The 57454-nt window shown below is 48.1% G+C and overlaps 1 protein-coding gene across 1 annotated transcript; it reads right to left on the reverse strand.

The window, feature by feature from the left end:
* Positions 1-8810: 8810 nt before the first annotated feature.
* SLC43A3 (solute carrier family 43, member 3) lies at positions 8811-36815 on the reverse strand. The gene is made up of 12 exons (XM_006900446.1): positions 36632-36815; positions 35794-35923; positions 26520-26566; positions 21363-21439; positions 21025-21117; positions 19192-19331; positions 16609-16703; positions 13919-14092; positions 13582-13701; positions 10347-10533; positions 9612-9735; positions 8811-8903 (listed from the first exon to the last, which is right to left on the reverse strand). Exons 1-12 carry the CDS (start codon positions 36813-36815, stop codon positions 8811-8813), a joined length of 1464 nt encoding a protein of 487 aa, XP_006900508.1.
* Positions 36816-57454: the final 20639 nt, after the last annotated feature.

The raw sequence follows: 57454 nt of genomic DNA on the forward strand, positions 1-57454 counted from the left end.
CCAGGAGAATATCATCGACACTTTCGTGGTGGAGCGTGCAAACGGTGAGGTGACGGACTTCCTGAGCTTTTACACCCTTCCCTCCACCATCATGAACCATCCAACTCACAAGAGTCTAAAAGCTGCTTATTCGTTCTACAACATTCACACCCAGACCCCTCTTCTGGACCTCATGAGCAACGCCCTTGTTCTCACCAAAATGAAAGGGTTTGATGTGTTCAATGCACTGGATCTCATGGAGAACAAAACCTTCCTGGAGAAGCTCAAGTTTGGGATTGGGGATGGCAATCTGCAGTATTATCTCTACAATTGGAAGTGCCCCAGCATGGGGGCAGAGAAGGTCGGACTGGTGTTACAGTAACTGGCCTCCAGTGACATTCTAGATGAAGCCACTGAGAATTCAAACCAGGAAATGGAACCCCACCACTTGTGGTCCGACTTTCACAAATGTGAGAATCCCTGGCAAAGGGAACGGAACTGAACCGGCTTTACCAAACCGCCACTGAATTTGACAGTTGTAATGTGAGATGGCGTGGGCTGCGTGACGTCACCTCTGGCCATGTCTCTGGTCTGTTTTTCAATGAATCATATCCTCATGCAGCCGTGATCAAGGGAATGTAACTGCTGAAAACTAGCTTGTGATTGGCATATTATGGAGTTAACGGGTGAATAATAAAAGTATATATATATTAAAAAAAAAATAACAACCACAACAGAATACGTGTCAGCTTGGCCAGGATCCTCAGTGGTTTGGCAGTCATGTAACCACGTGACCCTCCTGCATCTTGTGGTGTGAAGTGATCAGCCAACCACTGTAAGGAAATTTGGGGGACATCCTTTGCAACATCCTGACTTAAGTCACCGCCCTGGGCTGATGTAAGGGGAGTTTCCCTGGGATGTGGCCTGTAGCGCCTACTACTTTGTTGCTGTTGTTAGGTGCCTTCAAGTTGAATATGACTCATAGCGACCCTATGAACAACAGATCTGAACCCTGTTCTATCCTGTGCCATCCTCACACTTCTTGACATTCAAGAGCCCATTGCAACAGTCACTGTATCAATTCACCTAGTTGAGGGTCTTCCTCTCCTTCACTGACCCTCCATCCTTCCAAGCATGTCCTTCTCCAAGAAATAGCATCTCCTAGCAACATGCCCAGAGCATGTCAGGCAAAGCCTCATCATTCTTGCCTCCAAGGAGCACTCCAGCTGAACCCTCTCCAAGACACATCTGTTCTCTTGGCCGTCCATAGGATGTTCAGTGCTCTTCTCCAGCACCACAGCTCAAAGGCATCAATTCTTTTACTGCCATTCTTATTCATTGTCCAGCTCTCAGATGTACCTATTAGCTTACCGGAGATAAAAGGAAAGAGAAGCAAGTAGGGAAGGAGCAGAGTGTGCTCTTTGGCATTGGGACACTGCACTGAGAACCTGCTAGACTCAAAGGAAGACTGATGCCAAGATATATGGAGATCTAACTCCAAGGGATGCAGGGCTACAGATGCTGAAAGAAGACAAAAGCCTTCCCCTGGAGCCAAGGGAACAAGCTTTCTCTAGGGTTGTGGCTCAAAATCCATCATCTAAGCACTGAGAGCATAAATGTGTTTTGTTAAAGCCATACACTTGTGGTATTTCTGTTACAGCAACACTAGAAAACTTCTCATTCCCACCCTCTTCCATTGCCATTGAGTTGGTTCCGACGTATTGCTGACCCTTCGCTGGCTTCCAAGGCTGTAAACCGCACAGGGAGACTGTCCGTATTTCGTCCTTGGAGAGGTCAGTGGATCCAAACTTCTGGAGTAGCTGAGCCTTTGGGTTAACGGCATCACTTCCTACAGATTGTGGCACCAGAATTCCTGTTCCCTGCCCTAGTCCTAGACAATCACTAACCTACTTCCCATCTCTAGGGATTGGCCTGTCTGGCCACTTCACAGAAACAATCATTCAATGTGTGGGCATGTTTCTGAGGCCATCGAGGTGTAACTTGTACCAGCACTATATTTGTTTTTGTTGTTAAAGAGCATTCCTTTGTGTGGTATACACCTTTTGTCTTTCCATTCATCTGTTGATGGACAGAAGATATCTTTGAACGTTACACGTTGTCTGTAACTGTCTCTGTTGAGTAACCTACCCTGTGCCAAGCCCTTGACTTTGACCTCTAATCCTTACACAGCCAAGGACACAGGTCTATTCCTCCCATTGGGCCAGGAGAGGAACTGAGATGCTGAAATGTAGCCTACCTGAGGTCACACACTGGCAAGTGATAGAGCAGGCATGAATCAAACATGTGCCCATGATCTTCCCAAAGGAGCCCTGGGAATACAAATAGTTAAGTATTCAGCCGCTGTATTTGTGTTATTATTGACTATACAAAGGTGTTTGTGTGTATCATAACAAGTTGTGACTGACATTGAGAGGAAGAGAAATCTCAGAGCACTTAATTGTGCTATAGCAAAACATATTATCTAGACCAGGAGGCTGTTGTGTGAACAGAGAAGGGGAACCCTGCATGGTTTAAAATTGAGAAGGGAGTGCATTAGGGTTGTATTCTTTCTCCACACCTATTCAATCTGTATGTTGAGCAAATTATTTGAGAAGCTGTATTCTGTGAAGAGGAGTGTGGAATCAGAATCAGAGGGAGACTCATTAATAACCTGCATTATGCAGACAACACAAGCTTGCTTGCTGAACCTGAGGAGGACTTGAGGCAGTTGTAGAGGATCAAGGAATAGAGCCTTCAATTTGGATTGCATCTCAATGTCAAGAAAACAAAGATTCTTACCACTGGCCTATAGGCAACATCACGGTGGATGAAGAAGAGATTGAAACTGTCAACAACTTCACCCTACTTGTATCTACCATTAACATCCTTGATACCAGGAGTCAGGAAATCAGAGATGTATTGCACTAGGAAAGTCTGCAGTTAGGGACTCCTCCAAATTACTGAGGAGTAATGATGTCAGTTTGAGGACTAAGCTGTGTCTGATTCAGGCCATGTGGTCTTTCTGATCACTTGCAATGCATCTGAGAGCTGGACAATGAATAAGAATTACTTGACAGAAGGACGATGAAAGAATTCATGCCTTTGAGTTGTAGTGTTGGAGAAGAGCACTGAACATCCCACGAACTGGAAAAGAACAAACAGGTATGTCTTGGAGAGGGTGGAGCCAGAGTGCTCTTTGGAGGCAAGAATGATGAGGCTTTGCCTCACGCACTTTGGGCATGTTGCTAGGAGGGGCTATCCCTTGGAGAGGAACATGACGCTTAGAAGGGTGGAGGGTCGGCAAAGGAGAGGAAGACCCTCAACCAGGTGGACTGGCACGGTGACTGCTGCAATGGGCCCTAGTGTGTCAGGAAGTGTGAAAATGGCACAGGATAGGACGGGGCTCAGATCCACTATTCATAGGGTCTCTATGAGTCACACTCAACTCAATGGCCCATAACAACTGAACCCACCGCAGAGGAGAACAAAGACCTGGCAGTCTGCTTCCACAAAGATTGTGGTTGTTGCACGCCTTTGAGTCAGAATCAACTCATAGCTGACTCTCCGGCCTGTTTTCAGAGGATGTGAAAGGGACGGGAGGAAATGCCCCTTCCTCCTGCAGAACAGCTGCTGGGTTCTGCCTGCCTTCACATTAGCAGCGCAGCTCCTTACCTTTAAGGCCCCAGAGCTCCCGTTCATAACAATTACAGCTCAGGAAATGCAATGAGGCACTTCTACCTGCAGTCACACAGGGTCGCTGTGGGTTGAACTTGACTCAGTGCTGCCCAGCAGCAACACTGCTCTCCCCACTACACCATGAGACCTCATCTTTACGTTCGATCTCTCCTTCCAACCTGATCTGATGTCAGATGGGAAGGCATTCACTCACTCAGCACTGATTCAACTGCCCTAACAGGCACCAGGTGGGAGGTAGCACGCCTTAATCAGCAGGCCAGCTGGGACCCAGATCCCACCTTCCTGGGGCTCCCTGTGCAGAAGGGAGGGTGTCACGTGGGGAGGCAGGTGCTGGTCATCAAGAAGGGCATGGACAATCAATCACGAGGTCACAGAACTGCTGGAGAGCCCAAGAGAAGGTTTGCAGAGAAGGTGGCATTTTGAGCAAGCCCCCAATGAGCCAGGTGGACTTCCCAGGCAGGGACAGAGTGAGCCACCCACCCAAGTACTCAGGGTGCCCAGGAACCGTGGGGATGTACAGTCTGCAGCGCTGGGTCCCGTCTTCCTGGCAACGGGGACGTGGCAACAGCTAGAGAGAAGTCAAGACCACATTGCTGAGGGAAATGAATGCCATCCTGGCTGGGATCAGGCATCTCTCTTAGGGGCAGCAGGGAGCCATGAGTTTCTGAGCAGGGTAAGATCAAGCAACCCCTGGATGGTGTTAGTGGTTAATGCACTCAGCTGACAACCAAAAGATTGGAGGTTTGAGACCACCTAGAAGTGCCTTGGAAGAAAGGCCTGGTGAAAACCCTCTGGAGCATTTCTGCTCTGACACACATGGAGTCACCAAGAATCTGAGGGCTCGAGAGCAACTGGAAGTCAAAGCCCAAGCTGGAATGCTGGGGTCCTGCTTCAGACCCTGCCCTTGTGGGTCGTAGAAGTTACACCTCTGCAAGCCACAGGGAGAAGACCTGTGACCCTGTTCTCCTCGGGTCCTCAGGCCCCCTGGACAGCGCCTGGTGTGGACAGCGCCTGGTGTGGACAGCGCCTGGTGTGGGGATGGTGCTAATCACCAGTTGTTGAATTGCTGGGTGGGTGAATGAGTGACTGGCTGCCCATCCCCTCCCCCTACTGTCCGCTTCTAGCCCTGTTCCTGAGGGGATGAAACACTGCATGTGTATTCAGGGCTCTTGCATCTAGCCCACATACCTCTGCCCCTTTTTCTCCTGGTCCCCTTCTCCACACTGGTCCAGAATAAATGTAGGAAGCAGCACCCCGCAAATGCCCTCCCCCTGGTAAGCAGCTGCAGTTCCCCCAAATTCTTCCAGTCACCCTTGTAGAGAGAGAGATGTACCACGCTTTACAAGTGAGTGAACTGTGAGTTAAATGGCCTTGCCTACTCCTTAGGGGTGGAACTGAGATTCCCAAGGAGACCTGCTGATCCCAGCTAGTGCCTCAATCTGAGAATGGAGAGTGGTGCTGTTGGTGCTGTTGTTGTTGTTGTTAGATGCTGCAGCGTCAACTATGACTCAGTGACCCTTTGAGCAAAGCTGACCGTCATCACCTGCTGCACCATGGTCACAATCTCTGTCATGCTCAAGGCTGTGCGATAGTCACGGCATCAAACCAGCTTACTGAGGGGTCTTCCTCCCTTTCTCTGACCCTCCACATTTCCCCGGCAGGACGTCTCTCTCCAAGGACTGAGTCCTCCTGAAAATCTGCCCAAAGGGAGTGTCCCCATCGCCAACTTGAAGGAACACGCTGGCTACACTTCCTTCAGGATAGACTGACTTGTTCCTTCGGCGGCCCACGGTCTAGTAGATGCTCTGTGCCAACACCATGACTCGGAAGTACCGATTCCTCGTCGGTCCTCATGATTCATTCCATGTAATGTAGGGAGAGGAAAGGAGCCCACTGAGGGTCAAGGACCCAGAAAGACAAAGAAGGCGAAGGAAGGGAGTCCTGGAGGCGGGGTGTCCCTGATCCCAGATGGCAGGACCACTGAGGAGACCCTGGTCTGACTGTTCTCATTCATAATTGGATATTGTTGTTATTGTGTACAGTTGAGTCAGAACTGACTTCCAGCTGATCCTCCAGCAGGTTTTCAGAGGCAGTAAATCACACGGGAGGTGGTTGTCCACATTTCTCCTACTGAGCAGCTGATAGATTTGAACCGTGTGCCTTTGGGATTGCAGCACACACAGCTCTTTGTCACTAGGCCACCAGAGCTCCCTACAGTAGGATATAGAAAGACCAGTTCTCTCGCTTCGACTGCTGCTTTGCCACACAGAGTGAGGCTTACACACACACAGACTCAGGGCCAAGAGAAGCCTTAGTTAAAGGTAAACAACCCAATTGAAAAATGGCCACAGGATATGAACAGATACTTCACCAAAGAAGACATTCAGATGGCCAAAAAGCACATGAAGAAATGTTCGAAATCCCTAGCTCTAAGATAGATGCAAATCAAAACAACTATGAGATATCATCTCACCCCAGTCAGAATAGCAAAATTTAACAGAACAGCAAACAACAAATGCTGGTGAGGTTGTGGAAAAACTGGAACACTTATTCACTGCTGGTGGGAGTGTAAAATGGTGTAACCCCTATGGAAGGTGGTGTGGCACTTTCTCAAAAAGTTGCAAATAGAAATACCATTTGACCCAGCAATTCCACTACTTGGAATATATCCCAAAGAGACCATAACTGACACCCAAGCAGATATATGCACAAACATGTTTATCGTGACTTTGTTCACAATAGCAAAGAGTTGGAAACAACCTAAGTACCATCAACAAATGAATGGATAGAGAAGCTGTGGTATATTCATACGTTGGAAGACTATGTTACATTGAAAAACAAAGAACTCATGAAGTATTGCACACAATGGGTGACCTTGGAGGACATTATGCTGAGTGAAATCTCCATCACAAAAGGACATATACTGTGTAATGCCACTGTTGTAAAATGGGACTGACATCAGGGTTGGGGGAGACTGAGAAAGATGGGATAAATAATGTATACTGCATTGAAACAGATGAGGGAGAAAACTGTTTAAAAGAGATATATGATTAGGTATTATTGTCATGACAAGAGTCCAGAATGAAGGCTGCATAATGGAGTGGACTTGGGAAAGATTGTATAACAATGAAAGAATTTTTTTTTTTTACTCTTCAAAGAGAAAAGTGAACTGGGGGGGAGGGGTGGGCAGGGAGAAAAGTGCAACAACAATGAATGAATAGAAATCCAAAGTCTCTGTCAATTTTCATTAAAATTAACAACTAAAAAAGAGAAGCCTTAGTTACTTTAAGTCTCTCTCTCACTCTTTGCCATCAAGTAGGAACCCCCCATAGCTGTTCCTCCGCTGGGTCTCCATGGTTCTAAATGACAAGACAGGAGATGGCCCATCCCTTCTGCCTCACAGCGGCTGGTGGAGTAAAACCAGCAAAGGCACGGCCTTTGGTCTAACAGCCCAACTCCCCGTGGACCAGGCCACCAGAGCTCCCTCACACAGAAGCTGTCTTTTCCTACAAAGCCATTCCTTAGAGGGAGGGGGAAAATACTTTTCTTTTTCCATGTCCTGTGAGGAAGGGGGAAAATATTTTTGTTTTTCCATGTCCTGTGTAAATAATCATCCCCTTGAAGGCGTTGGCATCCCAAAGCAGTCTCCCCACAAATCCTTCTGTCCCAGGTCATCTGATTCCCAATGCCCTTTACAGCTTGACTCTGAAGTCACGTTCTCAGAACTGCCAAGGACAGCTAGCTGCTGCAGGAGGAACCTCCAGCTCCAGCAGTCTCATTTTACAGATGGACAAACTGCTATCTGCACAGGAGAAGAGTCCACCCAGGATCCTCTAACATCACGCCTAGGGACCTCGTCCCATCCCCTTCTCCCTTGAACACACTGCCAGGTCCCCAGCTCAGCTTGTGTCTTTGAGGGGGGGCTGGTGTCACTTCTTAAACCCCGGAAGCTAAATATGGAGGTCACTGTGCCACAGAAGAAGGAGGCAAACACTCTGCGGTTCTAACAAATGAGTTTATTAGAGGGACTTACACGTAAGGCATGTCCTGGGTGGCAGCAGGACCGAGGCACTTCTCAGAGTCCTCTAGTGAGGGACTAGGATTTTATGACAATGGTGAAAATAGTGGCTTCGTGCCAGGAGTCCAGACTTTTAAGTCCCCCAGCAAGGGTTACATAAGAGTGATAAGACGTGAGCTTGCTGAAAGCAAATGGACCTCAACCAACCTCCCAAAACCTGCTTCCCCTCCAGACATGCTTCTGTCAGTACCGCCTCTAAATGCTGAGTGATGCAGCTGGGGACCCAGCATCAGTCTGTCATACCGTGACAGCTTCCATGTTACCAGGACACAGAAAACGTCCACACCAGAACCAGCAAGCCATAGTGGTGGGTGGGTGAGTTCCAGGAGCACTTCCAGCCTATTACAGACTGAGAGGCCTGGCAATCTACTTCAGAAAGTGAACCGATGGACATGCCGCAGACGACAACAGAAGACTCTCTGATGCTCTCACCCTGGACAAGCCACTGGGACGTCGAGTGGACTGTAAAGAAGGGGATGTGAAGGCACGGGACACCCTCGGTGAGGTGGATTGGCACAAGAGTCTCAGAGACGGGCTGGAACATTCTGGAGATCATAAGGATGACACAGGACTGGGCAGCGTTTCACACTGCTGGGCGTGGGGTCGTCCCAAATGACAGTCAACTCAATGGCAGCTAACAGCAGCGACACAGCTGCGGTCATGACATCTTGTTCACCACCAGGAAATTAGCTTCTGACTATACAGGGTCTCAAGGTCAGACAGACCTAATTAGTCGATGACCCACCTCCTCCCCTCATCACATCACCACTTGCTGAGTCCAGGGTCTGCCAACATCTCGGCTCTGACCCCCGGCAGTCCCGCTTTGGAGCTGGGTGATGCCAATCCACCTGCCAGCTGAGACTCTTTTCCAGCTGACCAGGAGTCCTGGGAAGACATTAAATATCTCCTGTTTCTTTTCAGAATAAAAAAGCTGGTTATTTAATAGAAGTAGTCCTGAGAGGCAAAGTCTTTCTGGAATGATCTCCTCAAAGGTGGAGATCAATCAGCAAAAGCGTGCTCAGCGCTAAGGAGGAGGGCTTCGGAGCTAGGCAGCTGGTCAGGGGCTTCCCTTCTGACGCCGACACTCCCGGTACACCAGGAAGGGGTGGACGAAGGTCAGCAGGGTGATTAGCACCAGGGTCAAGTTCACCTGGAGGAGAGAGAGGAGGGACTGAGCCCACGTCCAGGAGTGAGGCACCTCACCACATTCACAGTTGGAGGAGGAACTGGACACTCGCTCAGGGCCCCAGGATTCCACATCACTGATGTCCTACTTCCCACTCAGACATGGTGCCCGAAGGGTCCTCTCATTGCCATTGTAGACACACTGTGTTTTCACGCATTTCACAGCTAATTGAGGGTTTCACAGACTGGAGGTTTGTGACAAGCCTGCCTCAAGCATATCTGTGGGCACATTATTCCGACACTGCATGTGGACTTGGTGTCTTTGTGTCACATTGTATCCAGTCCTGCGGCGTTTTGAGCATCTCATCATGCTGTGGCTCTTTTAGTAGACGACAGGGAGGAATTAACACAACTTCCATGTGCAATAGCAAAACCAAAAGTTTGTGTGACTCGCTTTATCGTGTATCCATAGGGCTCTCAATGCACACGGTACCGTGTTAATGCTGTGGCCTTGGGTACTGCCAGGACAAAGGGAGGCGTGCCCACTGACCCTTGTTTAAGAAGTAAAACCAAGGTGGGAGACCTTGAGGACCACACCAGGCCAGCTTGGCCAGGTCTTTGCACGCACCCTGCTGGGGACCCTTGGAACCGCCCCATCTGGCTGTCTGTCCTCACTGGTCTAACATCAGGGTGCAATATACACACATACACACACAGAGGCCACAGTACTCACATATAACGGGTTGTTCTGGAGGGGTCCTTTGATGAGGGTGAAGATGGGGAACTGGAGCAGAGACACGATGGCCGACAAGGCCATTACCAGCCCAAAGAGCTTTCCAAAGTGCTGGGGTGGGAACCTGAGGAGGACCAATAGGCTTCTAGTGAGCTGCAGGGGTCCTTCCACTTGTCCCCCTCCACCCACCAATGCCACAGCCTTGCCCCACCCCTGCTCCTCAGCCTGCACCACAAACAGAGAGAAAGCACGGTCTTGGGAAGGCAAAGAGGCCCAGGCTGTGCCCAGGAGGCTTCCAAACAAAACACAGATGCGTAGACAGATAAAGGCACTCTTGACAACTGTGTGTGTAACTGTGACAACTGTGTGCATATAGAGAAAAACAACTGGGGAGAAAGTGCCATGGGCATAAAGAAGGGAGGAAGCTTGCTTTCTAACACTTCCCTTGGAAAGTTGGCCTGGAAGTAGTAGATGAGCTTTGCAGGGTGAACAGGAGTTCACCAGCAGGCGGGCGGAGGCAAAGGAGACCACAGATGCCAAGGCTCAAGGGCATGAATGCTTTGTGCCCCCACAAGCCTCCACCCCCAGGTAACACCCCATTGTTACCTGCTGCCAAACCGTGTCCTCCTCACCAGACCACCTCCAGGTCCATGTCACTTCCTGACTTCTCTACCCCCAGCCCACTCCCCTTTGCCCAGTGTGTCATGACTGCCATCCTAGGGCACGTCCACTTACGCGAGGGTGAGGAAGGCCGCGTTGCCCCCGTAGAGGAAGGAGCGGCTGACCACCTGCAAGATGAAGGTGAGGTACTGGAGCGGCAGGACGGGGACCGAGGCACAGAGGGCAAAGCCAAGGCACAGCAAGGACGTCAGGGCCAGTGAGGGCACCGTGGAGCAGACAGCCACTATCGAGTCCGAGGAATCTGATCCAGAAAGAGGAGAAGAGGCAGCTGCAGGTGAACAAGGAGGACAAAGGGGGGAGGCAGGGAGGGAAGATGGGAACAGGGAGGAGCCACTGTCCATCCACCAGTCCGACCAGAGACCCTGAGAGTCACCTTGAATCTCACTGTCGAGAAAGGGACACCGCGCACAACTGACGGGATTGTGTGAAAAAGGACAGACCGCCAGTCCCACACAGATCCCAGTGACCAAAGATGGTCTACTCTGAGTATGAAGAAGAACTGAGATACGCCAGGAGTGTTAGAAATGAGACTCAAAAAGAGAAATAAACATTGGTCACCTAAAGAAGTGGTCAGGGCACCTGCTCCTTCTTCTGAAAACAGAGAAACATCAAGCCCTTATTCTGTTTTTCTTGCTTGAGTTGGACAAGCTCACAAAATAGTTAATGAAGGCATGCTTTTCTCTTTCTAGGGAAATTCCAGCAGACAAAGGCACAAGGAACGATGTCATGACCCAATGCCATTGAATCGAGTGCAGCTCACCGAGCGGGACAGGGTAGCAGCCCCACACGGTTTCCAAGGCTCTAAGTCTTGACAGGTGCAGAAGAACAGCCCATCTTTCTCTAGTAGAGTGGCTGGTGACTAGGAACCGTCGACCTTCTGATTATCAGCTGCATACCTTAACTGCAGCACCACCAGAATTCCTTAGAAGGAATAAAAGACCTAGAAAATCATGAGTTTGCAACCCTAATAAAATAACAGGTCTAAGCATTGATCACCAATGGCTGCTAAAATCATTAGTTACACAGTTGATGGGAAACTACGCACTGAACAGATCAGACTGACAGCCGGGATCAATTGTAATAGCATAAGAAGAGAGACAGATACCAGGGGCCTGCTGACGGCTCCATCAGGAGCCCACAGCTCCGTTTCTGGGTAATTCTTTTAAAAAAAGTATTACCCTGAATCTCCTCAAGAAGCTGATCGTACTTTCTGTTTACAGGAAACACTCAATCAAGGGAAATTTTTAAACGACACCCCAAGGATGCCAAATCTTTCCCAACAGGACAAAGATGCCAGACTCGACAGGACAAGTGGCCCGATTTCCTCAGGAAATAATTGACAAGATAAAAGGAGGACCACCATTAGAGATAGAAAGACATGAAAGACACAGGAGCCACATGCATTTTGCGGGCTGTGTGAGGATCTGAATTTACACAAACCAACAAAGAAAGATGGCTGTTTTGGAGACCAGCAGGGAAATTTTCATGGAGAAGCTGGACTCTGTGAAGAGGAATGTGGCATCAGGATTGAAGGAAGACTCATCAATGAAGTGCATTATGCAGTTGATGCAACCTTGCTTGCTGAAAGTGAGGAGGACTTGAAATGTCTTTCATATGAATTACACCTCAACATCAAGAACACTGAAATCCTCACCGTGGAACCAACGGACCACATAATAATAGATGGAGAAAGGATTAAAGCTATCAATGATTTCCTCTTGCTTGGATCAATAATCAATACCCTTAGCATCAGCAGTCAGGAAATCAGGATATGAATTGCACTGAGCAAGTCTACTGTTAGGGACTTCCTCAAAATACTTAAGAGCAATGATGTCAGCTTGAAGACTAAGGTGTGTCCAGTTCAGGCCCTGGTCTTTTCAATCACCTGCTATGCATCTGAGAGCTGTAGAGTGAATAAAGATGACAGAAGAAGAATTTATGTCTTTGAGTAGTAGTGTTGGTGAAGAGCACTATTACATCCCATGGATTGCCAAAAGAACAGACAGTTATGTCTTGGTGCAGGTGTGGTCAGAGCACTTCTTGGAGGCAAAGATGATGAAATTCCATCTCTCATTCTCTGGGCATGTTGCTAGGAGAGGCTATTCCTTGGAGAGGTGGAGTGAGTGAAAGAGAGGAAGACTCTCAGCAAGATGGATTGACACAGACTGCAAGCTTAAGTGTGTCAGAGCTGATGAGGATGGTACAGGACAGAACAAAGATCAGATCTGTTGATCACAGGGTCTCTACGAGTCATATTCGACTCAATGACACCTAACAACATCAATGGTAACATGTTATTTTTAGGGGCGACAATAACGCTATTATTGTTAGTTGCCAGGGAATTGGCCTCTAGCTGATGGCAACCCTATGCCTGGCTGAACAAAATACAGAACTTCCAGACTGCGACTAATTTGGCAAAGAAAGATCTGGTGAGATTAGTTAGAAAAATCAGGCAATAGACACAGCCAAGCTAACTGGTCCAACAGAGACTGGTAAAACGCTTGAGACTATGACCCTTAGTCACCTTTCCAACTTAGGACAAAACTTACCCCATGGGCCCAACTTCCAGCGAATCAATCCACAGGCCTATAATATGAACAATTGCACCAGGAAGACACTCAGACCTTAGAATAACCAGCCGCTTTAAGTTCAAAAGGGTATCACTTGTCCCAAGAGAAACCCCAGACAATAGGAATGAGAAGGCGAGATGGATCAGTGGAAACAAGAATCACAGGGATGAAGTAAGGAAAGTGTAGTTACATTGTGGGTATTGTAACTGATGTTATAAAATAAAATGCGTATAAATGGCAGGATGAAAAATATCAATTTGCCTTGCAAACTTGCACTCAGATCAGAATAAAAATAAATTGGGTTGTTTTGGGTTTTTTTTTTTAAATTCTATTATTGCTATTCTTCTCAGTGTTAGGTATAATTTTTTTAATTTTTCTTTTATTTATTTATTTTCAATCCATTTTAATGAACCTTTACAGAGACTTACAGTTTCCAGTCATTCATTGTTGCTAAAAACAAGTTTTTAAAAATTTGAGTTGATGTGATCTGCAGCCCATGGGGGGTGGTACAGGCCTGGGCAGGCATCCCCCTGAATCACTCAAGCCCGTGCACCCATTCCGCTGTGCATGGGCTGCCTTGAGTTGGGGGCCAGAGAGACAGCAACTAACAAAACAACCAGTGGAAGCATGGATGCAGGTTAGAACATTAGAGAAGACAGCACACGGGAAAAGGAAGAGCTCCGATCCTGGCCCCTGACCCTCTAGGGCTCTGGTCTCACCTGTCTGTCTCTCTTCCTTCTGGTACTTCTGCTTAAGGCGGTCCATGAGCAGCCCGTTCCAGGGGGCACACAGTACGCCAAAGAACTGAGTGATGGCAAATGCGTTTGTGTACGTGCTGACTGCAGAGGGCAGAGAGGGGTTTGGGGATGAGAAAGAACATTCTAGAACTGCCTTACGAGAGGACTCTCTCCCACCCTGCCCTGCCCTGCCTGATGCCCAGACCCTCCCCTACAGCACACAGACCCTGGAGTCCAGTGTCCACTCTCTGTGCCCCTTGAAGGGCTAAGTCCCCAGCTCGGCCGAGCTGATGGGCTGCCTCTCAGCTCTATTACACACCAAGCGCCTTGTCCCCAGCGGCCAGGTTGGTCAGCAGAGGGTTGAGCGTGCCGATGAAGAGGTAATGCCACAACTGGATCACCGATAACCACACCAGGTGCCAGACGAAGCGCCGGGTCAGCGCATAGCGCCAGAAGGAACGGAGCTCCTGCGTCTGCTCAGGCCTGGGGTTCTCTGATGGGGAGAGGAGGAACCAGCATGAATCACCAGCAAAGCAGAAGGGCCAGGGGGACAAGAGAGAAGCAGCCTTAAAAGCCCCTTCTAGCCCAGAACTCACTGGCACGCCTGTCATCTCATAGACCCCTCCACATGTCTGTCATGCTGGCTACACCATGCTGAATGTTCCCACCCACCCTTACTTACTACGAGGACCAGTGAAAGACAGGAAGACCCCAGCAAGATGGGTTGTTGAAGTGACCATGACAATGGGCTCAAGTGTGTTTACTGGGGACAATAAGGAAGGAGCAGGACAGGACAGGGTCCAGATCTACCGTTCATAGGCCAGCTATTGGTCATATGCGACCTGACAGCACACAACAGTGCATAGGAAAGTTGTGTTTACACTATGTTGTTGCTGTGTACCAAAGAGTGTCCCAGAGCTCCCTGTTTATACCATTCAACAGCCTACGATAGCAGGTCTGGTGGCTCCGTGTAAGGAACCACATTGCCAATCCACAGCCCCACAGAAGGAGGATGGACAATTTCCTCCCATGTGATTTACTGCCTCTAAGGACCTGCTGGAGGATTCGCTAGGAGTGGGTTCTGATGCGACAGTACATGACAACAATAACATAGTCTATTGAGGAAGCTCGGGTGGCTTAGTGACAAGGAGTTGTGCTACCAACCCCATGGCAGACAGTTCAAATCTACCAGCTGCTCCGAGGGAGATAAGTGGGCAATCTCATCCTACGCAATTTACAGACTCTGAAACCTGCTTCAGGGTCACACACTGAGATGGAATCGACTCTAGGGTGGTGGGGTTTGGCTTCTGGACAGTCGCTTCAATGTGCGGTGGAGTTTGGCTTCCAGACAATCGATTCAATGTGCAAAAACAACATTTGAAAAGCTAGAAATATCTTGAGAATGTGACACGGGGACCTGAAGGGAGCACATGTTGTTGGAAAAATGGCACCAATAGGCTTCTTCAACCCTGGGAGGCCATAAATCTTCAACTTGTAAAAACTGCATTATCTATAAAGCAAGATATGCCTGCACTTTGTCTACAAACACTTTCCCAATCATTTGCAGCCAGAATGATGAAAGGAAGGAGAGAATGATGACATGAAGGCCAGAGGGAGAGAAGGGACTGTATCAGTCACATTTTATTGGTTCACCTCACATTCCTCTCCTTTATTCTGCAGCCAATCACCTGAGTTTCCTGGGACGCTGCCCTGCCCAGGTCCACATGACTGACATGATTCAGACAGGGCTGTGAATCAGATGTGCAGCTTCTCACCCCGGGGCAAGGCTTCAGAGTTCACAGCTGGCCAGTCTGATGGTCCTCCCCACAGAGGCCGACTGGCCATGATTTTAGACATGGAATCCACAAAGTCTTGGTTCTACCTGGCAAGTTCGTTTCTCCCCTGATTATGTGGCTATCTCAAACTCTCCCATTTAGGCTTTAATTAGCCAGGTTGATTAGCACGATTAGTGACGTCTGTAACCAAAGAAGGAGGAGAGGAGGAAGCTAGGGAGGTAGGGTGAGGAGGAAGAAGACACAATGAGGCAAAGGAGACAGTGTGAGGGCAAAGTTTCATGGAACTGACCTGGCACAGTGACTGCCAACCATGGGCTTGAACAGAGCGGAGATGGTGGGGACGGCAGCATGAAGTAGGCTTTCTTGTGTTTTACACAGGGTCACTATGAATTGAAGGTGACTCTACCATACCTAACAACACTGCAATGGGAACACAAGGGCTGCGGAACCAAGCAGGGCATGAAGGGAAGGCAAATACAGGCATATCCTGTATCATGGTGCTTTGCTATGGTGCTGGTGACAGATACTGTGTACCTGATAGTCAAAGGCTGGTGGCGACCCTGTACCAAACAAGTGTACAGGCAACACCTTTCCAATGGCACACACTCACTTGGTGTCTCTGTGTCACCTTCTGGTCATCCTTACAATATTCCAAACTTCTTCATAATGCTATTGCATGTTTCACAGATGACCGTCAACAAGACAGATTGACACAGTGACTACAGCAGGGGGCTTGGGGACATCAGAGATGAGGAGGATGGTGCAGGATAGATCTGTTGTTTATAGGGTCAATTTGAGTTGTAGTCAACTTGATGACACCTAACAAGAACAACAACATAGTATCAACAGACACTGAGAAATCCAAATATATGTGTGACTCCCTTTATAGGGGTACTTGCTTTGATGCCATGGTCTGGAATTGAACCAGGAATATCTCCAAGGTATACCTGAAGTGGGAAGCAGATCTCAGGAGGACAGGAGGAAGCTGAAAAGGAGAAGAAGGTGGAGAAGACAGGACCCTGAACCTGTTCTGCTCAGGATTCTGCGCGAGCCTAGGCGAGCCCTGGCCCTTGATGGAACCTTTCTATCAAATGAGGAGGCTGACAGGCAGACCCTAACGTCTTTCCTCTGCCTCACCTTCCCTGGCGTGTCCCTGACAACAGTTAGGACTGTCAGGGCTCTGAAGGGGCACGAGCTGACAGGCTGAACTTACCTTCCTTCGAGGACACGAGATCCTTGGATTGATGTTCCATCTCCCTGGACTCAGCCACTTTCTTCTCCGTGACGGACTCTTTCCCAGAGCACAAGCTATGGAGACAGAAACCCCACCACTCAGCCTCAGGACTGTGAACTGAGCCTGAGACTCAGGCCAGAAGGGATAGGGCAGTGGGCCCCAAATCTACACGGGAACCACCTGGGATGCCTGTCTCACACACGCACGCATGCTCTGTCTCTAGCTTTCTCATGTTGGTGGCAGTGCAGACTGATTAAGTCATAACAGGCAGGGGGAGAGCCAGGCTTGTGCATTTTTAAAAGATCTCCAATGAAGTATTATGAAGCCCCAGTGGCACCGTGTTGGAGAAGAGTGCGGATTATCCCATGGACTGCCAAAAAAGCAAACAGATGTCTTGGGAAAAGTGCAGCCAGAATGCTCCTTGGAAGCAAGGATGGAGAAGCTTCATCTCACATACTTTGGGCATGTTGTGAGGAAAGGCTATTCCTTGGACAGGGACATTCTGCTTGGAAAGGTGGAGGGCTCAGCGGAGGAGGGGGAAGACCCTCAGCTGGACGGACTGGCACAGTGGCTGCAAGAGGGACCCCCCAGTGTGTCGGAGATGATGACCACATAGGAGAGGACAGGGTTCAGAGCTGTCGTTCATAGGGTCTCTGAGTCATACTCAACAGCCCATAACAACAAGATTACAACAAGTGGCACAGTAGATTAAGCATTTGGCTACTAACCAAAGAGTCACTGGTTCAAAGCCACCAGCCTCACTACAGGAGAGAGACGAGGCAGCCAGGTTGTACGAGGATGGCAGCCTTGGAAACAGGATTAGGAAATTCTATTTTCTTTGCCCTACCAGGTCGCTCTGAGTCACAGACGGCTCTAACGCACTGGGCACAGAGGCACTGGTGACGCTGTGGTCAAAGGCTTGCCTAGGAGAGAGGAGATCTACGTTCTCTTCCCGGTCAGGGCATCTCACGTGCTGTCACAGTGAGCCCGTGGAGGCTTGTATGCCATTATTACAATGGGCAGGCTTCAGTGGAGCTTCCAGACCAGGAAGAAAGGCCTGGAAACCGACTTCTGAAAATTGGTGGATTAAAACCCTCTGGATGACAATGGAGGGACCAACAAGTGAACATCCTATGGAACATAATAGAGTGAGCACGGAGGGCCAGGCAGCACGTCGCACCAGTCTGCATGGGGTGACCAGGGGCCAGGGCCAACTCACCAGCAGCTAAGGAGCACAGAAAAGGGTCACCACGTGGTTCTCGGAGCCAAGTCTGGGAGCCAGTGGAAGTCAGAAGAGTCACAGAGGCCTGAGTTCAAATCCCAGCCCCGCCTCTCCTTAGAAGCGAGACCATGGCTCAGACTCAATATTGTGAGTACTGGCTTTTCTCATTTGGAAAATGGAAATAAGGGTGTCTTTCTGAAGATGGGATTCTGAGGCTGAACACATGGGGCCCGGCAAAGAGGGGCAAATAGGCAATGAATGCCCTCCCTCTGCCATTCTTAATTATTGACCACAAAAGCGGTCACAAATCTCCTCCCCATCCCCCCCCCCACACACACACACCCCTGCCCCATGGGTTTCTAGTCTCTGCTATTAGCCTTTGGAGCTCTTCCCAATGGGAGACGTAGGCTGCCTTCCCACCCACTGAATGTGGTTAGTGATGTTATACAACTCCAAGGCCAGGCCTCCAGAAACCTTGTACATTTCTGCTTTGCCTCATGGGACATTATAACCAGCATGTGAACAAGCCCAAATTAAGCTCCTGGAAGGAAGAGCACATGTGGTGCTGTGGTGAAGGCATCTGACTGCTCCCCCACAAGGTCAGGAGTTCGAACCCACCATGTGCTCCCAGGGAAAACCATGAGGTGGTCTGCTCCTGTGAAGATAGTCAGCCTTGGAAACCTTATGGGGTGGTTCTACAGTATGGGGTGGCCTGGAATGGAAATCTACTCAGTGGCTGTGTGCTTGACCCAGTCATCCCTGACCCCCAATTGTCAGACAAACCATCTATGAATGAGGCCACTCTACACCAGCCAACACCCCCAGCTGGCCTGCCAAATGACCACAGAGGCTGGGTTAGCCCCTGTAGAGACCATTTGACTCTGGCCCTTTGCCAGATCTATGCAGTTACCCAAAAGACTCATAAGCACAAAATCCAACCCAGCTGTTACACCTGTTGTTGAGTTGACTGTGTGTGTGTGTGTGTGTGTGTGTGTGTGTATGTGTTTACACTGCACTCAGAGTTTTCAAGGCTGGGGGTCAAGTTGAAGCAGACCACCAGACCTGCCTTCCGAGGGGCCTCTGGGTGAGTTTAAACTGCCAACATTTTGGTTAGTGGTCAAGTGCTTAACTACTTGTGCCACCCAAAGTTTCCTTGTATAAAAGCATGAATGCACAATATTTCAGACCGCTGAGGTTTGGGTCGTTTGTTATGCAAAAAGTGCTTCTCTGAACTGGGTCCCCCCCCCTCTCCGATTTGGGGCTCTAGAGCTCTGTATAACTACCCCTACCTCTGCCCCATGTCAGAGCCTGGCCAGGGGTCAGCAGGGGGCAGTCCTTACCCATAGTGGTAGTTGCTGGGCAGAGGGTAGGGGATGTGCCCCCGAGGCATCAGGAGGAAGGTGCGCCCGATGTGCCAGGCACTGCAGATGGACAGGAAGAGGAAAGAGGCCCTGAGGCTGATGCCCTGCTCATACAGGAGCTGCAGAAAAAGCAGGGAGAGCCAGTGTCAGAGGCAGGAGCTGGAACCCCCGTTCCCAAGGAAGAGTCTTGGGGCACATACTTGCCCACCACACCAGAAACTGGCTAAGGACGCCTGATCCACACCCAAGGGCCTAGCTGGCAGCCAGGTGGGCATTTCATCACCCACCTCGCAGCCCGCGCAGCCTCCCACCTAACTCCTCAGAGGTCTCCTAGCCCCGTTCCTTTTCCTCAGTAACAGCAAAGCCTTTTTGTCCAAACAGAATCTTACAAGAAAATTTATCTTAAAAACACATCAGTGAGGAGTTGCCCAGTCACCCTCACTTTCATCCCCTCCTGCGACTCGTTAGAACATCTAAGAGGAGCTTCCAGCGGCCCTCAGAGCTCAGCTGGAAAACCATTGATGTAGCCCAACCTCCTCGTTCTACAGAAAATGAAACAGAGGTCCAGAGTGGTACGATGAGTTGCCCAAGGCCAGGATCAGCAGGGCTAGATTAAACTAAGAACTCTGGCCCCCACTCCAGTGCTCCCTCCCCATTCACCACTATAGCAAGAGAAAAACAGAGGTGCACACAGAGGGAGAGAGGCAACCTGGGAAGTGACAACACGTCTGAGTAAGTGTCCAAGGGACTCTGTCTCTGGGAACCAACAAGCCCAGATGCTTACAGGACAAAGGTCACTACTGTGTCTGAGGAGTGACTCCAAGACCCCCTCTTCCCTTCCCCCATAGCCCATAGTGTCGGCTGCCCTGCCCCAAAATAAAACCCAGAGGGCTGGCCCACATTGGGCAGTTTGGGTGTCAGGGACCCACACTTCTCCATTTCTTCCTCTCCAGCATCTTTAAGGTGTTCAGTTTTGTCTTCCAGCTTGCTGCCTCAGAACCACAAGAAGGCTGCCACAGCTCCAGCCATCACACCCCCCCTCTACCAACATTCAAAGATAAAAGATGGGAAAGGGGGATCAAGAGAGGTTTGTTTGTTTTGGTTTGGGATTTTTAGCTTTGCTCCCATCCTTCATCAAGGGGGAACAGTCCCTTCCTAAAATCCTCTAACAGATCCCTCTTTCATCTCATTAGGCAGGACTAGATCACAGGCCCACCTCTAGTTATCACTGACAAGGCGGAAGGAGATTGTCACTGTTGGCTTAGATCAGTCAGATTCATCCCCTGGGCTGGTCACACTGCTGTCCAGATGAAACGGTTAGCGATGAAGAAGGTGGGCTAATTAATGAGTGGGCCCCTAACAGGACTGGCAACCATCCATCCTCCACTGACCAGAATCAGACATCAAGAGATCACAGAGAACTCTGCATTTTCTCTGTGTTATTGCGGTTCTACTAGCAACGACCACCGTGTTCAAACCAGGGGCTTCGAGCAGCAGCACCCCAACATCCCACACTAAGAGGGGAAAGTCCACTTGAGACACTGGCCCAAGTACTTCAAATCCATGCCTTCCCTTGGCCTCTGCCCCTAAATCTCAAGTCAGTAAGAAGGAGGGACTTGACATTATGAGCTTGTACTAGAGAACCGGACAAGCCTGAGTTCAAGTTCAACTATCTTCTTCAAGTAACTTTAAGCTGAGTCAGCATTTCCTCTGAGGTGGTATCTCAGAGGGCTGATGGGTAGAAAGCGCGCCCCGTTCATGGACAGACATCAGAGGTGTACACCTGCTTGATAAATGCTGGCTGTTTCTTACCTTAATGATCAAGAAGACAGCCGAGGAGGAGTCAAACGCCCCATTGTAGAGGGTGATGATGGTGGAGCGGTGTTTGCCAAAGAGATTCCCAACCTGGAGAACACAAAGACTAGCTTGCTTCCCTTATTTACTCTAGAAACAGAAGTGGCTTGGGCACACAGCATGACACCCCACTCACAGCCCCAAGAGCTACGTCCCACCCCAAGCCAGCCCCATGTGAGGCAGCCAGTTCTAGAAAAGCACTTGCCCCTCCCCTCCAGCCCTCTTTCTACCTTCCCCTCCGTCAGCCTCCCCATACTCCCTGCCCTTCCCCCACCCCATGACCACCCTGCCCACACCTGTAGGTTGGTGATCAGAAACAGGATTCCACCCACAGTCAGCATGGGCATGGCCAGGAAGAGCAGCGGGGCTGTGCCTGGAACAGTCAGAGAGAGAGGCGGGTGGTGTGGTTAAGTATAATCCAACACGCAGCTTCAAACTCTCACACGCGTCCCTCACCCTCTGTGAAGTCCTGGCTCGACCGGCTGGCTAAAATCACCACCAGCCCTGTGCTCGGGGTCCCAACTTCAGCCAAAAGCATCCTTCAAGGGTCTTAGGGTACTACTGGTCCAGGTTCCCTAAATATCCCTACTGAGACCTGAATAGACATTCTTTAGTCTGTAGCAGGCCTGGCTATCCACAGTGGCAGGACACAGAAAGATGGGGGCTCTTCTCCCTCAAAAGCCACAGGCAGCACCCCCTACACATCCAACACTGTGGGGTAGACAACCTTCGCCCCGGGGGCAAACTTGGGCAAGGTCCTCATGCCCTGACTCTAGAACTCTCCGTAGGAATTTGAGCTGGCTTTTGAATCTGCGACTCAGTCACTTCCTCCGGGCAATGGGCAGAGCAGCAGCAGTATTTGCTCTCTGTGCTCTATAAGGTCACCAGGAGAACTGAGAATACAAATAAAACAGAAACAAACAAAAAACCACATTGCCAGAGTCAATTCTGATTCCCAGCGGCTCTGTGTGTTACAGAAGAGTCACTCTTCTATGTTACAGATTAGAAGTAACGACTCCACAAGGTTTGGGCGGCTGTAATCTAGACAAAACAGATCTCCAGGCCTGGGTGGGTTCCAACTGCCAACCATTAGGTTAATGTCACTATTATCAGGTGTGACCAGGACCCACGCCCTCCTCACAGTCCTGGGTGTGCTTTAACCCTCTGCTGCAATCCCTGTGTCCGTCCATCTCTCTGAGGGTCCTCCTCTTTGTTGCTGACCTTCTGCTTTTAGTAAGCACGATGTCCTTGTCCAGGGACTGGCCCCAGTGGCTGGGAGACAGTGTCTCACTAGCCTCCCTTCTAAGGAGCATTCTGGCAGAGTATCTAAGGAGCGTTCTGGCAGAAGATCTCTCGGATCTTCTGAGGCAGATTAGCTCGCTCTTCCAGTCGTTGCTGCTACTAAATGCTCTCATGTCAAGATCGACTCGCAGCCACCCTGTAAACAACAGAACTGAAGCCCGTCCTGTCCTGCACCAGTCTCGCAAGCTCTAACACACCTGAGCCCATCGCTGCAGTCACTCTGTCAACCCACCTGGTGGCGGGTCTTCCTCTCTTATCTCTCTCACCCTCCACCTTTCCAAGCATGATGTCCCTCTCCACGGAATAGCCTCTCTCCTACCAACACGCCTAAAGTAGTAAGACGAAGCTTTATCATCTTTGCCTTGAAGGAACGCTCTGGCTACACCTTCTGCAAAACATTTTTGTTTGTTCTTTTGGAAGCCCATGAGATAGTACTCTTATTTCTACTGGTCCATGGTAGAGTCAAAGTTCTTCACAACACCATAATTCAAAGATATTTATTCTTTTTGGGTCTTCTTGCACAATTGCCCAACTTCCACATGCAGAAGAGACAAGGTTGACAATACCACGCGCCTGCGTGTGACCCACAGCCTAAAGTGTAAATCCAGCACCAAACCCCTCACCACAGATTACTTTTCTTCGTTCGTTAAAGCTCATTAAAGCACTTTTTCAGTGTGAAACTGTACTTGGCACTGACAATGAAGGGTGCAGGGAGCATATCCCCTGCCTTTGAAAACAACAACATGCAAACAAATCACATCTGATGAAGAATTTGGTGGAAGCCGTGCCAAAAGTAGGTGAGACCTCAGTGACTCATCTGTCCCTAAAACCCCAGGTCCCTGCCGCTGCCTTCGTGATTTTAGCCACAGCCCATGCCTCCCTTGCGATGCATCCAAATGGTCTTCTTTAAACTGATTCACTTTTATCCACAAAAGACACTATTTTTACAGGAAAAATTCTATCAACGCTGTAAATGAAAAGCATGGAGTCGCTGGTTGTGAACAGAGGGTAACTGCAAAGATAAATACAATGAAAAGAAAATGCCATTAAATTCTAGCTGGTCTCTGGGGACCAAAGACTGTTTAACGCGTGAGACCTGCCTTTGCCACAGGAGTTAAGTCACGCTAGACCCCAAACTGAGCCTTTCTTTGCGGAATCCAGAAGGACTGAAGGAGAACTAAAAAGAGAATCCCGTTCCCACCAGGTGGTGGAGGAAATGTTTGTTAATGTATCCATTTAAGTGAAGACTGCTCAGCACCTAGAGAAACCCTGTAAAGTGCTAATTATAGAGTATTCACACCGTTGGATGCCTGTCTTTCTAAAAATACACAATTCTTCTAAAGCACTGTCTTGGATTGAGTTGTGTCCCCCAAACTGCTTATACCTAATGATATAACGGGGAGCTCTGTAATGATCCCCTTTGACAGGATAAACCAAGTACTTGCCAGAGTTAGATTAAGCGTGCAGTGCAGCATTCATTAATCTATCAGAGTAAAAGACATCTCCCTAGAGCGTGGTGTGTAAGATCAAAGCAGGGAAACACTCGAGCTAAGACGGGGGACCCCAGTACCAGGGGAGAATTGCCAGGAGCGGGGTATGTCCTTTAGGACCAGGGGCTCTTTTTTGAAGAGGCTTGCTAACGCCAGGCCATGACACTTGGAGCTCACAAACGAATGGCAGGCTTATGGAGGCTGCAGGAAAAGATCTTTTCTCCAGAACCAGCAGAGGGAAAGCGGGCCTTTCCCTAGAGCTAGCTGGCCGCCTGAATTTGGACTTTTAGCCTCTAAAAGAGGGGTCTCTGGTGGCCTAGTGGCAAGAAGTTGTGCTGCAATCCCGAAGGCCGATGGTTCTAGGCCACCAGCTGCTCCATGCGAGAAAGATGGGCAATCTCCTCCCAGGTGATTAATTAACTGCCTCTGAAAATCTGTCTCTACAGGATCAGCTGTGGGTCGGTTCCTACTCTATGGTACACAACAACAACAGCAGCCTCCTAAAGTGTCAAGAGGGTAAATTCCTTGTTTACTGAAGCCATCCTCTGTGGTGTCTCTGTTACAGCAGCACTAAATAACTCGGACATGCTCTAAAGGCTTGAGAATCTGTTCACAAAAGGTCATTGTGACCTCAACAGGCATTCCAAACAACTACAAGCCCTATTTTATTGGGGTCCAGTTGCCATCAGGTAAACTGAGTCAGTCAGAGGGACCCCACATGTGTCAGAATACGAGGCTCTGGGAGATTATGAGGGTGGATTTTTCAGTGACACCTCACCAGGCCTTTCTTCCTTGGTGCCTTCTCCAGTCTCCAACCTTCCAGTAAGCGACCGAGTGTGTTAACAGTTTGCATCACCAGAGGGATTCCACTTTACAGGAGTGGGGGGTATTACTGTCTAAATGGTATCACAAATGCTCATGCCACCACCTCCACGTCCAGTCACTGTAAAATCCCTTCCAGGCTTTTCGACCAATGCTGCTACTGTGTTTGTTTGTTGGGGGATGGGGTTGGGGGGCAGGGGAGAGCGGTTTCTGGTAATTGGCTGGAGGCACCAGGTCATCTCGGGACAGCAGCTCCAACCAAGAACCTCAGGGTCTGATTGCGGAGACGACCTCATGGCGCTGCGTGGTTTCAGGGTAAAGACCACACACACTACAGCTCCGTGTTTTCATTTTCTAACCCAAAACTGAGCCACGTGGTCTGACTTCGGGGTGGAATACTGGAAGATACTTCCTACCCCCATAAATAAAGGTGCTCTGAAGGGGCACAGCCAGAGGTCAAAGGATCGAATCCCAGCCTGTTTCCTCTAATTTGCTCTGGGGTCTTGGGTAAGGCTTGCAAGGAGTCCCTTTCTGGCCTCAATATCCTCGTCTATCTAAGGGAGGAGCACCAGGAAGAGGGAAGTAAACCAGACTGGAATTCAAGGCTTAGGAATGTTACTGTTGTCTTTAGCTACTCTTCTGTCTGCCTCCACTCATGGTGAACCCATGCACAACAGAATAAAAGGCTGCCTATTCCTACACCATCCCCACAATCCACAGGGTTTAACCAACCGGCTGGTTTTCTGAAATCAATTGCCAGGTCATTCTTCCTGGTCCCTCTTGGTCTGAAAGTGGCACTGAAATCTACACACCACCACAGCAACACAAAGAGCCTCCACTGACTGACGGGACAGGAACAGGGAGACGGCATGTGAGGTCCACTGGTCAGAAACCAGACCCAGGAGTCACGCATGGCGTTGCGAACCCTCCCTCTGCCTCCTTAGGGTTTAATCACTTCACTCACTCTTTGTCATCAGGGGAGCTCTGGTGGCTTACTGGTAAGGCTTCGCTCTGCCAACCCAGTGGCAGGTGGCTCGAATCCACCAGGTGCACTGTGGATGTGCAGTCTCCTCCCATGTGATTTACAGCCTCTGAAAACCGCTGGAGGGTCAGCTCTGAGCCTCAATGTCAATGAACATTGGTTTTTATTTTCTTTTTCATCCATATTATCATCATTTTAGACAGCTCTGGTGGCTTAGTGTCAAGAAGTTGAGCTGCCGGCGCAAAGATAGGTGGTTTGAATCCCCTGGCTGCTCCATGGGAGAAAGGTGGGCAATCTCCTCCAGGGCGATTTACTGTCTCTGAAAACCCACTGGAATGTCAGCTAGAAGTCGGTTCCAACGTGACAGTAAACAACACAGAACATTAAAATGTCTTTTTTTTAGGTGTGCTCTGGTGGCCTAGTGGCAAGAAGCTGCACTGCAATCCCAGAGGTGCACGGTTCAAATCTACCAGATGATCTGCTGAAGAAGGAGGAACAATCGCCTTCTGTACTAGTCAGATCTGATTTGACGGTACACACATTAAAGAAAAAAGAAAGAAAGAAAAGTCTTCTTTAAAAAAAAAAAAGAAGAAGAGAGTATTGGAATGCACACAAAAGGCAGAATTTAAAAACTCCTCCCTGAAGAAGCCCTCCCCTTCTCTGCCTCCCTTACTGTCCCATTTCCCAGCTGATTACACGCTCCTCACCGACGGGCACTCACTCACTCACACTCTCTCAAGGATCCTTTCCAGGTCAGGTCGGTGCTTGGATGCATAACCACAGTGCATCCTGCGCCCCTGACCCACCCACCAGGTGCCCCAGTCAGCCCGCCCTCCTGCCCATTGGACAGCACTCACCTGCGGAAATGAAGGCGATGATGAGTGTGGCACTGGTGTAGAGACCTCTGGAAAGCAGACGGGGAAGAGGAAGACGTGAGCAAGGAAAGAAAAGCGTGCTGGGCGAGAATTCTGCTCACCCAGGCTCCACTTCGACATGTGACTCGTGCACGCCTGGCCTGGGGGTTCAGCAGGCATTGAAGCCTCCTCTCCTGCCCCATCCTCAGACCAGCTGCACGGAGGCCCCATGACTGTGCTGTCTGCCTGGCCTCACGGACAAGCCAATCTGTACTGGCAGAAGTGCAGTCCAGAAGGCAGATCTGAAGGGCTTCCATATCCGCCCTCCTAGCCTCCCCCCCCGCCCCCCCTACACACACAAGATGCAGTGAGGTCTGGTGGCCTACTGGCAAGAAACTGCACTGCAATCCCAGAGGTATGTGGTTTGGATCCACCAGATGCTCTGCCGGAAAAGGAGGGACAACCCCTCCTGTACCAGTCAGATCCAATTTGACGGTACATGCAAAAAAAAAAAAAAAAAAATTTCAAAAACAAACAAGCAAAGAGATGTGCATATCACCCACCTTCCAGCAGCCTGAAACTCCAAAGGCAGCCCTAATACCCCTCCCAAAGAGTGCCCTCCAAAGAAACAAGATGACCTCTATGCTATCATCAAGTTTCCCCTGACCACCTAGTCATAGGAGATAGTAAACCACTTGGGTTCACCGTGGATGTCAAGGCCAACAAGCACCAAATCAAACAAGCTGTAAAGAAGCTCTATGACACTGATGTGGCCAAGGTCAACCTCTTGATTAGGCCTGATGGTGAGAAGGAGGCTTATACTCTACTTGCTCCTGACTGTGACGTTTTGGATGTTGCCAACAATATTAGGATTATCTAAACTGAGTCCAGCTGGTGACTTTCTAAATACAACTTTTTCTCAATGCCTCCAAAAAAAAGAGACTGACGTGGTGACTCCAACAATGAACTTGAGCAGAGGGGAGATGGTGAGGATGGTTCAGGAGAGGTCATAGGGTCGCTGTGAGTCGGAGTCAACCGTATGGCACCTAACAACAACAACGACAACGATTCTATGGAACAGAGCTCTGCTGTGTAACACAGGGAGCCCAACAAAGCCATCAATCAGAAAAGACCTAACGTAAACTAGTTTAGTTTGGTGAAAGGTCAGTGGTAGAATCCTCCCCTTCCATGCGAGAGATCTGGCAGGATAACGAGCTATGTGTTGGGCTGCTAACTGAAAGATCAGCAGTTCTAGTCCATCAGCTGCTCTGTGGGTGCAAGATGAGGAGGCAAGTCTGTTCTCCTAAAGATTTACAGCTCCAGAAGCCCCATAGAGGATCGCCATGAATCAAAATCAGTTAGGAAGCAGGGAGATTTTAGTGGCTCAGGGAGATCCAGGTTCGAATCCCAGCCAGTGTACTTCCCCCACTGCCACCACTCATCTGTCAGTGGAGGCTTGCGTGTTGCTAAGATACCGACTCGACCAACTTATCTGTAGATCACATCATGGTATCGCTGTGATGCTGTAAGCTGCATCATTTATATTTAAAACACTAGCAATTCACCCAACCTGGTGGATAAGTTTCAGCACAACTTCCAGACAAACAAGACCAGGAAGCAGGACTAGCTGTCCTCTTTCCAAAACAACGGGCCACTGAAAATCCTATCAACAGCGTCAGCACAGTGTCCAATACAGCACTGGATGACGAGGCCCCTCAGCTTGGGACACAAACTATGTCTGAGAAAGAGCTGTGCCCTACCTTAGTGACAGAGATGGGGTAATGTTTAAAGACTACAGCCTTCAATATGGATTAAATCTCAACAAAAAAAAAATCATTCACCACAACAAGATAAAGGTAAATAATCCAATAGAAAAATGGGCACAGGATATGAACACTTCACCAAAGAAGACATTCAGATGGCCAACAAGCACATGAAGAAATGTTCAAAATCCCTAGCTCTAAGAGAGATGCAAATCAAAACAGCTATAGATATCATCTCACTCAAGTCAGAATAGCAAAATTTAACAGAACAGCAACAAATTCTGGCGAGGTTGTGGAGAAACTGGAACCCTTATTCACTGTTGGTGGGAGTGTAAAATGGTGCAACCACTGTGGAAGGTGGCATAGCGTTTTCTCAGAAAGCTGCAACTAGAAATACCATTTGACCCAGCAATTGCACTACTGGGAAAATACCCCAAAGAAATCATAACTGACATGCAAGCAGGTATATGAACACCCATGTTTATCACGCCTTTGTTCACAACAGCAAGGAGATGGAAACAACCTAAGTGCCCATCAACAAACGAATGGATAGAGAAGCTATGGTATATTCACACAATGGAATATTAAGCTGCATTGAAAAACAAGGAACTCATGCAATAGTGCTCAAAATGGGTGACCCTGGAGGACATTATGCTGAGTGAAGTATCTCAGTCACAACAGGACAAATACTGCATGGTGCCACTGCTGTAAAACAGGTCTGACCTCAGGGTTGGGGGGAGACTGAGAAAGATGGGTTCAATAATGTATACTGCATTGAAACAGATAAGGGAGAAAAATGTTTAAAAGGGATATGTGATTAGTTATTTTTGTCATGACAGGAGTCCAGAGCGAAGGCTGCACAGTGGAGTGGACCTGGGGGGAGGGATTGTAAAATAATGAAAGAATTTTTCTATTACTTTTCCAAAAGGGTAGTGAGTATACTACCCTAGTAAGGGGGAAGGGTTTGGAGGGGAGAAAAGTGCAACAGTGAATGAATGGAAATCCAAAGTCTCTGTAAATTTTCAGTGAAGTTAATAATAATTTCTTTAAAAAAAAAGAACAAAAAAATTCCTTCACAAATGAGCCAATAAACATCATGATAAAAGGTGAAAAAGCTGAAGTTGTCAATTATTTCCTTTTAACTTGGACTTAGACAAACAACCTATTGCATTGAGGAAAAACAATGCGGTCAAAAACCAAGTGCTAAAGCACAAAGGTGTCACTTTAAAGACTAAGGTGTATCATAACAAAGCCACGCTATTTTCAACCACCTTGTGTGTATGTAAAAACTGGAAAATGGATAAAGTAGACTGAAGGATTTATGCCTTTGATTTGTAGTGTTGGCAAAGCACGCTGAATCCACCATAGAAGGCAAGGAAGAACAAGCAAGTCTCTTGAGTGCAGCCAGGATGCTCCTTAGAAATGAGGAAGTGAGACATCTTCTCATTCTTTGGTCACGTTATAAGGAGGTCATCATGCTTGGGAAAAACAGGGGTCAGCAAAAAAGAGGAAGACCCTCAACAAGATGAACTGACAAAGTGGTTAGAACAGAGGACTTCAGCCCCACAGAGAGTGTGAGGACGGCCCAGCATCAGCAGGGGTCCATTCTGTTGTCTCTAGGAGATGGAGTTGAGTTGGTGTCATGTAACAACATGACACAGACCAGGTTTCAGCAGAGCTTCCACGCTGAGTCTACATTGTAAGGCTTGGTCATCTGCTTCTGAAAAGCAGTCAAAGAAAACCCTGGACCATGGCAGTCGAACCTGCAGGTACTCTCAGGGATGAAGCACCTGGTATCGTTTTGTTCCATTGTGTGTGGGGTGTCATAGTGGAGTGTTAAGTCAAGGTCATGAACAACAGTAGAAACAACAAGGTCCGGAGCTGGCAGCGAAGACCTGAGCTCAGCTGTTGTTGTTAAGTGCTGTCAAGTCGTAACCAACTCTTAGCGTAAACAACTCAAACCAACCATCCTGCAGTAGGGTTTTCAGAGTCTATAAATCAAAGAGGAGGAGATAGTCCATCCTTCTCCCATGGAGCCACGGATGGATTTGAACCGCCAGCCTTTGAGTTAACCTTACCATTAGACCACCAGAGCTGTCCAGGGAGCGGGGAGGGTGACACTGCTGGGCGTGGCCAGCACAGAGTGGGAAGAGCCCAGGCCCTTGCACTTGGAAATCCCAACAGGTCTAGAGAGATGCCGCTCCAGCTGGAGAACCAGTGCCTGGTCTTCAGTTCAAAAGCGGAGTCCTATTCCTCCTTACTGTGTGACTCTGGGCAAAGTACTACCCCTCTCTGGGCCTCAGACGATTTTTGCTACAAAAGGGAAAGATCGGACTGATTCAGACTCTGAGATAACGAATCCTGGAGTGCCGTGGTTATGAGCTTGACTGCTCACCAAAAGGTTGGAAGTTTGAATCCACCATCCTGCTCCTCAGGTGAAAGACATGGCAGTCTGCTTTCACGACGTATGCAGCTTTGGAGACCCTGCGGCTGTCCTCTGTCCCACAGGATTGCAGTGAGGTGGAATCAGCTTGAAACTCCGGGATAAAAGGCTGTGATCCTATCTCAGGTTAGCTAGCAGAGAGTAACGAAAACAGGGACCTCACAGCAGAAGTGGGAGGGGAGAGGAGACACAGAGGGAGAGCAGGGAGGAGGAGGAGAAGAAACACAGAAAGAACAAGGGACTTGATTCACCCTCTGGCTAGTTCGTGGCCCATCCCCAGGCCCAGGCAGCCCTGCAGGCCTCTCTCTGATGAGTAAGCTCTCACCTGCCTCCCAGGGGATGCCTTCTCTGTGCCCTATCACATCCCAGCGGATGACTGGTTATCCACGGCCCCTGGCACGGTAGCACACTTTCTGAGCATGATGGAGTCCCCAGCCCTGCCTCTGCATGGGAGTGCCACTATCTCCCCTCCATTAGCCTCCAAACCAAACCCATTGCCATGAGGTCAATTCCAACTCTGAGTAACCCTACTGGACAGATTACAAGTGCCCACAGGGTTTGCCAGGCTGCTGAGTTTTGCGGAAAGAGGCAGCCACAGTTTTCTCCCATGGAGCAGATAGTGGGTTCAAACCACCAACTTTTGGAATGACAGTGTAAGACTTTAACCACTAGGCCATCAAAGCTCTTTTAAAGATGTTGTTGTTGTTGTTAAGTGCTGTCGAGTCACAGGCGACTCATAGCGACCCCATGAAGGAGAGTCCTCGCCACTTGGTGCCTTTCATCCTCTCTCCAGGTTCATAGGATTTCCGGAGGCAAGCTATTATGGAAGTGGATGCCACTCCTCCTTCCAACTTTTAAAGATACCGAGGAAATTATATTATCTAGGCCTTAGGGGAAGAGATCTACACTTGTTTTCATTCCAAAGAAAGATGACCTGACAGACTGCAGAAATTTTCAAATAATATCATTGATATCACATGCAAGCAAGATTCTGCTGAAGATTATCCAAAAACTGGAACAGCATGGCTGAAACAGGGAGTACCAGGGGAATGTCTATCTGTGTTTCATTGACTATGCAAAAGCATTTAACTGTGTGGATCACAACAAACTGTGGCTGACTCTGAGAAGAATGGGAATCCCACAACACTTGATTGTGCCTACGCAAAACCTATAGTTTGGACAAGGAGGCAGTCGTCAGAACAAAGGCAGGCAACACTGCTTGGTTCAAAATTAGGAAGGGTGTACGCTAGGGATGTGTCCTATCTCCATACATTTTTCAATCTATATGAAGAACAGATTATCCAGGAGGCTGGGTTCTATGAGGAGAAATGTGGCATCTGTATTGGAGGAAGATTCATCAATGATTTGTGTTATGCAGATGACACAACCCTGCTTGCTGAAACTGAGGAGGACCTGAAGCACTTGCTGCAGAAAGTGAAGGACTAAAGCCTTCAGTATGGATTGAGGCTCAACATCAAGAAAACAAAGATTCTCACCACTGGGCCAATTGGCAGGATCATGATAGAGGGTGAAAAAGTTGAGATTCTTAACAGTTTTAGTTAGCTTGGCTCCACAATCAACACTCTTGGTACCAGCAGCCAGAAAAATCAAGAGACCAATTGCATTGGAAAAGTCTGCTGTCAAAGACCTCTCCAAAGTACTGAATAGCAATGACATCAGTCTGAGACTAAGCCACACCTGATACAAGCCATGGTTTTCGCAATTACTTCCTATGCATCAGAAAGCTAGACAATGAGTAGGGGTGACAGAAGGAGAATTGATGCGTTTGAGCTATGGTGCTGGAGAAAAGTATTGAATATACCATGGACCGCTAGGAGAACAAACAGGTTCATCCTAGAGAGGGTGAGACCAGGCTGCTCTTTGGAGGCAAGGATTCTGAAGCTTTGTCTGACATACTTTGGACATGTGGCAAGGCGGGACCAGTCCTTGGAGAGGGGCATCATGCTTGGGAGGGTGGAGGGACAGTGTAAGAGAGGAAGACCCTCAATGAGATGGATTGAATCAGTGACTGGGGTAATGGGAGTAGGTGTGTGTCAGAGACAATGAGATTGGCACAGGATAGAGCAGGGTTCTGGGCTCTTGTACTTAGGGTCACTGTGAGTCGCAGGCAACTCAACAACACATAACAAAAACAACAATAGGCCTTGGAGGAGAGGGTACTGGGGGATGGGCAGGATGAAGAAAGCTGAGCAGCGCAGTGTATGAGACTTGCAGGAAATGTGGCCAGTGGCCCCTGGGGACAAAACCCAGACCCCTGCCATGGAGTCAATGCCCATTGGTGGCGCCTCTGTGGACAGAGTGAAACTGACCCACAGGACTGTCGTGGCTGCGGATCTTTATGGAGGCAGACTAACACAGCTTTCTCTCAAGAAGCAGATGGTGGGTTCAAACTGCTGATATTTCAGTTCTCAGCCAAGCACCCGAACCACTGCATCACCAGGGCTCCTTTGAGGATGAAGGCAGAGAGTTGTCGTTTGAAGTTTTGCTAAGGTCAGTAGCCTGGCCCCAGACCAGGGCTTACAGGAAAAAGGGAGGGGGCTTTCCTGCTTGGTTCCTCACTGAGGGACAATCTGGCATGTACCGGCCCCTGCCAGCAGCCATCCCCATGTGCAGCAGAGGAAGGATGTGAGGAACAGGAAGCAGGGGCCAGGGGAGGGCAGATAGTCCACAGTGGGGGCTGTGTCTGCTCAGCTGCTCCTGGGCGAACCTGGGCTCAGGGGGAACTGAGTCCTGGGCAGGGCCTGGCCGGGTGCTCAGTGTCTCAGCCAGGGTTTCCAGAAGAAAAGCTCTGCAAAGAATCACAATAGAGGGTCCCTGGTACGTTCATTACAAATTGCACTGTTCAACGAGAAGTCAGTGGCTCCAATCCCTCAGCTGCTCCGTGGAAGAAAGATGGGAAGAATCCTCCTAGAAGAGTTACAGTCTTAGAAGCCTGGTAGAAGGAGGTCACTATGAGTTTGAACCAACCAGACAGCAGGGAAATAAGAAACAAAACTCAAAATCATAAGAATGACCAGGTTTACTCTTCTGACAGAAACCGCTGGAACCCCCAAGACTATTGCCCTTTGTCACCCGTTAAGCCTGAAACTGAAGGCTCAAAATCTGTGACTGGATTTTCAGCCACACAAAATAGATTGGCTCACCACTAGACCACCAGGGCTCCTGAACGGATAGAGAACAAGAATAAGACTTTAGAACAAGAAGGCCGTAGAACAATCAGCCTTATGAGAGCAAAAGGGTAGCATTTGTCCAGGGATAAAACTCAGAAGTCAGGGAGCGAGAGGATGGAAGGATGAATGGAAACCAAAGTCACTGGGAGGGATTGGGAGGAAAAGGGACAGAAGGTCCAAGGGCATCTTCCTCTGGGAGGATTAACAAGGATGAGAAGAGAGGATGTAAGTCAGGTGAACGGGAAGCAGATATACAAGAAGAGTCTGGTGGTGATTGCATACTTTCGAGTCAAAACCCATAGCTGTTTTTATAGGTGATTTTTCAGAGGCAGTTAATCACATGGAAGGAGATTGATCATCCTTCTCCTGTCAAGCTCCTGGTAGATTTGAATCACATGCCTTTGTACAACATTGTTGTTGTTGTTTTTAGGTGCTATCGAGTCATAGATGACTCATAGCGACCCTATGAACGAACGGCCTGAACACTGCACATAGAGTTTCCAGAGGCAAGCCATTTTGGAAGCGGATGCCACTCCTGCTTCCAGGTTTGTTTTAGTCGGGAAGCTCCAGCAAACACTGTCCACCAAGGGTGACCATTACCACGTTTGGCACATCAATGTCACGGTGTTTAACATCACAGCAATCACGAGTTACCTCTGTACAGCAGCGCACAGACCAGTGCTACAGCACTTAGAAGAATGTTTGACAGGAAAACAATTTGAACCTGGCTTTGTTATTGTTGTTGTTGATTGCTGTCAAGTCGAGCGTGACTTATAGAGACTCTATGAACCAAAAACCTAATGCCTTTCCATAACTATCGTCATTTCTCCAAGTTCATAGAGTTTCCAGAGGCATGTGGTTTAGGAAGTGGATGCCACTTCTGCTTCCAAACCTGTTTGACAACTGGAAGCTCCACCAAACACTGTCCACATTGGGAAACCATTCTGGTATCTGATACCCTAATGGCACAAGATTCAGCGTCACAGCAACCCAGGTTACTTCATACAGCACATTGACAAAGAGTGATGTCCAAAGTGGAAGAGTGTTCCTCCAGTTATAACAGCATTAGTTTCACTTAGCAGTGGTTAAGCGTCATCAAGCTGAATACGACTGAGGGTAAACTTTGCACAAAAAACCTGAACTCTGTTCTATAACTAGCATCATTTCTGTACATTTATAGAGTTTCAAGATTAGTCCACTGTAATGGCTCTGGTGGCGAAGTGGCAGGTAGCTGCACTGCAATCCCAAAGGCACATGGTTTGAATCCCACCAGCTGCTCTGTGGGAGAAAGATGGACAGTCTCGTCCCATGTGATTTACTGCCTCTGAAAACCTGCTGGAGGGTCAGCTATGGGTCAGTTTTGACTCAATGGCAAACAACAACAGATGTTATATAAAAGGTTTATAAATGATTGAATGAAAGAACAATCAATATGATTTATAAACTTTGCCTTAAATTAAAAAAAAATAAATTAAAGGATAAAGCTCAGAAGACAGGGATAATATCGAAAGATGGATGGAAACAAGAATCACAAACAGGAAGTGGGAAAACACAATTTAAGAATTGCCATCAGGGCCTGACGTGAAGCCCTGCTGATGTAAAGCCCAGTGTGAAGAATTGCCATTGAGTCTCACTTCACACTCACTTTTTATTTAAAAAGCATGCATATTAATTAAAGTATACTTACTAAAAAAAGTTGCCCTCAGTGTCATAAAACAAAAATGGGAAGAAAGACTGAATGAAAAATCAATCTGCTGTGTACACTTTCACTCAAGTTACAACAAAAAGCTGAAAAGAAACCCAAAAGAGCCAGGCCTGCTATAGCTAGAAGCCTTCCTCACCCCCACCCGCCTCTGGCCAGGCAGGGCTTCAGGACTTACATGGCGATGAGACGGGCCACAGTGGTCTTGAAGCGGTCAAAGATGTAGCCGGTAGGAAAAGTCATGAAGTTGTTCATGAAGGACGCCAGCGTGAAGATGAGTGAGAACCTCTCGTCCTGGGCTTTGCAGTCTACAGACAGGAATTGGGACCCTCAGACTCCCCCCTCCCAGCCATCCCACCTTCCTGCCAGGTGCACGCCGGTGCTCTAGGGTAGCCTCTTCCACCCCAGACAGCTCGCCCAGTGGAAAGTTCTCCCTGAAGCAGAGTGGAAACGTGACTCCCCCTAACAGTTCCTGAGAGGGTTCCCGAGTGGGTCAAAAGCCTCTACAGAGGGAAGGCCTGGAGAAATGCTTCTAAAATGATTATAATTAAAAAAAAAAAAAAAAAAGATCCTGTGCAGCTCAGTTCCCCACGGCAGAACTATAACACGTGGGGCCACAAGCTGGAATTAACGGTATTGAATTTGTTTTTTGCTTTGAAAGTACCCCCACCAGGATCTTCACTCCCAGATACCTCCTACACCAATATTGTATCCACTTGCAACCCCTCTCCACCACTTAGGATTTTAAAAGCCCCCAAACAAACAAAAACACCAGGCCCCATTGTTGTCACACAGTTGCCTCAGATTTGTAGTGACCGTAGAGAATCGAGTGTGACTGCCCCATAAGGTCACCAGGCCTGTGATCTTTACGGAAGCAGATGTGACAACTTTCTCCTAAAGACCAAGCTGGTGAATTTGAACCCCTGACCTGTCCATTAGCAGCCAAGTGTTTAATCACTGAGCTACCAGGACTACAACGTTGAAGACTCCGGAGACTTTCCCACCGCTGCCCTTACCTGCCTGCTCCGTGCTGTTTACTGTCAGCTGGGTGTTTGGTTCACACAGGTCCTCAAAATAATGCTCCGTTTTGAAGACAAACACCAGCGAGGCCCAGCCGAAGAGGACGCCCGCAAAGCCCAGGCATTCCAGCAGCCCGGTCAGCAAGGTGGCCACGCGGAGGGCCAGGCGGGGGGCTGCCATGGCTCCAGGTGCTGCAGGCCCTCCAATCCCACCGGCCCAGCTTCTGGAAGGGTCACAAGGCCTGTGAGTCTGGATGTCAGCAAGCTTGGAAAATTCCTTCAGCACAACCTTCCCGGAGCGCAGCTCCCTGGCTCTGGCCGCTCAGGCCTGAGCAGGACCAATTGGTGGATGAGTCTCTGGATTCTGCAAAATAAAGCGGAGGCTGTGTGGCACAGAACTGTGGGAGAGGTAAGGAACACAAAGGGGTCTTTGTGGGGTGAAGGGTGAGGGTGTGCGTCAAAAAAAGCAGCAAGCTGTTAGAAACAACTGTAGAAAGCGTCCCAAATGAGTGCTGACCACAGACAGCTGCTTGGTAAATACTTCCTCCCACCCTCTGCTGCATTCCCTTCACCTGAGCCTCACAGCAGTGCCCCCCGGGCTGCAGAGCAGGCGGCCCCCTCAGGCAAGCCGGGGGCAGCTGGCCACAAAACAAAACAATTAAGCAAAAGGCTGGTGGTTAGAATTGATGCAAAGGTGCCCAGGAAGAAAGGTCTGGCATACCTTTTGAAACTCGGCCCCTGATAAGCCACCCCACCCCACCCCACCCCAGCACAGTTCTGTTCTGGCGCCCACGGGCTGCCACCAGGCAGGATCTGCCACCAGCCAGGATCTACACAACAGGGGCCGCTTTGGCTTTGGGTGTAAATAGGCAACCTCAGCTGCCAGCAGAGTTTAAAACTGTCCCGGGACCTCTGAGCCACACATACGGATCTGTCCACCCAAACAAGAGCCCCTCTGAACCAGGCACAGGGAGAGGGACTCTATGGTGTATTCATAATATTTCGTGGTTTGTTTGGTTTTTTTTTAATTCTCTAAACAAGCCAGCCACACTGGGGTTTTGCAATCTTCAGTTTACCAAAATTTAAGGGGATTTCGTCAATCTGTCCAAGTCCTTCCAGTTAGTCACGCCTAGGCCAGTCTGTCGCCAGAAAACATCCCAACTGCCCCACACAGATGACTGGATGGTCAAGAATGTAGTACTTTTAGGACCTCCACCCAGCCCCCATCTACCTCTGAGGCCCATCAGCTTCCACCAGGAAAAGCTGTCCCCTGCCCGCCCCCAGCATGTGGTCAGTTACGAGCTCCCCCACTGCCTCTGGAACTGTCCAGGGGTGAGCTGGAATCCCAGGTCATCTTTCTCTCTCTGTCCCCAGAGTCTTGCTGCCACAGTCCCTACCCCTGCCCCTTACCCCTGTCTCTGCCCACTACCCTTGTCCCTGCCCACTATCCTTATCCCCACCTCCTGCCCCCGCATCTTACCAAGCCCCTTCCACTGGGCTCTCTGCTCTCCCGCTCTCACTGCCTTTGCCTTTCGATTTGTGACTTTGCCTCGGGAGGAGGGGAGGACAACCCCGGCACCACAGGAGGCGGCTCCTCCCTTTACTGCCCTCACTTCCTTCTCCTCTCCACTGCCCATCTCCCGCGCTTTTTTGATGCACACCGCCTCCCTTGGGCTCTGTTCCACCTCCCTGCCTTGCAGCGTGGGATGTGGGTGTCCTCTGCCTTTCCCCTCTCCCCTCAGCCCTCACCTCTTTCCTTCCCTAGCCAAGGGAGTTTAATAACAGCCACGGCACAGGGGGAGCCTCAAAAAAGGTCACAAGCTCAGCAAACACACAGTCCAGAGAGGCAGGCGGCTCGCTCTCTCTCTCTCTCACTCTCTCTCTGTCTCTGTCTCTGTCCTTGCTCTCTCTTGCTAGCACTCTCTCTCTCTCTCACTCTCTCTCTGTCTCTGTCTCTGTCTCTGTCTCTGGGGGTGTGTGTGTGTCTCTGTCTCTCTGTCTCTCTCCTCTCTCTTTGTCTCTTCTTCTCTCTCTCTCCTATCCCCCATCTCCTCTCTTTCTCTCTCTCTCTCTCTCTCTCTCTCTCCTCTTTTTCTGTCTCTTCTCTCTCTGTGTCTCTCCTCTCTCTTCTCTGTCTCTGTCTCTACATCCTTCTCTCTCTGTCTGTCTCGTTCATCTCTCTCTTTCATTTCTCTGCTCCTTATCTCCATCACATGGGGCAGCACTTTGTCCCTTCCGCCCACTAGCTGAAGCCTCACTTCCAAAGCTGCCAACAGATGCCAGTCACAAAATCCAGGAGCCTAGAGCCAGCGACCTGGACTGCAGCTCTTCAGAAGTCATCTCTTGGAGGGGTTCCCTGTCTTTTGCACCCCCAAGGACCCCTTTGATTCTTCCCTGCTTCCCCACCCCCTCCAGCCCAGGTTCTGAAAGCGTCTACCAGCCAGACTGCATTGATTAAGTATTCATTCATTGCCCCATTTTTTATTAATCAAAGACACATCTAATTGCCCACCGCAGCTTCTGATCAGCAGGAGCGAGCTGCCCCAACCAGCTGTGTTGCTCCCTTTCCAGCCCCAGAGCGGGCCAGCTGACATCTTCCCTGGCCCGCATGCCCGTTAACCCCATCAGAAGCTCTGTTTGAGGGAGCCCTTTTTTTTTTTAATATTAGACACAGTCTCACACCCCCAGCTTCCTGGTTCCCCAGAGAAAAGAGGTAAGGACTCAAGCCATTACCAGCTCATCCTTGTTTTTAAAAAGGAAGAAATTCTCAAAACAACTATGAGATATCATCTCACCCCAGTAAGAATAGCAAAATTCAAGAGAGCAGCAAACAGCAAATGCTGGCGAGGTTGTGGAGAAACTGGAACACTTATTCTTTGTTGGTGGGAGTGTAAAATGGTGCAGCCACTATGGAAGGCGCTTTCTCAAAAAGTTAGAAATAGAAATATCATTTGACCCAGCAATTCCACTACTGGGAATACACCCCAAAGAGACCATAACTGACATCCAAGCAGATATATGCACACCCATGTTTATCGTGGCTTTGTTCACAAAAGCAAAGAGTTGGAAACAACCCAAGTGCCCAACAACAAATGAATGGGTAGAGAAGCTGGGGTGTATTCATACAGTGGAATAATATACTGCATTGAAAAACAAGAAACTAATGAAATATTATACAAAATGGGTGGCTCTGGAGGACATTATACTGAGTGAAATATCTCAGTCACAAAAGGACAAATACTGCATAGTGCCACTGTTGTAAAATGGAACGGACATCAGGATTGAGGGGAACTTAAGAAAAGAGGGGATAAATAATGTATACTGCATTGAAACAGATGAGGGAGAGAACGATTTAAAAGGAATATAGAGTTAGGTATTATTTTCATGACAAGATTACAGAAAAAGAAATGCATAGCAAAGTGGACTGTGGACTTGGGGGGGGGCAGACTGTATAACAGTGAAAGAATTTTGTTTTCTTTTCAAAGATAAAAATGAACTGGGGGGAAGGGTGGGCAAGGAGGAAAATGTGCAACAGTGAATGACTGGGGGGAAAGTTAAATGGAAAGAATATGCTGTAAAAAATATATATGTTGTATTTAAAATATCATTAATAAAATGTGGGGGGAAAAGGAAGAAATTCGAATGGAACTTCAGTCTCCCCCTAGCCTGATGGTGCTTGGCTACCACAGCTGACCTCTTTTAAAAGAACATCCCATCAACAAATGAACAGATAGAGAAGCTCTGGTATATTCACACAATGGAATACTATGCAGCATTGAAAAACAAGGAACGAGTGATATATTATGCAAAATGATGACCCTGGAGGACATTATGCTCAGTGAAATATCTCAGTCACAAAAGGAAAAATACTGCATAGTGTCATTGTTGTAAAACCGAATTGACATCGGGTTTGAGGAAAGACAGAAAAGGAGGGAGGAATGGTGTTTATTGCATTGAAACAGATGAGGGAGAGATCTGTTTAAAAGGGACATATGAATGGGTATTCTTGTCATTACAGAAGTCCAGAGTGAAGGCTGCATAGTGGAGTGAACTTGGGGGGAGGGATTGCATAACAATGGAAGAGTTTTTCTTTTCAAGAAGAGTGATTAGGGGAGGAGATGGTGGGCAGGGAGAAAAGTACAACAATGAATGACTGGAAACCCTAAGTCTCTGTAAACCTTCATTAAAATTAATTTTAAAAATATGGAATCACAATAGAAGGTCCCTGGTTGAGTACAAAAAGGGAGTTCTGATGGCACAGTGCATAATGTGTGGGTCAGCAGTTCGAATTCAGCAGTTGCTCATCCAGAGAAAGGTCGATAGTCTCTTTAAAGAAATATTTTTTTATTGTTGTATACCACTGAATCACAACCAACTCATAGCCGATCCTCCAGTAGATTTTCAAAGGCAATAAAGCACACAGGAGGAGACTGCCAATCTTTCTCTCACAGAGTAGCTGGTAGATTTGAACTGCCTGCCTTTGGATTGTCAGTGCAGCTCCTTACCCCTAAGCCACCAGAGAACCCGGTGGAGGGTCCAGCTGTTGACTCAGTGGGTTGGTTTGTTTTCATAATTGTTGTTGCTGTTGTCTGGTGCCATCGAGCTACGTACAACTCATAGCAACCCTACGAGCAACAGATCTGATCCTTGCCCCAGCCCGCGCCAACCTCATCACCTCTGACACACTTGAGCCCATTGCTGCAGTCACCATATCGAGGCATCTCACTGAGGGTCTTCCTCTCTTTTGCTGACCCTTCACCTTTCCAAGATGATGTCTCTCTCTAAGAAATGGCCCCTAGTAACAACATGCCAAATATAGGTGAGAGGATGTCTCACCATCCTTGGTTTTGATAAAGTAGAAGAAATAACATAGAATAAAACACAAGATTGTAAAAAAAGACCCTCAAAACTTATTCACCTCCCAAACCTGAAACTGAAGTCACCACCATAACTCATCTTTCAATAAAGCAATAGATGTGGTAATCAATAATACCTGGGAGAAAAGCAGGCCTTAGTGTTCGGTCAACCTATGAGATTAAATGGTCAGCATCTACCCAGAGACATAGCTCTCAAGGCAGAAAGGGAGAAGAATGGTGGATGAACGGAAATGGGAAACACAGAGAGGAAGCGGGAATAGTGCTGCTACACTGCGAGGACTGACTGCTGTCAACATCTCAACACAAAAGGTATATGAAGTGTTGAATGGGAAACCAATGTGCTGCGTAAACTTCCACTCCAATAACAATTGGAAGGTATTTATTTTTTAAAAGAAATTAAATAGAAGAAATAGAGGCACTGAGTCATAGTTTACCTGTGAGGACACGGGGAGGAAAGTGTTTTCTACTTTGTGACAAACAGAAGAAAGAATGAAAACACTCGGCTGTCGCTTGAGGCAGGTAAGGACGGCTCTGGTTCCACACCTGGGAGTGTCCAGTCACACAGCCAGAGGAGCGCTATCTGCCCCACAAGGACCAAGCCCAAACACGCCCAGACCAGCTTCTGTCACACAGATGTCAGCTCAAGATGACGTGCTATGTGTCAGAGTAGAAATGTACACCGGTCTCTTTATGTGCTGATTTCAACTCAGTTACCTCAAGTAGCAGACCTGCCCCATGGGGATTTCTAGACTGTAATGCTTGGGAGGGTTGGAGGGACAGCACAGGAGAGGAAGGCCCTCTATGAGGTGGATTGATTCAGTGACTGGGATAATCGGGATGGGTGTGTCAGAGGCAGTGCAATTGGCACAGGATAAACAGGGTTTAGGGCTGTTGTACATAGGGTCGCTATGAGTTGCAAGTGACTCGACGGCACATACAACAATAACAATAACAATTTTTACAGGAGCTGATCACTAGTTTTTTCTCCCAGAGCCACCAGGTGGGTTTCAACCCACCAACCTGCCTGTTAGGAACAGATTTCTTAACCCTTAAGCCACCAGGGCTCTTGGTTTTTGCTATCATGGCAGATAATAACTGCCCTCCACAGAGCTGACAAGGTCACAGAGTTTTGGAAACTCTAAGTCCATCTTCTGAGGCACCATTGGATGGCTTCAAACCACCAACCTTTCAATTACCAGCCAAGCACCTCCCATCAATTGCCAAGAGAACATACAAATCTCTCTTGAAGGAAGAACAGTCAGAGTCCTCCTTAGGAGTAGGGATGATGGGACTTTGTCTCACATACTTCATGCATGTTATCGGGGGGACCAGTTCCTAGAGAAAGATGCCACGCTTGGAAAAGTGGAGGGTCAGCAGATAGAGAAAGATTCGAGGAGATGGATTGGTGTGTGGCTGCAACCATGGGCTTAAACACAGCCGATGTGAGGACAGAGCAGGATGAGGCAAGGCTTCTTTCTGTTGTACACAGGGTCGATGTGAGTCGTAGCTGATTGGATGGCACCTAACAACAACAATTCATCCAACTGTACCACCCAGGAACTTCTTTATAGGCTTTTCAAAGATTGAGTAATCAGAAGCAGATAGCCAGGCCTTTCTTCCAAGGTACATCAGGATGGATTTGAACCTCCAGCCTTATAGTTTGGAGCTGTGCATACTAAACATTTGCATCATCCAGGGACTCCTAGATGAAGACAAGTCAGGGCTGCAAGGGATGCTCGGTTTACTGTTCTGCAAGTAAAGACAGAGCCAGAGAAGCAGCCTTGGAAGGGAACTGACTTGGCCAAGACCGCTGCTCTGAAGTGGGAAGATCTTCCCGCCATCTGGGCTCTTCCTCGCCTTTGACAATGAATAGTGGCTCTGGGAGAAGATAAATCTCTTTTAAAAGAGAGAATGAGAGAGAATGAATGGGTGAGGAAAGACTATAAAAACGTAGCAGCCCACGATAAATGGAACTTAAGATGCAAGATTTTCCATTTTTCTGCAAGACACTAAGACGCTGAAATGAATTCAAATGCTAACTCTGGCTCTGGCTTCCAGTTTGGTCTCCTGGGGAACTGAGGGATCAGGAAGTGAGGAAGTAGCAAGGAAAAGGGAAAAGCAGAGAGAGAGTGATTTGAGAATGTAAATCTGCATTAGCCTTCACAAAGACCCCACCTCTTGGGCATTGGTACATCCAGGCCTGGAGCCCTGGAGCCGGAGGGCTGGGGCAGGTGACCTGGGGCTCTGATGTGTCTGTCTCTCTCTTTCTCTCTCTCTCTCCTCAGTGCCTGTAGAAGATAGTGCCTCTAGACACATGGCAGTCTTGCTGGCACCTGGGACAGAACACTAGATTACTCTCTGGACCAGCCCCATCTGACTCAGTTCAAGTCCCAGCAGCCCAGCAGGGGCAGACATTACTCTGATCGCTCACATACCTCATTCCACTGGGGATGCATGTGCAACATCAGAGAGAAGAGTGATTCTATAATGAGTGCTGAAATCATACCCAATGTCTTCATTCAGCTGCCTTTGCTTCCTCCTCTCCCATTCACCTTGCATTTTTCCCCCTTCTTTTAATTGACTGATTCACTGAATACATGTCCATGGTTGATCATGCTGAGGTCAGGTATAGGGTTATGGAGACAAGAGATTTGAAACCTCCTTCAAGGCTTTGCTTTCCAGGTCAGGAAAGACATGGGCGAGCCCAAGGTTTCTAGAGTGAGGGGACAGTTCTCCTAGGGCAATGAGAGGCGTGGCACCATGACAGAGCAAGAACATTCAGGAATCAGCTAGAACAGAGTGGCAAGACTTGAGACCAGAGTGGCCTAAGTGAAGGGGTTTGGATTTCAGCCCATATCAATCAATCATATCCTATCGATTCCACCCCTTCTTATCTCTGAAGTCCATCCTTGGCTACAGCCCTGTTCAGATAACTCAGATCTCACCCACCTTCTTCCAAGCCACCTGCCATTCTGCAGCCCGAGTTTATTTCCAGATGAACTGCCCCAAACCCTGCAGTCAACCATCGGAGAGGGAGACCAGCTGTGGAACATTCTATCCCACCAGCACTGGTGCAAGGGGCTTTTCCTTGTCAAGGTCAGCATGCCTGGGCTCTCGGGCCCTGCCCTGAGAAGGTTGACGTGGCCGAGATGGGAAGGAGATGTCTTTATTTCTAAACTCTGTGTTTGCATTTATTTTTGTTTTTAATTATCAGTGTAATTCAGATGAAAGTTTACAGAGCAAATCAGTTTCTGATTCTACAGTTTATACTCCTTTTGTTTTGTGACATTAGCTTCAATTCCCTCAATGTAGCAGCACTCTTCCCCCTTCCTCCTTGAGTGTCCCATTTCCACTCATCCATCCATCTTGCCAGCCTTTTCCTGTCTTCTGAGCTTTGTTTTAGGGCAGATGCTGCTTTATTCCCCACCCCACCCCCATCCCCATATCTATACATGCCTCCATCTGCATTCCTTGATCCTGGCTCATGATAACCTCGTATGTGCAGAGAAGAACTATTCACCGCAGGATTAACAAGGCTGTGATCTCCAGGGCCTCTCTCCTGAAGCACCTCTGGAAGGGAGAGGGGGAGGGCTGGGCCACCCATCCCTCAGGTCATAGTGGAGTACTTAACCACCCAGTCACCCAGGGATATCCTGGATCTATTTATTTGTTTTTAGTATTCATGGAGTTAAATTTATTTACAAACATAAGCAGAATGCTATGTGTTCAATAGAGTTTGAGTCATTCTTCACAGTTTGGACTTCTTAAAACACTCCTCCTTTTTATGTTTTTAATAAAATGTTTACTGTTAATTGTGATTTTATTGAAAGTTCACAGAAAAGTTGGATTTTTATTCATTCATTGTTGCACTTTCTACTCTCCTCCCTCCCGCCCCCTCCCTCATTCACTTTTTTTAAATATTCATTCATCATTGCACAATAACTTCTTTCTCCTTGCCCAGTCCTCTTTGCATTGTACCTCTTATTCTTATATGACTCAGGGATGAGCCGAAAGATCCTTCTTTCTTTTTTTTTTTTTACTTTTTTTTCCATTAACTTTAATGAAAGTTTACAAAGACTTTGGATTTCTATTCACTCATTGTTACTCTTTTCTCCCTGCCCACCCCTTCCCCCCAAGATCCTTCTTTCTTAAGCAGTCTGTGTCTTACTATAAAGGGGCAGCAAATCCAGACCAAAGTGTCCAATCAGCATAGTGGGCAAAGGCCACTTGTTTTACACTGAAAGAGGCTAAGTCTTCCCTAGGTCCTCCTCATAACGACTTCTAGGGATCCCAGAGGTGGCAAACCTTGGGATGCTCTGCCCTCAACATGGTGCCACTGAAGCCTCTGCAAAAGTCACGGGGACAGAGGGTGCGGGAAATGACCTTTGTTTCTTTCTTGTTGTTGTTAGTCGCCATTGAATCATGGAATGCCAACTCCTTCAAAACCTACGTAAGAAGGACAGAACTGTGCCATCTGGCGACTTCTTCCGAGGTGCCTGTGGGTACGTTCAGCTATCAGACCTTTAACTAATACTATGTCACCCGGTGATTATATATAATTGTTGTTAGGGGCCAGTGAGTTGGTTACAACTGGGTGATTTGCACAGCAGAGCGAAACAGTGTGCAGTCCATGCCATACTCACAATCACTGCTGTGTCTGATGAGCCCGCTGGGGCAGCAACTGAGTCATTGCATCTTGAGAGCTTTCCTCTTTACAGGACTTGACCAAGCATGACATCCTTCCCCGTGGACATGTCACTCCTCATCACGTGCCCAACAGTATGTGAGACAAACTCTCGCCATGCTCAACTTCTAACGAGCCGTCCAACTGTACTTCTCTCTTGATTGGGTATATTTGGTACTTTCTTTTAAGTAATTTTTTTATCTGAATGAAATTCTATAAGACATACTGGCTTTTCCTATTAGTTATCCTTTTTTTCAAGATAGACATGCTCGTCCTTCTGGAAGTCATGTCGTGGTGAAGCATCGAGCTGACCCTCCAGTGGGAGGTCATTGTGTGCTCAGTATTCTTCACCAACTATCATGCAAATGCATCACTTCTTCCCTCTTCCTTATTCATTGTCCAACTTCTGCATATATATGTTGTTGTTGTCGTTGTGTACTGTCGAGTCAGAAGCAACCCATAGCTGACCCTCCGTCGGGTTTTCAGAGACAGTTAATCACAAAGGAGGAGATAGCCCATCCTTCTCCCTTGGAGCAACTGGTGGCCTCGAACCGTGTGCCTTTGAGATTGCAGCGCAGCTTCTTGCCACTAGGGCACCTGATTGAATATATCACAGTTTGGGTCAAGCACACGTTAGTCTTTTTTTTTTTATTTTATTATTTGTGTGTGTGCTGTCAAATTGTATCTGACTGGTACAAGAGGAGATTGCCCCTCCTTCTCCAGCAGAGCATATGGTGGATTTGATCTGTGTATCTCTGGGATTGCAATGCAGCTTCTTGCCACTAGGCCACCAGAGCTCCCTTATAGTCTTGAAAGTGACATTTTGCAGCAGATTTTTCCAACATTTTCCAGATTTGTTGACTGTTGTTTCCAAAGGTATTAACTGTGGGTCCAAGTAAAAAGGAAATCTTTAACAGCTTCAGTCATTCTTCCATTAATCATGATGTTGCTTATCGGTCTAGTTGTAAGGACTTTTGTTCTCTTGATATTGAGGTGTAATTCATACCAGAGTCTGCAGTCTTTAAATCTCTTCAATAGAGTCTCATGTCCTCTTCACTTTCAGCAAACAAGGTTGTATCATCTGCCATACTCAGGTTGCTGGTGTGTCTTCCTCCAGTCCTGATGCCACAGACATTCTTCTGCATACAGTTGAACTTCGAAGATTATTTGTTCAGCCTATTAATTGAATTAGTAAAATTATTCAACCCTGATGCACATACGTCCTGATCTTAAACCATATAGTTGCTCCATGTTCTATTTAGACTGTTCCTTGGCCCACATACAGGTCTCACATGAACACAATTAAGTGCTCTGGAATTCCCATCCTTCATAATATTATCCATAATTTGTTAGGATCTGCACCATCTAATGCCTTTTGTATAGTCAATAGAACACAGCGAAGCATCTTTCTGGTGTTTTCCACTTTCAGCCAAGACCTGCATGGCATCAGCAATGATATCCCTCATTTCACATCCTCTCTCAAATCCAGCTTGAGTCACTGGACTGCATCAATAATTTTAAATTGACTGAAAAATCAATTGCCTTTGTTAACTTTAACTCAAATCACAATTTTTTAATAGGGACAATTTTTTCCTCCGGTAAAATTTTACTTTCACGTAATAATTGGTGGTATTGTTCAATAACTTCCATATTATGTTAAAGGAGGTGTGTTTTACTTACATATTTAGGACAAACAGGGAGTTTTGAGCTCAACCAAATCAGCTCCCTGACAAGGCACACTTGGTCCTCCGTTGTTGTTGTTGTTGATGTTGCTGTTATGTGCTGTCAAGTCACCTGCAACTCACAGCGACCCTATGTACAACAGCCCTAAACCCTATTCTATCCTGTGCCAATCTTATTGGCTCTGACAAACCTACCCCATTACCCCAGTCACTGAATCAATCCATCTCATCCACCTGCAGATGGAGCTCTGCTGACCTCGCGTTTGCACCAATAACCTCTCAGACAAGTATCCTCACTCCTCACCCCATCTCTACCAGCAGGTCTCCTGGTTATGGATCCACATGCCCTTCCATCCCCACTTCCATCCCTTTCCAAATGTGTCCACGTCAAGTCCACTGTTAGCCATTTCTCTCACAGGCTTTGACTTCTGATATGCTGAGCAAACAAAGTCAAAAACGAAAGTTTTCTTTCCTCTCAAAATCGTGTCTCATACAAATGGATATCTGTTTTGTTTTGTTTTGTTCCCCCCACCCACCCAGGGTTCCTTGACAGCGGTTTCAGGAGCCTGTTTTGGAAGCCAGAAGGCGGGTGCAAACATTTCCCCTTTTGTTGCCACTAAGGGAGGGGGATCCCCTCTTGAGGTTAGGCAAAGCAACAAACCCAAACCTCATTCCCATTGAGTCAGAAATGACTCAGAGCTGACTCACAGCTCTTCAGAGGCTGTAAATCTCATGAGAGGAGACTGCCTGTCTTTGTCCCGGGAAGAAGCTGAGATGTGTGATGTTGCACAAGTTGCAAATGCCCCTGAGGGTTAGTTCTCCCATTTGTAATGCAATCAGGTTGCATATAGAGAACACGTGAGAATTGCCTAATTAGCCAGAAGCAAAATCCCAGTCATTGTAGTGAGTGGCTTCCTACTCACCACGCCCCCCCCCAGCTGCTCCTTGGGAAAAGGCTAGGCAATCTTCTCCCGTGCTATTTACAGCCTCTGTAAACCCACTGGAGGGTCAGCTATGCATCAGTCCAGGATAAACAGTGACGAGTTCTGGTTTTGTATTTGGCGCTTCAAAAGTAGATTCCCTAGACTTTTCCTCCTGGGTAGGTTCAACCTGCTAACTTTTGTCCACCAGCAGCTATAACTATTAACAAAAATTATAATGTAACTGGAAAACCCCGCAGCTGTAACTATTAACAAAAAGTATTATGTAACCAGGAAAACAGGAAATGCTAGGGTCATGTGTAAGAGGGTCAGCAAAGTGCTTATAAACGGGAGGGGGCGGGGGAAGAAGGAGGATCGAAGGGGAATGGGTGGACTTAGTCATCTATGCAGGAAGCTTCAGCCTAGAAACTAGCTGGCCCCAAATCTACAGACACACAACACAAGCTGACCTCTCCCAGCCCAGCCTTGGCCAACCCCACTGAGAGCCAGCTACCATGAAAAATGAAGTCGCCAGAGATCCAGGTTGGACAAGAAGGGGAGGAGTGTCAGAGCCTGACTTTTGGGGGAGTCTCCCAGGGGGCTCACAGAAGTTCTGACAGAAGTGAGGGGGCTGAATGAAAACAGGCCTCCTTGCTGTGTGGAAGATCTAGCTCTTTAACTGGGGGTGAATCTGAAAGGAGGCCCAAGAGACCCGGGGCAGGAGGCATCCAGCCAGTCCGGGCAGGCGACCAGCCCAGCCTTGGTTGAAATTTGGTTGATACTTGAGGTAACAGATGTTGCAACTCTAGGATCAGGCCCCCCCCCCAACCCTCAGCCACAGGGACTGGCAACAGGAGCTCCGGCCCTGCGGCACCCCCACCCTGGCACACCCTGCTATGACCCGCCTCCTGCTGTGCGCTCACCTTCACCCGTTCCAGCTCCGTGTTCCTCAGCCACCACTGATGGGTAACTCCACTTTCCACGTGGGCTCAGCGAGAACAGAATGTCCTAGCTGCGCTGACAACATCTGAAGTTGCAAAGTGCAGGACCAGGCTGGGAACACAGAGCCAACACTGAGGCCCGCCCCAACCCTGAGGGAAAGAGGCCCGGGCGGCAAAAGTGCCTGTTATCAACCAGGCAGTGTGCTCTCTCTACTCCCACTGGGTCCTCACAGCAGGCCTAGCAAAAGAAGTCCTGTTATGCTCACCCTGAGGGCCCAGAGGATTCCGGGAGTCTGCCCGGACCCCGGGCAGTATTCCAGGATATGACGCGGCACTGGGATATGAAACTTGAATGGATGTTCTGACTAGGAGTTGATGCTCCTCACAGGTTCCCCCCCCCCTCGGCTCTCTGAGACACTGGGCAGATCCAGCTGTGGAACTGGCTTAACAAGGGGGTCTATGACTAGTAGTGTTTACAGGAATAAGGAATTAATACTCTATATTAGTAAAAAAAAAAAATGTAAGAAACTAGTGCTGGAGTGTCAATTCTTACTCGAAGCAACCCTATTCGCAGATGAACTGCCCTGTGGTATGTCCAAGGCTGCAGATCTGGGCACACAGACTATCGCATCTTTTCCCACCAGAGTTGCTAGTAGGTTTTGAACAGCCAACTTACTACTTCTCAACCAAGTACTTAACCACTGTGCCAGCAGGGCTCCTCCCTGGAAAGTTTACCTGGTTGTAATTTTTATAGACACATCCCTGGCACACACCCTTCCCAATGCTGAACCTTTGCTTGGCTCCACAATCAACATTCTTGGCACCAGCAGCCAGAAAATTAAAAGGCGAATTGTATTGGGAAAGTCTGCTGTCAGGGACCGCTGAAGAGCAACGTCAGTCAGGAGACCAAGGTGAGCCTGATACAGGCCATGGTCTTTGCAGTCACTTGCTATGCATCAGAGAGCTGGAGAATGACTAGGAATATAGAAGGAGAGCTGATGCCTTTGAGCTGTGGTGCTGGAGAGGAGTATTGAATAGACCATGGACTGCCAAGAAAACAAAGAGGTCGTCCTGGAGATGGTGAAACCAGGCTGCTCCTTGGTGGAAAGGATTCTGAAGCTTCATCCGACATACTTTGGGCATGTTGCAAGGAGGGACCAGTCCTTGGAGAGGGACGTCATGCTTGGGAGGGTGGAGGAACAGCGCAAGAGAGGAAGACCCTCTATGACCTCATAGATTGATTTAGTCACTGGGGTAATCAGGGTGGGTGTGTCGGAGACAGTGCGATTGGCATAAGATAGAGCAGGGTTTAGGGCTGTTTTACATAGGGTCGCTATGAGTCACAGGCAACTCCACGGCACTTAACAATCTTTACAAAAGCAGATCACCAGGCTTTTTCCTTCTGCAGTAACACTGAGTGGATTTGAACCCTTGACCTGTCGGTTAGTAGATGAGCACAAACCGAGTGTGCTGCCCAGTGAAGCTTCTTTCAAAAGATGTCATTAGGTGGGGTGGGAGAAACATGCTGCTTCCCCAGCCACCCCGTCTGTGTCTCCTCTCCTTCTCGTCCAGCCATCCACAGCTACCGTCTGCACACTCAAAAAAAGAGGAAATGGCTCCGGGAAGAGGAAACCGATTTCCGGAGAGATAACCGCTCTCCCAGGACAGAAAATGCTGGGGTTAGGGTCACACAACACCCCTGTTGTGTGAAAAGTAGAAGGAAGGACTGGACCTGTTGTTATCTGGTGCTGAAGGAGCAGCAGTCAAAAGGGGGGAGGGGTGCCAGGGATTAACAGAGAAGGTGAGAGCAACTGGAGAGATGGGGAACCCCCATTTGCCAGGAGATTATAACTACAATGGGAGCCCAGGAGAGCCTCCTGGTGGCCCCTCTGCTTTTCCTACCCTTCCTCTGTACATGGAAAAGTAAATGTGTGGTCAAATTGGGGAGGCCCCAATGGATCTGTAAACAAGCAGGAGGATCTGGCCCCAGTTCTGGAGTCCTCGCTGGGGCCCCTTAAACATCCTGACCTCTTAGGGGCCTCAATTTCTCTCTGTGGGGCAAGTGCTGACTTTTCTCAGCCCTGACTTGCTGTGGGATCTGTCTTGGAGTTCAACGGATACCCCCTGATGCTACCTTCTTGGCGTGAAGGAAGGCAGAAAAGACCCACACTGTGAGTCGACCCCAGGGACTTTCTGCTTGGAAGCTGAAATGGCCTGACAGTGAGTCAGAAACCACAGAAGTTCCTGAGGCTGATGGACTCGTATAGATTGTACAGGCAGCTCTCACCTCGTGGGCTACGAAACCACAGGACAGGCTGTGACCACGCTCAAGGAAAAAGCGGTGAGCTGCAAGATTCTGTCTGCCCTCCGCGTCTTAAAGGGAACCTAAACACAGCTCCATCTGAGACTATATTGCCTCTGGGGCTGCAGGGACCTAGCACATCTCAAATGTGTCCCTTCTGCCCAAATGTTCCTCAGTGAAAACCACCTGTGAGTATTAATAATGGCAACAGTATGACAACCATTGATGGAGGACTGCTTATGAGCCAGACATTGTGCCAAGACACAGTCACTTCATCCTTGCCACAACCATAATTATGCCAAGCATCGCTGGGTAGTGCAAACAGTTCACACAGAACTGCTAACTGAAAGGTGGTAGTGATGGTGGTGGTTATTGTTGTTGTTGTGTGCTGTCAAGTCAAAACCGACTCATAGCTGAACCTCCAGCAGGTTCGCAGAGGCAGTAAATTGCATGGGAGGAGACTGCCTATTCTGATGGATTCAAGAACCACGTGCCTTTGGGATTGCAGCACAGCTCCTTACCACTAAGACACCAGGGCTCCTTAACTGAAAGGTGGTTGTTGTTGTTGTTGTTAATTGCTGCCTTCAAGGAGAGCATGACTAATAGCGACACCATGAACAAAAAGCCTGACGCCCCTCTATAACTACCGACATTTATCCCATGGGAGAAAGGCCTGGCAACCTGCTTCTTTATAGTCCAGAACACGCCATGGACTTTGGTTCTGCTCTGTAATGCCTGAGGTTGCCATGAGTCAGAAATGACTCCAAAGAAATAGGGGTTTTATTTATTTTTTTAATGTTATCATTATGTCTCCTTTAAAGATAAGGGATCAAGGCCCAGAGCTGTGAATGAACTTGGCCTGGTCACGGAGTCAGTGCAAAGAGCTGGGCACACTGCAGAGCCTGTTCTTAATCGCCTTCCTCTAACGCCTCTCCTTGTGCTCCTGGCCTCCTTCTTCAGGAAGTCTTCCTTGATATTCTTTTCCTCAGAAATCGCCTCTCTTCCATCTCATCGAATTCCTTCCCACACTGTTCACATCATTCTCTGGATAAACCACCCTGCCGGTGGTTCAGGCCCAGGCCCACCCTCGGATCCTTATTGTACTAAAGTATGGAGGAAATGACCCACACCAAACCAACCTACAAGAGACTGATAGATAAACCTGAAATACAATTTATTAATTTACACTGAGAAATCGAACCACCTAGCAGACAGGAATCCTGAGGTTGGTTGGTCAGCAGAGTCTCTTTCAGGAAGGATAGACTTTTGGGAAAGGAAATCAATATCAGAAGGTTCTTCGTTTGCTCAGTACAAAGTCAGAGTGATGGGAGTTGATGGATTGACACTCAGGTGAAGGCTGACACACCTATCTGTAGCCTCTCACCTGCCGCGGAGCCAGAATACCCAGGGCAGGGAGCCATCCAGATGTCCTCGCCTCTGGCCAGTGCCGGGGTTTTCCAGACCCTATGAAGACCCACTCTTTATGGCTGCTTTTGTCACGATCCTGGCTAGCTTTTGCTGCTTTGCTTAATGAAATGAATTACTGAATATTTAATGGAACCAAAAGGCAACTTCTCATTGAGATCCACTGAAGAATAATCAATACACTTCTATTAGCCGTCCAACCCTTTGTCTGCACCTCTGTGCTCATGATTCATTCGCGCAGTCCTTACTTTGGAAGGACAGTGGAATGGTAAGATAGTAGACTTCAGAGGGCAGGTTGACTGTGAATCCCAGCTCTGTTATTTCTAAGGTCTAAAACGGACATTTTGCCCAAGTCAGTTTCCCCATCTCTAAACCAAATTCAAAACTCAAACTCACAGCCATTGAGGCTGGAGTGGCTTACAGCAACCTTCCATCTGATTCCAAGGTGTAAATCCTGTCAGGAGTAATGGCCAGTCTTCCTTCTTCAGGATTCAAACCAACCAGCCTTCGGGTTAGTAACACAACGCTCTACAGCCTGAGCCACTACAACTCCACCATCTCCAAGTCTCGACTAAACTCATCAAATCAGAACTGACTCATAGCCGACCCTCCCCATTGGTTTCCACGACTATAAATTGAGAAGACTGCTCTCATCTTTCTCCCTCGGAACCACAGGTAGATTTAAGCTGCCGGAGAGGTTTGGCCTTTGGGCTAGCGGTGTCATTCTCTATGGACTAGCCTCGGAGCTAATAATTAACCCATCGCCTAGGGTCTGGCCTGACCGCTGACGTTGTTCTGGGGTGCCATCAAGTTGACTGTGACTCACAGTGACCCTATCTCGGGTCATCCTCGTCATCTCCACGCCCCACTGCACTGATGCAGTCTTGTGTCAATCTACCCCATCGAAGGGCTTCCTCTCTTTTGCTAACCTTCTGCCTTTCCCAGAATAATGTCTTTCACCCAGAACTAGTCTCTCCTAACAACATGCTTAAAGAATGTGAGACTAAGTTTCACCATTTTTGCCTCTAAGGCACACCCTGACTGCACTTTCCCCCAACAGATTTGTTTATTCCTTTGGCACTCCATGGTTTAGTTAATGCTTTTTGCTCACACCACAATTCAAAGGCATCCATTCTTGTTTTCTTAAAGCCTACAGCACCTGGAATTCCCATCCAGGTTCCAGCCAAGCCCAACCCTGCTTAGCTTCCGAGATCAAGGTGGTATGGCCGTAGACCATCCATTCTTCTTTGGTCTTATTTGTTGTCCACATTTCAGATACATATGAAGCCATTTAAAAGGTCATGGCCTGCATTAGGTGTACCTGAGTCTTTAAGTATTTGATAGCCTTGCATTTTCACACTAAAGAAGACTGCATAATGTCAAAGTCAGGAAGGGTGTGTGTCAGAATTGTACCCTTTCTCCATTCCTGTTCAATCTGTAGGTTGAGCAAATAATTCAGGCGGCTGAGCTACATGAAAAAGAATGTGGCATCGGGGTTGGAGGAAGACTCACCAACAACCTGCTTGACACAGATGATCCAATTTTGCTTGCAGACTGTGAAGAGGACTTGAAGTATGTACTTGAATAAGGTCACAGTCTTCTATATGGATTACGTCTCAACATCAAGAAGACATCCTCAGCACCGGACCAGCAGGCAGCATTATGGAGAAAAGATTGAATTGTCAACGATTTCATTTTACTGGGATCTACAATCAACACCCATTGTAGCAGCAGTTGGGAAATCAAAAGACATGTTGCAGTGGGCAGATCTGCTGCTGTCTGATGCTTGGCAGCCCTATAAAGCAGAATGGAATTGGTCTGTAGGTTTTTCCAAGACTGTGGATCTTCAGCTGGTGTGTTCAGATGGCCTGTCTTTCTGTTAGCAACTCAATGCTTAACCCACTGTGCCGCCGTGGTTCCTGGGCATAATAATAATAATAGCACCCACCTAGCCCTCTGCTGAGAGACTCCCACGAGTTAATATACACAGAGTGCTCAGAACAGACTCTGGCATCTGGTAAGCATTCAGTACTTGTTAGTGATTATTAATAATTCATTTTGTAGATGAAAAAACTGAAACCCAGAGAGATACAAAGTCAACTAAGATTATAACAGCCCGTAAGTGATGGAGCTATAATTCAAAATCAGACTGCCTTCCTTCAAGCTCCAAAGTCTTTCCCCAAGCCAGTTCCTGTCATAAAAATTCCAAGGAGCCCTGGTTTAAAAATGTAGATACTCACCCACCTGAATGGGTAGAATTAAAATGGACAGCAATATCAAGGGCTGGGGAGGAACATTCACAGGGGGCAGAAGGGCGCAGCCACCTTGGAAAACCATTAAGAGTGCCTCATCCAGGTAAAAGGACATTCGCAGTGCAGAGGTCGAATTCTTGTCTCCCATGAAGGAGACCCTGGTTCGATTCCCGGCCCATGCACCTCATCACCAACCATCACCCATCAGTCAGTTGGAGAAACACAGGGTCATATGATGCTGAACAGGTTCAGCAGAGATTCCAGGCTGGGGCAGACTAGGAAGAAATATATCTTCTATCTATTTCTGAAAATCAGCCCATGCAAACCCTGTCACTCCCAGAGGGCTGGCGCACAGCAGATCGTGGGGATGGTACTGGACTGGGCAGTATTCTGTCCCATTGCACATGGTCACCAGGAATCAGGGAGGCCAAGCAAGAAGCCAAGAACAACAGCAACAAAACACTTACTGTATCGCCAGGGTTCACCCAGAAGGGCAGAACTTACATGCTGTCTCAAAAACAGAGTGTTCCTGTGATCTAGTCTGTAGGGAGTTACACTCCTAACCCAAAGGCCAAGCCTCTCTGAGAGCTGGAAACCACCAGTCACTTCTGGAGAGAAAAGAGGTAATCTCCTCTGGTGCAATTTACCACCTCAGTAATTCAATGCAGTGTCAACTATGAGTTGGTTCCAACTCGATGACAATGAGTATATAAGTGGATTTGTTCCAGAGATCTGGCCTTTATTAAGACAAACAGAGTTTGTAAATAGTCTGGGAGCTCTGGTGGTCTGGTGGCCTAGTGGCAAGAAGCTGTGCTGCAATTCTGAAGGAACGTGGCTCAAGGCCACCAGCTGCTTTGCAGGAGAAGGATGGGCAATCTTCCCCCGTGTGATTAACTGCCCCTGAAAACCCACCAGAGGTTCCAACTCGACAGTATACAACAACAACAACATATCTGTTACATAGATAAGATTTTCTTTTAGTATGATTTGTGAAAGTGTGTAGAGCAAATTGGTTTTCCATTTAACTATTCATACACATTTTGTTTCATAAAATATTAACTACAGTCCCCACAGTATAATCACACCCTTCCCACCTCCTCCCACGTTTCTCATGGGTGAAACAATTTCACATCTCTGGGAAACCCACGTGGAATTGTTCAAAACAGATTAGCAAGTGCACACACATACATCCAAGTAAGTGCTTGGTGGGGAATCTGCTTATCATGGATTGAAATGTGTTCCTAAACACACGTACATAATGATAAAGTGTGAACACTGGTTATAAACATAAACACACATATATAATGATAAAACATGAAAACTATGTGATGACTCCATGAGCTGATAAACCCAGTGTTTGTAAAAGAATCAAGGGCAGACTGCAACACCCCTTAATTCCATCACAGCCCCAACACAATAAAAGAGGAATTTCTCTAGGGTGAGGCATGTTTCTCTCCCAAGAGGTAAAAGGGCAGGAAGGTTGTCTAAGAAGGGAGACCCCAGTGCCATCCAGAAAGAACATCAAGAGTAAAGAGAGGCAAACAACAAATGCTGGCGAGGTAGTGGAAAGACGGGAACTCTTATTCTGTATGGTGGGAATGTAAAACGGTACAGCACTGTGGAAGAGGGTCTGGCTTTCTCAAAAAATTGACAACAGAAATACCATTTGACCCAGTAATTCCACTGCTGGGAATATATTCTAAAGAAACCAGAGTCACGACTCAAACAGATGTCTGC

Source organism: Elephantulus edwardii, unplaced genomic scaffold (assembly GCF_000299155.1).
Source record: "Elephantulus edwardii isolate Elephantulus edwardi_28Jun2011 unplaced genomic scaffold, EleEdw1.0 scaffold00284, whole genome shotgun sequence".
NCBI lineage: Eukaryota > Metazoa > Chordata > Mammalia > Macroscelidea > Macroscelididae > Elephantulus > Elephantulus edwardii.

Coding starts and splice junctions, on each gene's coding strand:
- SLC43A3 (XM_006900446.1), bottom strand. CDS start 36,815: ATGGCAGCCCCCCGCCTGGCCCTCCGCGTGGCCACCTTGCTGACCGGG. Junction 21,440..26,519: donor CATCGCCTTCATTTCCGCAG/GTGAGTGCTGTC, acceptor TGACTGTTCCAG/GCACAGCCCCGCTGCTCTTC. Junction 10,534..13,581: donor GAAGGAAGAGAGACAGACAG/GTGAGACCAGAG, acceptor TTTCTGGATCAG/ATTCCTCGGACTCGATAGTG.